This window comes from Pristiophorus japonicus, chromosome 4 (assembly GCF_044704955.1).
Source record: "Pristiophorus japonicus isolate sPriJap1 chromosome 4, sPriJap1.hap1, whole genome shotgun sequence".
Lineage (NCBI taxonomy): Eukaryota > Metazoa > Chordata > Chondrichthyes > Pristiophoridae > Pristiophorus > Pristiophorus japonicus.
The window spans coordinates 117,361,441-117,433,529 of record NC_091980.1 but is presented as its reverse complement, the minus strand read 5'-3'; the positions used below and the strand labels follow the sequence as shown (position 1 = coordinate 117,433,529).

At 45.7% G+C, this 72,089-nt stretch overlaps 1 protein-coding gene across 1 annotated transcript; it reads left to right on the top strand.

The window, feature by feature from the left end:
• Positions 1-17,852: 17,852 nt before the first annotated feature.
• Positions 17,853-67,676, top strand: LOC139262484 (cytochrome P450 26B1-like). Its single transcript, XM_070877665.1, has 9 exons — positions 17,853-18,029; positions 27,931-28,155; positions 31,003-31,005; positions 31,573-31,848; positions 45,481-45,636; positions 46,229-46,510; positions 49,359-49,704; positions 66,838-67,173; positions 67,582-67,676. Exons 1-9 carry the CDS (start codon positions 17,853-17,855, stop codon positions 67,674-67,676), a joined length of 1,896 nt encoding a protein of 631 aa, XP_070733766.1.
• The last annotated feature ends 4,413 nt before the right edge of the window (positions 67,677-72,089 follow it).

The window sequence follows — 72,089 nt, the reverse complement described above, 5'->3', positions numbered from 1 at the left end:
TCACAGTGCATCAGAGAAAGTAATTACACTGACTTACAAAAAGGTTAGAATCAAGCACTTCCAGGTTAAAGGGCAGCATCACATTTCTGAATGAATGTCCAAAGCAGTAACAACCTCAGATGTCAGAAGCTGGAAGATTTCCCACATTCTCGGATGCATTCTTGGAACTCCTTTTTGACAGATGTCAGGGTCATAACAGACAAAATTGTTGGATAATGCCACTGAGGGCAGAAAGCCCCATAGAGGATGGTGCAGGCTGTATAGAGGGAGGTGCCAGAGGTAGTCAGTTCTACACCCACCAACCTAAGTGCAGCTGCATAGTTCCAGAGGAAACTGAGTGACCTCACAAGGTTAGCTAAGGAAAGTCTAGATACCCTTGCCAACATGCATGCTCTACCACTCATACAGCCTTCCTTCATCTCCTTAACATTCATACATCTACAAACACAAGTCAGGAATGTGATAGAATACTCTCCACTTGCCTGGATGAGTGCAGCTCCAACAACACTCAAGAAACTCAACACCATCCAGGACAAAGCAGACCACTTGATTGGCACCCCATCCACTACCTTAAACATTCACTCCCTTCACCACCAGTGCACCATGGCTGCTGTGTTTACCACATACATGATGCACTGCAGCAACGCGCCAAGGCTTCTTCGGCAGCACTTCCCAAACCCCAATCTTTACCATCTAGAAGGACAAGGGCAGCAGGCACATGGGAACACCACCACCTCCACATTTCCTTCGAGTTACATGTCACCCTGACTTGGAAGTATATCGCTGTTCCTTCATTGTCGCTGGGTCAAAATCCTGGAACTCCCTCTCTAACAGCACTGTAGGAGTACCTTCACCACAAGGACAGCAGCGGTTCAAGAAGGTAGCTCACTGCCATCTTCTCAAGGGCAATTAGGGATGGGCAATAAATGCTGGCTTTTCCAGCGACGCCCACATCCCAGGAACAAATTTTTTAAAACTCTTCCTCTTTCAGCATCTGTAGGTGAGGGAACTCACTTCTACTAAAGACAAACTTTCCAAATACTCAAGCGCCTTCTTTATTCAAAATTATGCTGTCAACTCACATTGCCTTCCATATGGGCTGCAATTAGCCTTCACGGACATGTGATTTAAAGGGATCTCAAACGGATCTGCATCTCATTATCATAGCATGCATGCACTCTTATGAGGGAATGTGCCTATGCCTTTCACATGCCCTTAACAGTGTCTTCATTTCCTTCCAAAGGAATAGATTGCTTTTCCACTTGTGAGGGAGACCATTACAAGATAGTCACTAATAAATCCAATAGGGAATTCAGGAGAAACTTCTTTACCCAGAGAGTGGTTAGAATGTGGAACTAGCTATCACAAGGAGTAGTTGAGGTGACTGGCATAGATTCATTTAAGGGGAAGTTAGATAAACACATGAGGGAGAAAGGAATAGAAGGCTATGCTTAGGGATAGATTAAGAGGGGTGGGGAGGCTAATGTGGAGCATGGAGCAGTTGGGCTGAATGGCCTGTTTCTGTGCTGTATATTCTGTGTAATTCTATGTAAAACCAGTACCAAAGAAATACAATCGTGGAGGACCAGAGATGCTGAAAACCCTGATTGCACATCAAGAGGAGGGGCAGTATATCTTGGGCTAGCAAACAGGAAGGCTGGGAGAGGTTCGAGGTGAAGTGGCAACAGAAAGTTTGTAAAAGCTGGGAAATGTTCATCATAGGTAGTCTCAGAATTATGAGCTTTCTCAAAGTATTGCAAAACCCTTACACTCAGCAACTATTTCTTCAAGGGGAAAATGTCACAATGCGTAGCAAAGCAAGCTCTTCTGTGGTTCACAACATTGGGAGTGCCTTGCAGGAAGAGACCAGCCACAGCGATGAGCCACTTCCACTGGGAATTAACTGACAAAACCACAGCTCAACTGCTCTCACTTCCCCATTGTAATGTATTTGCTTCATGGGTTCTTGCTTAAGAATTCATAGCAACATATTGTTATTAAGAACTAGTTGGTTCTTAAAAAAGGTTTAATAATCACACTACACATTCCCAGTTCATCCACTAGGTTCACAACTGCACACCTCATCTTGGATGACCTAGACCTCAACTGACTAGTGTTTTATTGAGTCTTGTGAACATCACATGACAATGCAACAAACCTGCACAGGTGCATCAAATACACCATACAAGCACTAGCATGGAGACATCCATATGCATTGAAGTAGCTACTGAGTCTGAACTCTGTCACTCTGTCACTCTAAGTACTAGTGAGAATGAGAATCTAAGAGTGCAAGAGTGGGAAAGTGCGATTCTATAATTTTTTTATTTATTCATTCATGGCATGTGGACGTCACTGGCAGGGCCAGTATTTATTGCCTATCCCTAATTGCCCTTGAAGTGGTGTTGAGCCGCTTTATACAACTGAGTGACTTGCTAGGTCATTTCAGAGGGCAGTTAAGAGTCAACCACATTGCTGTGGGTCGAGAGTCACATGGGATAAATGGTTCATTCTCTGATTGGCAATCAATAACTAGAGGGGTGCCGCAGCGATCAATGCTGGGACCCCAACTATTTACAATCTATATTAACGACTTGGAAGAAGGGACTGAGTGTAACGTAGCTAAGTTTGATGATGATACAAATATGGGAGGAAAAGCAATGTGTGAGAAGAACACAAAAAATCTGCAAAAGGACATAGACAGGCTAAGTGAGCGGGTAAAAATTTGAAGTAAAATGTTGGAAAGTGTGAGGTCATGCACCTTGGCAGAAAAAAATCAAAGAGCAAGTTATGTAAGAGGTTTTGATCGTTGTCCAGTTCCTAGACGGATGGTTCGAATCGCCCCCGCCCTACGAAAGTTCGAGACCCAGGAATTATTATTCAGAGTGTAAATGAAATGAGTCACGGACAGGAATGCTTCAGTGAAAAATCATACTTAGATTTATTTGGTCTAACATACACTTGCTAAAACATGCACTACTAAACAAAATCACTGTCTCTGTGGAGAATAAAATCCAGGTTACAAACAACATACATACAGTACAGAAATGAGACCTAGTAACATGCATTAATTCCCTGACGGATTCTAACTCTACCCCTACCAACGAATTACCCAGTCGAAGCTTCCTCCCCAGAATAGCCCTGAAAAGCTTCACATCAATCGAGACTCCAGGATGGTATGTTGCCTCCTGGTGCAAGTGTCAAGGATGTCTTGGAGCGGCTGCAGGACATTTTGGAGGGGGAGGGTGAACAGCCAGTTGTTGTGGTGCATATAGGCTCCAACGATATAGGTAATAAACGGGATGAAGTCCTACAAGCTGAATTTAGGGAGCTAGGAGTTAAATTAAAAAGTAGGACATCAAAAGATAGTAATCTCAGGATTGCTATCAGTGCCACTTGCTAGTCAGAGTAGGAATTGCAGGATAGCTAAGATGAATACGTGGCTTGAAGAGTGGTGCAGGAGGAAGGGATTCAAATTCCGGGGACATTGGGACCGATTCTGGGGGAGGTGGGACGAGTGCAAACCGGACGGTCTGCACCTGGGCAGGACCGGAACCAATGTCCTAGGGGGAGTGTTTGCTAGTGCTGTTCGGGAGGGGTTAAACTAATATGGCAGGAGGATGGGAACCTATGCAGGGAGAGAGAGGGAAGTAGAATGGGGGCAGAAGCAAAAGATAGAAAGACGAAAAGTGAAAGTGGAGAGCAGAGAAACCCAAAGCAAAAATCAAAATGGGCCACATTACAGCAAAATTCTAAAGTGGCAAAGTGTGTTAAAAAGGCAAGCCTGAAGGCTCTGTGCCTCAGTGCAAGGAGTATTTGTAATAAGGTGGACGAATTAACTGCGCAGGCAGAAATTAACGAATATGATATAATTGCCATTACGGAGACATGGCTCCAGAGTGACCAAGGCTGGGAACTCAACATCCAGGGGTATTCAACATTCAGGAATGATAGACAGAAAGGAAAAGGAGGTAGGGTAGCATTGCTGGTTAAAGAGGAAATTAACGCAATAGTAAAGAAAGACATTAGCTTGGATGATGTGGAATCGGTATGGGTGGAGCTGCGGAATACCAAAGGGCAGAAAACGCCAGTGGCAGTTGTGTACAGACCACCAAACAGTAGTAGTGAGGTTGGGGACAGCATCAAACAAGAAATTAGGGATGCGTGCAATAAAGGTACAGCAGTTATCATGGGCGACTTTAATCTACATATAGATTGGGCTAACTAAACTGGTAGCAATACAGTGGAGGAGGATTTCCTGGAGTGTATTAGGGATGGTTTTCTCGACCAATATGTCGAGGAACCAACTCGAGGGCTGGCATTCCTAGACTGGGTGATGTGTACTGAGAAAGAACTAATTAGCAATCTTGTTTTGCGAGGCCCCTTGGGGAAGAGTGACCATAATATGGTAGAATTCTTCATTAAGATGGAGAGTGACACAGTTAATTTAGAGACTAGGGTCCTGAACTTAAGGAAAGGTAACTTCGATGGTATGAGACATGAATTGGCCATAGTAGACTGGCGAATGACACTTAAAGGGTTGATGGTGATAGACAATGGCAAACATTTAAAGATCACATGGATGAACTTCAACAATTGTACATTCCTGTCTGGAGTAAAAATAAAACAGGGAAGGTGGCTCAACCGTGGCTAACAAAGAAAATTACGGATAGTGTTAAATCCAAGGAAGAGGCATAAAAATTGGCCAGAAAAAGAAGCAAACCTGAGGACTGGGAGAAATTTAGAATTCAGCAGAGAATTTAATTAGGAGGGGTAAAATAGAGTATGAGAAGAAGCTTGCTGGGAACATAGAAACTGACTGCAAAAGCTTCTATAGATACGTGAAGAGAAAAAGGAAAAAGATTAGTGAAGACAAGTGTAGGTTCCTTGCAGTCAGATTCAGGTGAATTTATAATGGGGAACAAAGAAATGGCAGACCAGTTGAACAAATACTTTGGATCTGTCTTAACGAAGGAAGACACAGATAACCTTCCGGAAATACTAGGGGACCAGTGGTCTAATGAGAAGGAGGAACTGAAGGAAAGCATTATTAATCGGGAAATTTTGTTAGGGAAATTGATGGGATTGAAGGCCGATGAATTTCCAGGGCCTGATAGTCTGCATCCCAGAGTACTTAAGGAAGTGCCCCTTGAAATAGTGGATGCATTGGTGATCATTTTCCAACAGTCTATCGATTCTGGATCAGTTCCTATGGTCTGGAGGGTAGCTGATGTAACAACAGTTTTTAAAAAAGGAGGGAGAGAGAAAACGGGGAATTATAGACCAGTTAGCCTGACATCAGTAGTGGGGAAAATGTTGGAATAGAAACATAGAAACATAGAAAATAGGTGCAGGAGTGGGCCATTCGGCACTTTGAGCCTGCACCAGCATTCAACAAGATCATGGCTGATCATTCACCTCAGTACCCATTTCCTGCTTTCTCTCCATACCCCTTGATCCCTTTAGCCATAAGAACCATATCTAACTCCCTCTTGAATATATCCAACAAACTGGCATCAACAACGCTCTGCGGTAGAGAATTCCACAGGTTAACAACTCTCTGGGTGAAGAAGTTTCTCCTCATCTCAGTCCTAAATGGCTTACCCCTTATCCTTAGACTATGTCCCCTGGTTCTGGACCTCCCCAACATCAGGAACATTATTCCTGCATCTAACCTGTCCAGTCCGTCAGAATTTTATATGTTTCTATGAGATCCCCTCTCAACCTTCTAAACTACAGTGAATACAGGCCCAGTCGATCCGGTCACTCCTCATATGTCAGTACTGCTATCCCGGGAATCAGTCTGGTGAACCTTCGCTGCACTCCCTCAATAGCAAGAACGTCCTTCATCAGATTAGGAGACTAAAACTGAACACAATATTCCAGGTGAGGCCTCACTAAGGCCCTGTACAACTGCAGTGAGACCTCCCTGCTCCTATACTCAAATCCCCTAGGTATGAAGGCCAACATACCATTTGCCTCCTTCACCGCCTGCTGTACCTGCATGCCAACTTGCAATGACCGATGCACTATGACACCCAGGTCTCGTTGCACCTCCCCTTTTCCTAATCTGCCGCCATTCAGATAATATTCTGCCTTCATGTTTTTGCCACCAAAGTGGATAACCTCACATTTATCCACATTATACTGCATCTTCCATGCATTTGCCCACTCACCTAACCTGTCCAAGTCACCCTGCAGCCTCTTAGCATCCTCCTCACAGCTCACACCGGCACCCAGCTTAGTGTTGTCTGCAAACTTGGAGATATTACACTCAATTCTTTCATCCAAATCATGAATGTATATTGTAAAGAGTTGGGGTCCTAGCACTGTGCCCCGCGGCACCCCACTAGTCACTGCCTGCCATTCTGAAAAGGACCCATTTATCCCAACTCTCTGTTTTCTGTGCCAGTCAGTTCTCTATCCACGTCAGTACATTACCCCCAATACCATGTGCCTTAATTTTGCACACTAATCTCTTGTGTGGGACCTTGTCAAAAGCCTTTTGAAAGTCCAAATAAACCACATCCACTGGTTCTCCCTTGTCCACTCTATTAGTTACATCCTCAAAAAATTCTAGAAGATTTGTCAAGCATGATTTCCCTTTCATAAATCCATGCTGACTTGGACCAATCCTGTCACTGCTTTCCAAATGCTCTGCTATTTCATCTTTAATAATTGATTCCAACATTTTTCCCACTACTGATGTCAGGCTAACCAGTCTATAATTACCTATTTTCTTTCTCCCTCCTTTCTTAAAAAGTGGTGTTACATTAGCTACCCTCCAGTCCATAGGAACTGATCCAGAGTCGATAGACTGTTGGAAAATGATCACCAATGCAACCACTATTTCTAGGGTCACTTCCTTAAGTACTCGTGGATGCAGACTATCAGGCCCAGGGGATTTATCGGCCTTCAATCCCATCAATTTCCCTAACACAATTTCCCGTCTAATAAGGATTTCCTTCAGTTCCTCCTTCTCATTGGACACTCGGTCCCCTAGTATTTCCGAAGGTTATTTGTGTCTTCCTTCGTGAAGATAGAACCAAAGTATTTGTTCAACTGGTCCGCCATTTCTTTGTTCCCCATTATAAATTCACCTGAATCGGACTGCAAGGGACCTACGTTTGTCTTCACTAATCTTTTTCTCTTCACATATCTATAGAAGCTTTTGCAGTCAGTTTTTATGTTCCCGGCAAGCTTCCTCTCATATTCTATTTTCCCCTCCTAATTAAACCCTTTGTCCTCCTCTGCTGAATCATAAAATTCTCCCAGTCCTCAGGTTTGCTGCATTTTCTCTCGAATTTATATGCCTCTTCCTTGGATTTAACACTATCCTAAATTTCCCTTGTTAGCCACGGTTGAGCTACTTTCCCCGTTTTATTTTTACTCCAGACAGGGATGTGCAATTGTTGAAGTTCATCCATGTGATCTTTAAATGCCTGCCATTGCCTATCCACCGTCAACCCATTAAGTATAATTCGCCAGTCTATTCTAGCCAATTCACGTTTCATACCATAGAAGTTACCTTTCCTTAAATTCAGGACCCTAGTCTCTGAATTAACTGTGTCACTCTCCATCTTAGTAAAGAATTCTATCACATTATGGTCACTCTTTCCCAAGGGGCCTCGCACAACAAGATTGCTAATTAGTCCTTTCTCATTGCACATCACCAGACTAGGATGGCCAGCCCTCTAGTTGGTTCCTCGACATATTGGTCTAGAAAACCATCCCTAATACACTCCAGGAAATCCTCCTCCACTGCATTACTACCAGGTTGGTTAGCCCAATATGTAGATTAAAGTCGCCCATGATAACTGCTGTAGCTTTATTGCAAGCATCCCTAATTTCTTGTTAGATGCTGTCCCCAACCTCACTACTAATGTTGGGTGGTCTGTACACAACTTCCACTAGCGTTTTCTGCCCTTTGGTATTCCGTAGCTCCACCCATACCGATTCCACATCATCCAAGCTAATGTCCTTCCTTACTATTGCATTAATTTCCTCCTTAACCAGCAACGCCACCCCACCTCCTTTTTCTTTCTGTCTATCATTCCTGAATGTTGAATACCCCTGGATGTTGAGTTCCCAGCCTTGGTCACCCTGGAGCCATGTCTCCGTGATGCCGATTACATGATATCCGTTAACTGCTATCTGCGCAGTTAATTCGTCCACCTTATTATGAATACTTCTCGCATTGAGGCACAGAGCCTTCAGATTTGGCTTTTTAACACACTTTGCCCCTTTAGAATTTTGCTGTAGTGTGGCCCTTTTTGCTTGTTGCCTTGCGTTTCTCTGCTCTCCACTTTTACTTTTCTTCTTTCTATCTTTTGCTTCTGCCCCCATTCTACTTTCCTCTGTCTCCTTGCATAGGTTCCCATCCCCCTGCCATATTAGTTTAACCCTTCCCCAACAGCACTAGCAAACACTCCCCCAAGGACATTGGTTCCGGTCCTGCCCAGGTGCAGACTGTCTGGTTTGTACTGGTCCCACCTCCCCCAGAACTGGTTCCAATGTCCCAGGAATTTGAATCCCTCCCTTCTGCACCACTCCTCAAGCCACGTATTCATCTTAGCTATCCTGCAATTCCTACTCTGACTAGCATGTGGCACTGGTAGCAATCCTGAGATTACTTCCTTTGAGTCCTACTTTTTAATTTAGCTCCTGGCTCCCTAAATTCGTCTTGTAAGACCACATCCCATTTTTTACCTATATCGTTGATACCTATATGCACCACGACAACTAGCTGTTCACCTTCTCTCTTCAAAATGTCCTGCAGCCGCTCAATTATTAAAGATGATATAGCAGCGCATTTGGAAAGCAGTGACTGGATCGGTCCGAGTCAACCTGGATTTATGAAAGGGAAATCATGCTTGACAAATCTTCTAGAATTTTTTGAAGATGTAACTGGATGAATGGACAAGAGAGAACCAGTAGATATGGTTTATTTGGACTTTCAAAAGGCTTTTGACAAGGTCCAACACAAAAGATTGGTGTGCAAAATTAAAGCACATGGTATTGGGGGTAATGTACTGACATGGATAGAGAACTGGTTGGCAGACAGGAAGCAGAGAGTCGGGATAAACGGATCCTTTTCAGAATGGCAGGCAGTGACTAGTGGGGTGCCGCAGGGCTCAGTGCTGGGACCCCAACTATTTACAATATACATCAATGATTTAAATGAAGGAATTGAGTGTAATCTCTCCAAGGTTGCAGATGACACTAAGCTAGGTGGCGGTATGAGATGTGAGGAGGATGCTAAGAGGCTGCAGGGTGACTTGGACAGGTTAGGTGAGTGGGCAAATGCATGGCAGATGCAGTATAATGTGGATAAATGGAGGTTATACACTTTGGTGGCAAAAATATGAAGGCAGAATATTATCTGAATGGCGGCAGATTAGGAAAAGGGGAGGTGCAATGAGACCTGAGTGTCATGGTACTTCAGTCATTGAAAGTTGGCATGCAGGTACAGCAGGTGGTGAAGAAGGCAAATGGCATGTTGGCCTTTATAGCTAGGGGATTTGAGTACAGGAGCAGGGAGGTCTTACTGCAGTTGTACAAGGCCTTGGTGAGGCCTTACCTGGAATATTGTGTTCAGTTTTGGTCTCCAATCTGAAGAAGGACGTTCTTGCTATTGAGGGAGTGCAGAAAAGGTTCACCAGACTGATTCCTGGGATGGCAGGACTGACATATGAAGAGAGACTAGATCGACTGGGCCTGTTTAGTTTAGAAGGATGAGAGGGGATCTCATAGAAACATATAAAATTCTGACGGGACTGGACAGGTTTGATGCAGGAAGAATATTCCTGATGTTGGGGAAGTCCAGAACCAGGGGACACAGTCTAAGGATAAGGGATAAGCCATTTAGGACTGAGATGAGGAGAAACTTCTTCACTCAGAAAGTTGTTAACCTGTGGAATTCTCTACCGCAGAGAGTTGTGAATGCCAGTTCGTTGGATATATTCAAGAGGGAGTTAGATATGGCCATTACGGCTAAAGGGATCAAGGGGTATGGAGAGAAAGCAGGAAAGGGCACTGAGGTGAATGATCAGCCATGATCTTATTGAATGGTGGTGCAGGCTTGAAGGGCCGAATGACCTGTTCCTGCACCTATTTTCTATGTTTCTGTTTCTGAGAAAACCCTGAACCCTTACACCTCACCCAGCTCACCTGGGATATCTGGTTACTGGCTTGGGACACTCTCGATCATGCTCACCACCACATGCAGACGGTTTCCTTGCTCAGCTCAGCTGTGGGAAGTCATTGCCTGCTGGTTTTCAGTCTAGGTGGCTTCTTCTGCGGTACTGCAGCCTCTTCCTCTGGTACATCGATCTTGATGGAGCGAGAGCGAGAGGGAGAGAGAGCTCTCTCTCTCTACAAGCTGCAAGCTCCAAGCTTCACTCCAAGCTCCAAGCTAAAAATAAAGTGGAAAGACCCTGTCTTTATGGGAGTCTTGCAACCCCTATCTTTCCCGCCAATCTTTAAAATCCCTTTGTTTCTCAGCACGGGTACTTAGCCAGTGATGGGCCATCCAACCCATGTGTATTGGGCTGATAGCCCTGAACCTGGGCATCTCTCTCAGTCTTTGTGTTGGGAAAGACCCGGCTCCTCCTTGGCTGGCCAGGTTAGTGGGTTCATTGTTCTGTTTCTCCTTCTGAGATGGAGGTGAGAAGTGCTTTTGCATATTAGAGTGGCTTTGTCAGTGGCCCCCCTTCCTGGCCGACAGCTCTTTTGTCAATGGATGACTGACAGTTCTTTTGTCACAGCTAACTGCCATGCGGTCTCTGCAGTTTTAACAAAAACCAGCACAGGGAAAATACCCTCAGAAAAATAAAATCCACAAAATATTCAACTGAGTCTAGTCTTTAAACAGAAACTTTGTGATCTCTTCAGTTATTATTTAAATGGAGAAAGATTGCAAAATGCTGCAGTACAACGGGACCTGAAGGTACTTGCGCATGAAACACAAAATGATAGTATGCAGGTACAGCAAATGATCAGGAAGGCCAATGGAATCTTGGCCTTTATTGCAAAGCGGATGGAATATAAAAGCAGGGGAGTCTTGCTACAGCTATACAGGGTATTGGTGAGGCCACAGCTGGAATACTGCGTGCAGTTTTGGTTTCCATATTTACGAAAGGATATACTTGCTTTGGAGGCAGTTCAGAATAGGTTCATTCGGTTGATTCCAGAGATGAGGTGGTTGACTTATGAGGAAAGGTTGATTAAGGGCCTCTACTCATTGTAATTCAGAAAAATTGAGAGGTGATCTTATCGAAACATATAAGATTATGAGGGGGCTTGACAAGGTGGATGCAGAGAGGATGTTTCCACTGATGGGGGAGACTAGAACTAGAGGACATGATCTTAGAATAAGGGGCCGCCCATTTAAAACTGAGATGAGGAGAAATTTCTTCTCTGAGGGTTGAAAATCTGTGGAATTCGTTGCCTCAGAGAGCTGTGGAAGTTGGGACATTGAATAAATTTAAGTCAGAAATAGACAGTTTCTTAAACGATAAGGGAGTAAGGGGTTATGGGGAGCGGGCGGGGAATTGGAGCTGAGTCCATGATCAGATCAGCCATGATCTTATTGAATAATGGAGCAGGCTCAAGGGCCAGGTGGCCTACTCCTGCTCCTATTTCTTATGATTTTATATAGGTCAGATCAGGTAAAGGCTGTAGATTTCCTTATCTATGGACATTAGTGAACCAGGTGGGTTTTTACAGTAGTTTCAAGGTCACCATTACTGAAACTAGATTTAAATTCCAGATTTTTCTATTTAACTAACTGCAGTTAAATTCCCTAGCTGTCGTGGTGGGATTTGAACACATTTCCTCAGATCATTAGTCCAGGCTTCTGGATTACTAGTTCAGTAATATAACCACTATGCTACCATACCCGATGTGGTGGAGAAAGGACCATCCTCTGCTCAGGAGCCTCGGGACCAAGATCTCAGGGACCCAGTCTTCAAACGAGCTGTGATTACGGAGAATCCATCTTATGTGGTGACAGATGAAATGGTTTTTATGAATATGGTTGAGATGATGGACAAGTGGGAAGAATCCACTAACCACATCTACAAAACAATATGGGAAGTTTCCCACAATCTACAGAACACCTTGGAGACTTTGAGACTTTTGCTGCATCAAGATGTAAGGATATTGATAGTTTCTGGAGTGACAGCTAACAGTGCTGCCATAGATGCTTTGAACTGGACACTTTCACAAGGTTTTCAAGGCTAACCTTGGGAGTATTCGGTCTGTACTGGCACTGACCAGTAGCACCTTTGAGCTTGTGCACAGCACCAGTAGGCTGCAAGGAGTGGGCACAGATGTCACTATCTGTCCAGAAAGTAGTATAGAACCTGTTGCATTAAGGCCTGCTTCAATGCCTACACATAAGGAAGCTTCAGAGATGGAGCCAGCAGTCCTTTCCACTGCAACAGTGCATCTGCCTTCCCCACTTTTGGATGCAAGATCTTTCCAAAGAGCATCGCTGTGCTGGGGAATCGTCGGGGCTATTAAATGGACCTGAATCCATAACTATGAGGCTCTGTGGCCTGACATCAGGGATGTGAGGTCTGATGTTGGGCCTGTGTGATCTAGCATCAGCTGTGTATCTGACATTGAGATTGCATGATCTGACATCGGGGCTGCAGAGTCTGGTGTCAGAGGTTTCAGTATGTGTGCTCTCATTTGGGAGCTTGGCGATGGGCTATCATGGCAGAGTGTAATGATAATGTGGGCTGAGTTGAGTTTTGCTGGAGGACAGCTGTTAGCAGGATCGGGTGATGGCTACATGTGCATACTGAAGGACAATACAGTACATAGGTCCTGGTAGTAAATATTTCTGAACAGTGCTGTATTTTCCTTACATTTTGGTAAGTAGCTGCATTTCAAAACGTTAACATTTCTCAACTGTGTTCACCTGCTTGTCAGCTGGTTGGGGAGTGTGAATCTGACTATGAGTGCAAGATGAAACTGCACACATTTTTGCTGATAGTTTTAGTTACAGAAATACAATAGAAAAATGGAATAATATCCTTGGAGAATCCGTTTTACTGTTGTCCTCTTCTCCTACCTCCACCCACCATCCTACAGCTGGTCAAGCGGCCCACTTCTTCAGCCTCCGACAGGGCCCACCCCTGCCTCATTAGCTGTTAACAAGTTTGGCACGGATTGACCCATCAATCCATTCCCCTCTCCCAACAGGGGATGCTTCCATTACTCCAATTGCTAGACCGCTAGATATGGAATCAATTAACTGAAGCAAGCAGCATGGAGAGTTTGCCCCTGCACCTTTTCTTAGTATAATACAGGGAAGAGTTAATACTGTCATAGCTAAGGCTCTATAATGAAACAATTTTATCACTGTGCCACACAGGGAGATTACATGAATTGGAGGCTTTACTTACTTTCAGAAGCTGATTAATGGCAAATAGTTCAGTGATACAATGGAAGTCTGCTCCCAATTAATAAAATGACTGCTGATTACCACTCAATGGCATTCTTAATCCTTTCAGTAGTAAATGTCATATTGGTCTGACCGAACCATCAATTTGGCCATCATCCTTTGGAAAAAACTTTCACAGGTTAATCCTGCTGCTGTTGATATACCTGATTGGAAACCACTTCTGCCAAGCACTGCTTTGTTGTGTCATTCCAATCAATGGGGAACCTATTTATAAATGGTTGCTCTGTGAACACTATTGTACATACAGTAATTAAATTTTTTGGATGTGTTTATAGTGTCACTTACATGGTCAGCTGCCTTTGTATTGGACAGTGGTAAGTCTGTTTATTATCCTTCAAAAAGATTAGAGGCTGCATTTTCATTACAGTTGAACATTTTTGCCTGAAAATGTGTAATTCACACAACTCATGGGGTCCTCGGCTTTTTTTTACCTTAGAACTCAATAATCACAGCTTCCTTTCAAATTTGGGGGTTTGATGGTACTTTTCAATAAATCCACATTTGGCAGTATTTTTGATTTCCACAAAAAAAATATTTTTCCCTCTTCTCTAACATTCCTACTGTTGAATATTTAACAATTTCATATGGATACAAGAGTTATACGAAGTTATCCACTTAAAATTCACACAAACTCAAAAAGTAAAGCTAACAGATTTCTGACTTGCACAGAAACCAAGGGTGCTACACAGTCATAAGGACCATATTCCAGGGTGTAGACACTTGCAGTGTTACTTCCATTTCAGTGGATGTACTTGAGAAAGGACATTTCTCTTAGAAGCCATTCAGTCTCGACAGCTGTTGTGCATGAACTATCATGATTTGTGTGAGTATCAGATATGTAACCCAAAGTAATATGAGAAGAAAGCAGGAACTGTCCTTTGTGTGCAGTTGATAGTGGCTTTAGTCAAGAGACAACCCTGAACTGGTCCTGTTATTTTATCTGTACCTTAGAAGTAGTAGTGCCTAATTATGATATAAAATATACCAGAAATCGTAATACACATCAGATTCTCTTCTCAAAGGTAGAGATTGCTACCTTGTCAAACTGATTTATACAGCTTTCAGGCTGAATAATGCATAGAAGCTCTGAGATATAAGATACTGCGAATATAGAACTTAAACACAATAATTAGTCCACAGTGTTTAAAAAATCTTTTTTAGAATGTGTTCCTTGCACAGCTTGATAATATTGTGTTCCTAACACAGATGAGGCTGCACACAGGGAGGTTAAAGTAACAGTGACCTCAGTCTTTATTAAGACACTCCAGAGTGAGGAACAGGCCTTAGGGGCCGGCTTATATACAGTGCTCCCAAGGGATGCTGGGATCCCTTGGGACTTCAAGTGATGCGCTCCCTGGTGGCGGAAAATGGGAGTGCATACTTTACAGATACACAACAGATAACTGTTAGGATTTATGGATGCAATAGCTTTTCAAAGCTCTTCTTGATGCAATATTGCATGTGGATGGTATGGATTCCCAATAATAATCATGGAGCTCAGATCTACAGTCAGAACTACAGACACAAGCAACGAACTGATTTTTGCCATGGGAATTCTTTGATATTACAGTTATTTCTTTGAAGTCAACAAACAAGCTGAGAGTATAACGGAAGATACATTTCTTGAGGTGAAGCTCCAGGTACAGAGTCTTGCTCCATGGGAGCAGAGATCATAATATTGGGCCTATAGTATTAAGCAACCTATCTGAAAACCATTGAATGAAGTTCTGTACTGGGAGCAAGGCCTCACAAATTTTTTTGTCAGATCTCACAACTTGTGAGGTGGGTGTTAACGTCTAGGTATTACCGTCTTCCTGCACTGCTTCATGCTTCAGCAATCAGAGAGATTACATTTGGCAATTTCATGTTTTTTTTTAATTTGTATATATTAACATTTCAAATAATCTTTAAATAGTGTGCTCTCAGTATCTTGCCTCATGGTTTCAATGAATTGTTCAACCTGTAATCAAATTTGAGTCTTAATTTTAGTCTGATTGGGTGCTTGGAATGCATTCATAATATGAACCACTCTTTGCCTTAAAAACCAAATTCGAATTTGATTGACTGGAATAAAGGCTACAGAGGCTTCAGCCCAGACATGTGTAATTGCTCAACACAGAATCCAAGGAAGCTTTCTGCTTTTGTTATTATTGGCTTCACTTTGTGTTCGGAATATCCCTACCAAAAGGAGATCCCCGAAATGTGCGCACTAGAATCTGTTAACTGATCTGTCAATGAAAATTAATCTGCTTTTTTGAAAAAAATTGGAAACTATTTCTAAACCTTTTGATTGTGAAACTGAATGGTCACCATTCTGAGTTTTATCTCAGAGGCACAGTCTCACCAGCAGCAGCAGCACAGCCTTTAAGTAGAGATTAATGAAGGACTTAAGTGAAATGTTACTACAGCAATACAGCATTGAAACAGCCAATCTCTGTACTGTATCCGAATACATTCAACAGTGATGTAATTCTATTCTCAACTGTGCAGTATAAATCAGTGTGCTCTCAGTTAACAACAAGGCACCGTAAATTTCTCCAATGACCATAACTAACTGCTCAGCGGTGAAACACTATTTTATCTGCACACTATATCCTCCATACATGGAAACAGGTAATGATGTGGCAGATATAAAAACACATAACACCATAAATAAACATTGGATTCATCAGCATCTAAAAAGAAGAATGGTCAATGTTCCAAATAGAGGCCTTTTGTCAAGGCTAATGAGCTCTCATGAAGAGTTTACCTGAAACGTTAACCTATTGATTCGCTTTTCAGATGTTGAGGGACACACTGAGTTACTATCATCTATTTTTATTTCAAATTTCTAGCATTTACAGTATTTTCTTTTAATCGCCGCTATCATGACGGATGTAGATTTAGGGATTACACACTGGGAAGAGTGCATCCCACTGTCGGAAAAACATAACGTCAGTAGCAAAGTCACGAGTGAGTTGTGAATGTTTTACTCATGAGTGGATTAATTTGGGTGCTCTCCAGTTCCCACCAATTATCCTGTTTATTCACTAAGCATCAAAATAATTCAGTTTAAGAAACTTTTAAAAAATATTGTGTCAATGTGAAGTTACTTGAATAAGTTAGGCACTATAATATTCTTCACTGTGTCTAATTCTTCCAAGACCCAAATTGCTATTGGCTTAAAAACCACTTTGGCACAGATCAAGCACATTATTACTAACTTCCTTTCAGCCAGCAGTACAACGCTAAACTCCTAATCCTAAAAGAATATTCCAGAGCCTTCAGCAGAATGGCGCCAGGCAGACGACTCCCAATCCATAAAGTTATGAGTTTGAATTCCAATGTTGCCGAATCTAGAAAATCACCTCTGCTTCATTCTCTGTGGTACTGTGTGTTGGTTATCGCTTCCGATAAATGGACCAATTAAGTAATTATTTGTGTGAAGTGTATTAAGAAGTTTCTGAGTGATATGATATGGTGCCATATAAATGCAAATATTTTTATAAGAACTGACATCATGACACATACTACGTACAGGCGTAGATGCTGAGTCACAGACAAACGATACAGTATTCAATGGGGTCATGGACTCTTGTAAATACTGAACTATATCTCGTTAAATGCTGTTGCAATCTGGGGAAAAATAAAGTAGAAACTCACGGTAAGTGATATTTTGAGAAGAGAGACGCTCTGAGATATGTTCTCCAGCTGTAGAAAACCCCACTGTCAGCTTTTGAAGCTGGAATGATTTAAAAAAGCTTTTCTGAATAATTTCCAGTCGCTGAATGAAAATAAGATGAGAAAGGAAAGTTTGGACAGCTCCGATTGTAGATCCAACTGTACGTCAATCATTTATATTTATTTCCTTTTCTTCCCCGGTCTTTAATCATATCTCTCCATGCAGCAAACATTTTTTTGTACTTCTGAGCTTCATGTTTGAAGGAATCTGTCCAAAGTGTCAGGAGTGCGTTATAGCTCCCACGTATTTTTAACCCTTTTGGAAGAGTGGTGTGCCATCTCTAGATAATCACCTAGAAGATTATCTACCTTCAGACCTCTCCTTGACACAAATCTCTACAAGGTGATCACATCATCGGGATAGGCTCCTTTTCCCCTGGACTGTTCCCAGAGTGGTTGAGGGGGTGGAGAACGTGTGTGAGGGAGGTGGGTGAGAGGGGGGGGGCAGCGGGGGAGAAATGATGCTTGGCCACACTCCAGTGAAATACCAAACCTCTGAGTATACTTTGATGCCTCTATATATTCAGACTATTTGTTAGATCCAATTCAGACTTTTACAATTGGTCCTGTGATGCAGCATTGCTAGACCTTTAAATCTACAAATTGCTATATTTTGTCCAGTTTTATTAGCTCGCTGATTTTTATGTTGAAACGTCTAAGGATGGTCCTGATCAGTCTTTTTGCTGTCCTGGTCCCCATCGTGCTTCTCGTGACTGCTTGCATCTATCTCTGGCAGCTTCGATGGAACCTAAACCAAGACGGGGACTGGGAGCACCCTCTCCCTCCGGGTTCCATGGGGCTTCCATTTTTCGGTGAAACGTTCCACTGGCTCCTACAGGTATGTCTGATTGCTAATTATACTAAGTAACTTTTGAAGGATAGGATGGGAAGATGAACTATTTGTTGGTTGGGGTAAGTGTTTAATTTTTAAATTTTATTTTACATCTTTTTTTTAGTTCTGTCTGTGTCCCAATTTGTGCCAGTGTTATTCTTCGGGGAAAGTCCTGGGTGTCTTGTGCTCCAACTTCATCCTTCCCTTTGAGGAAAGGCTTAAAATGGATCAGCTCGTTACAATCTAGTAATTTATAGTTTTTACAGATCTCAGTGTCAGTTATTATACAGGTATCGAAAGAAAAAGCTTGCATTTATATAGTGCCTTTCATGACCTCAGAATGCTTTACAATCAATAGTCACTGTTGTAAATGTAGGAAACACAACAGCCAATTTGTGTACAGAGAGGTCCCATCAAACAACAATCACCAGATAATCTGTTTTAATGATGTTGGTTGAGGGATAAATAGTGGCCAGGACACTAATGAGAATTCTCCCTGCTCTTCTTCGAAATAGTGCCATGGGATTGTTTATGTCCACTTGAAAGGGAAAACGGGGTTGTGGTATTAATTCTCATTCAGAAAACAGCATCTCTGAGTGCATTGGAGCATCAGCCTAGATCTTGTGCTCAAGTCTCTGGAATGGGATGTGAACCCACAACCTTCTGACTCAGAGGTGAGGATGCTACCAGTGAGCCATGGATAACACAGTACACACTGCGTAAAAGGGAACAAATCACTCCAATCCGGTACTGCACGGTTCACTTGCATCTCATTTCAGCACCTGTGCAGATAAAGTACCCACCAGGGGAAGCGACCGTCGGAGGTCATTGGGCCACAGACACACACGTGCAGCCCTTGTATATAAAGAAAGCCTCCATGTTTAATCCTCACTTTGAGAGCTAATAAAGTAGAGTCAGGTCGCACCTGATTGAGTTCACGGTACTAAGCCTATTGAGTTATTACATAGGCAACAGGCAACAATCCACATTCATCAGGTGCAGCACAGTTTGTGTGTGTTTCATTAACTCTTATACATATACAGGTACAGCATCCCGAACCCGGAACCCTCTGGACCGAGGCCATTCCGGATTTTGCGTTTTGCCGGATTTTGGAACGTCTTTCTGACGTCACGAATCCAGAAACACCCGAGCCCAGATTCGGGTATTTCCGGATTTTGGAACGTCGGGAGCGGGGGGGGGGGCGGTGGCGGTGCTTGCCGAAGAGCTGTTCGCGTCGCCGGGCGATGAGGTGCTGAGGCGGGGCCCTCCGCCTTGGAGGTGTTCGGGCAGGCACCGCCGCCATGGAGGTGTTCGGGCAGGCCCCGCCGCCGTGGAGCTGTTCGGGCAGGCACCGCCGCCGTGGAGGTGTTCGGGCAGGCCCCGCCGCCGTGGAGGTGTTCGGGCAGGCCCCACTGCCGTGGAGCTGTTCGGGCAGGCCCCGCCGCTGTGGAGGTGTTCGGGCAGGCCCCGCCGTGGAGGTGTTCGGGCAGGCCCCGCCGCGGTGAAGGTGTTCGGGCAGGCCTCGCCGCCGTGGAGCTGTTCGGGCAGGCCCCGCCGCCGTGGAGGTGTTCGGGCAGGCCCCGCCGCCGTGGAGGTGTTCGGGCAGGCTCCGCCGTGGAGGTGTTCGGGCAGGCCCCACTGCCGTGGAGGTGTTCAGGCAGGCCCCACTGCCGTGGAGGTGTTCGGGCAGGCCCCACTGCCGTGGAGCTGTTCGGGCAGGCCTCACTGCCGTGGAGGTGTTCGGGCAGGCCCCGCCGCCGTGGAGGTGTTCGGGCAGGCCCCGCCGCCGTGGAGGTGTTCGGGCAGGCCTCACTGCCGTGGAGGTGTTCGGGCAGGCCCCGCCGCCGTGGAGGTGTTCGGGTGGGCCCCGCCGCCGTGGAGGTGTTCGGGCGGGCCCCGCCGCCGTGGAGGTGTTCGGGCAGGCCCCGCCGCCGTGGAGGTGTTCGGGCGGGCCCCGCCGCGGTGAAGGTGTTCGGGCGGGCCCCGCCGCCGTGGAGCTGTTCGGGCAGGCCCCACTGCCGTGGAGGTGTTCGGGCAGGCCCCACCGCCGTGGAGGTGTTCGGGCAGGCCCCGCCGCCGTGGAGGTGTTCGGGCAGGCCCCACCGCCGTGGAGGTGTTCGGGCGGGCCCCGCCGCCGTGGAGGTGTTCGGGCGGGCCCCGCCGCGGTGAAGGTGTTCGGGCGGGCCCCGCCGCCGTGGAGCTGTTCGGGCAGGCCCCACTGCCGTGGAGGTGTTCGGGCAGGCCCCACCGCCGTGGAGGTGTTCGGGCAGGCCCCGCCGCCGTGGAGGTGTTCGGGCAGGCCCCACCGCCGTGGAGGTGTTCGGGCAGGCCCCACTGCCGTGGAGGTGTTCGGGCAGGCCCCTCTGCCGTGGAGGTGTTCGGGCAGGCCCCGCCGCTGTGGAGCCGTTCGGGCAGGCCCCGCCGCCATGGAGGTGTTCGGGCAGGCCCCACTGCCGTGGAGGTGTTCGGGTGGGCCCCACCGCCGTGGAGGTGTTCGGGCAGGCCCCGCCGTGGAGGTGTTCGGGCAGGCCTCACTGCCGTGGAGGTGTTCGGGCGGGCCCCGCTGCCGTGGAGGTGTTCGGGCGGGACCCGCTGCTGTGGAGGTGTTCGGGCGGGCCCCGCTGCCGTGGAGGTGTTTGGGCAGGCCCCACCGCCGTGGAGGTGTTCGGGTGGGCCCCACCGCCGTGGAGGTGTTCGGGCAGGCCCCGCCATGGAGGTGTTCGGGCAGGCCCCACCGTGGAGGTGTTCGGGCGGGCCCCGCTGCCGTGGAGGTGTTCGGGCAGGCCCCGCCGAAGAGGAACTGGTCGGGCGCACTGTCATGGAGGAGATGTTCGGGCATGCCGGCAAGGAGGCCCCGAGGTCGGGCAGCGGCGGCGAGGTGATGCCCGAGGTCGGGCGGCAGCGAGGTGAGCCCCGAGGTCGGGCGGCAGCGAGGTGAGCCCCGAGGTCGGGCGGCAGCGAGGGGTGGTGCAGCGATGTCCGAGGTCGGGCGGCAGTGTGGCGAGGCCCAAGGTCGGCAGGGTCCGGATTCCGGAACATTTTACGGATTCCGGATGACCTTGCCAGCAATCGTTCCGGTATCCGGATTCCGGAACATTCCAGATTCCGGAATTACGGATTTTGGACGATGCACCTGTACACACAATGGTAAAGAGCTTGCATTGTGATGTGCTAGTGATACATGTCAGACTCTACTGTAAAGAATTACTAACACGGTGCATCTATCAGGATATTGCTAGGAAGCTGGATATATCAAGAAGTCCACAGAAATAAAATCAATGTGCTAGAAATATGCATCAGGGCAGTTGTCAAATTAAAAGAGGGGGGAAACAAAAGATAAGGTCAAGAGTGGAGATACAGTAGCTATCTTCACAGAGAGTGGCAAATGGGTTTAAATAAATAAAGAAAGACTTGCATTTATATAGAACCTTTCATGACCACTAAACGTCTCAAAGCACTTTACAGCCAATGAAATACTTTTGATGTGTAGTCACTGTTGTAATGGTGGAAACACAGCAGCCAATTTACACTCAGCAAGCTCCCACAAACAGCAATGTGATAATGATTACATAATCTGTTTTTTTTTTGTTATGTTGATTGAGGGATAAATATTGGCCAGGACACTAGGGTTAATTTGTCTGCTCTTTTTCGAGATAGTGCTATGGGATATTTTACGTCCACCTGAGAGAGAGAGAGAGAGAGAGAGAGAGCAGACAGGACCGCGGTTTAACATCTCATCTGAAACAGGGCACCTCCAACAGTGCAGCACTCCCTCAGTACTGCACTGGAGTGGCAGCTTGGATTTTTGTGCTCAAGAATCTAGAGTAGGACTTGAATCCAGAAACTTCTGACTCAGAGGCGAGAGTGCTACCCCATCATCATCATAGGCAGTCCCTCGAAACGAGGATGACTTGCTTCCACGCCCAAAAAGGGATGAGTTCACAGGTGTTTCAATGAAGGACCTAATGTACCACGTCCCGAACTACATATTGAAGGGTGGAAGATGCCTGTGCGTGGATTTTTTTAACATGGGGTGCCCGATGCACACCAGCCACCACACGGGCTCCAGTAGTCTTGGTCCAGTGGCAAGGATTGACCAAGACTACTGGAGACCTGCTCTGCTGCACGGACATAGTGCGCACACATATCGCAGTGTGGGCTGGCCCGTGCTGCCCCTGGGCCCTCGCCTCTTCTGGGAATGCTGTAAATCTCAGCGGGTCAGGCAGCATGTAGTGGAAGGAGTCCCCACTGAGCCACTGGCTGACACATATAAGCTGTAGTAAATGCCAAAACCAGAACAAGAACCAAAAAGAAAAGTCATAATGAGAGGAGGAACGGAACATCTTCAAAGAATGCACAGTTGGTTTGGCTATAGGTTATTACACAACATTTTAGCTTGAATAAATTCTTTATGAAAAAACATTTAAACTACATAGTTTACAAAGTATTCAAGTGACATTTTTCTGACCATTGATTTAATGGATGATGCAACTAATTTAAAATAAATGGATGCATGTCCCTGTTAAAATAGCAAAACATTGTATGAGCATGTTACATATTCATACACCAATATCACAGACAGACATATCTAGGCTTCAATTTTCCAGAACTGTATTGCCCTAGTGAGCAAGAAGAAAGCAACATTTGCTTGTATAAAACATAGGTCAGATTTTGCTATTGTTGCACTGAGCAGAAGGAATCACCTGGGCACAGCGAATAGAGGGAGATCAGGTGGGAAAGAAACACGCACGTACAGTGGAGCTGGCCCGATTTTCAATCCAGTGCTGGTGTTTTGTGGATGAGAACATTTGGGGATTGGTGAAGACTTTGACACAGTTCATCACATATCGTTGGAGGTGCCCATTATCCACAGCTATACTAAGAAGCTTGGACACATCAGGAAGACATGTTCTATGGGTCTGCATTACCCCTCTCGCCCACTCCTTCTATTGCTGTTCCTTCTCTCTGTCCTTTTCTCTCATTCTTGCTGGCTCGGTCATTCTCTCCATTTTTCTCTCTGCTGCTCTCTTGCTGTGTCTCTGTTTACTATACCTTTCTCCCTTTGCTTATCTCCCTAGCTTAGTTATCTGTATCTGCTACCCTTTTACTCCAGTGATCTCCCACAGCGACCATCAGAGCTACAGAAGCCAGGACCTGAGCCGCAAAAAGGAGAGTGGAATGGCACGGAGCTGTCAGAGCTGACACTGGAGGCTGGGGTTGGACAACGTCAGCATACATATACCGTTTGAGTTTCTTCACATCAGACATGAGTTGGGCCAGGCTGAGGAGTACAGGGGAAAACGTAACCAGGATGGAGGCAGTTGATTTAGCATGGTGGTGAGTGGAGGGGAGGGGATGAGAGGATTCACAATTGAATGGTGGATGAGTTGGTATTTTTTTGTGAGTGAATTATAGGGGGGAGTTTTTACAGGAAAGAGCAAGTGGGTTTGAGAGTGGCTGCTGAAATTCACAGCAGGTCGGGGAGCTGGGCCCAACCCATCCAACTTTCACATTTCACTGGAGCACATTCGGCTGCGTGCCAGAAACCCCCTCGGGAGAGGCGGGTTGTCAACTTAAATATGTTAAGAGGTAATTAACGGTCTTTTTAACAGGGGTTTTCAACTTTCACAGTGGGTGCACGGGTTTCCTGGGCTTCTTGGACCTTGGCAGTGAAAGCAAGGCGAGAGCACAGCGGCAACTGAGGGGCTGAACAAATGACAGGCAAAAAATCCCATAAGTACTGGGACCTGTTTCCTTACCTAAGTGAAAAGTTTTTCTCACTACAGGTGATTTCTACAACTCTGGAGGTCACTCTCACTGTTTTGATGGTTTGTGCATCTGATCTCCATTTTCCCCCTGTCCTGCATCAGATCAGCATGGGTACCGCTTATGCTTTTTCACCTTAGACCTCAAATGAGGACCAAGATGAGCACAGGAGCAGCAACCCCCTTCTTCTCACAGACCTGCCGCTCCACAAGAGAGAGGGACTGAGCCTAGAGTTGCAGCTCACAGGAGGTGATACCCGCAACACGGGGTATATAGGCAGAGGATCAGCTTCCAGGACATGCCTGAACACCAGTGCCTCAGGAGGCTCAGGGTATCTCGTCAGGTCATGGCAGACATTTGCAACCTGCTGGAACGAGACCTGCTGCCAAGTGGACCTGGTAGCCATGCTTTACCAGTGGCTGTCAACGTGACCATCGCCTTCAACTTCTTCACCTCAGGCTCCTTCCAGGGATCTTCAGAAGACATTTGCAGGATTTTGCAGTCCCCCGACCATAAATGCATCATGCAAGTGACTGATGCCATGTTTGCCAGGGCAGGCAATTATGTACACCAATGAAGCCAGTCAGAATGAGCGGATGCTCAGGTTTGCTGCTCTTGCTGGCTTCCCACAGGTGCAGGGCATCATTGACTGCACACATGTGACAATCAAGGCACCCCCAGATCACCCAGGAATGTTTGTGAACCAGAATTGTGCAGCTCATCTGCAACCACAAAAAGATCATTTATGCAGCTGTGTGGAAGATTCTCAGAGAGCTGCTGTAAAGTCCTGTCCCCTCAGTACAGATTCACACGAGGCATGTAGTGAAGTCAAGGTCACTCTGGACCTGCACCTTTATTTCACAGCTCTGGAATGCTGCACTTGCCTGAGATCTGTCCTTATATACCTGTCTCTTGCAAGTGCACCCCAGGTGGTAAGGTATGCTGGTGGTTACAGGTCATATCTTATTACAGTCATGTATAGCATGTTAGGATACAGTTATATATAATAATGTAAGATACATGGCAGCTGCCATGACTGTTTCACCCTACGCCAGTCCACCCTCCCTGAGCTCTTCGCAACTCTGAACAGACTCACTGGCTGGCTGCTTGGACACAAGGCTTAAAACGTGGCTGATGACACTGGTGATGAGCTCAGGCAATGAACCCCAAGAGGGCTACCATCAAAGCCAATTGATGACAAGATGTGTCATTGAGCAAGCAATCGGGATGCTGAAGTTGCACTTCAGGTGTCTCAACAGATTTGGAGATGCCCTTCAGTACGTACCAACCAAGGTCTCCAGGATGATCGTGATGTGCTGTGCTCTGCGCAACATAGTGCAGCAGCGAGGATTGGAGCTGCAGGAGGAGCAAGGCACACAGCGCAGTGCTTCTGCAGAGGAGGAGCAACAGGAAGAGAAGGAGGAGGAACATCATGTGGCCATAGTACCAGCAGCAGCACGCATTGCTGCCTGGGATGGACTCACAACGGCAAGATTTACTTAGGTTGCATCACTGCACCCATCTGGCAGCCACATGCCGAAAACTTGCCTCCCCCTCCCCAGTACAAAGCAGTCCTGCAATCAACAAAACTTCACACAGACACCCATTGCTTGGATTTAAAAGTCTTGTCTTACCAGTCATATGAAGTGAGATGGTCATTTGCCAGGCAGCAGGCAAAAATGGACAAGATGGGAAAGCACTGCAAAGAAATAATTTTTATATGGCTCAGAATTTAAACATAAACTTAACAATGCAGCATTGTGTAACACACCCTGTGTATATTTTGTGCAACTACAAATCTTGCATCTTCCTTTTTCTACTACCCTATGCATGCAGCCCCTGTGGCTTCAGCAAAGGTAGAGTCAAGCTGCTCAGATCCCTGCTCTGACTGCTGAGATGTGTTTGGCTGACACCCTCTGGATTCTGGAACCCATGAGAGCCCATGAGGGCCAAAGACTGTTCCATCTGCACAAGGCAGCATGTGGGGCAATGACTGATGCGGTGGGTGGTGGCAATGGGTGAGAAGTGGAAGTGCTTTGAGCAGAGTTCCCACTTCCATGGCCCCATTCTCCACCTTCCCTCTCATGGCCCACCCACACTTCCCTGCTAGCAACAAGCCGGAAAGCACTTTCCTGCATATCAGTGGGGCGCTGAACAGCCAAGGCGAGGTTTTAATCAATCTTATTTAAGGTGGCATTTAGGATGTGCAAGCCATGGTGAGGGGCAGCATGCACTCATTTGAATGCCATGTTTCATGCTCCATGCAGACGGCCACGCTTTCCATGGGCGAACACATCATAACAAAGGCCTGCGACATCATGCTAGTCATGCTTGAGACGTTCTCCTCCATTCTCTCTGCAAGTGTGCACATTGCGGCTGGAATGCCTCCCAGAACCTCACACATTTTTGCTGCTCTTCCAGAATCATCCTCTTCATCGACGGCCCCCGAGGTTCAACATCTGCATCAAACTGTGCAGAACGTGGAGAGTCCTGCGCCCTCTAATGGGAACTCTCCACCACTGTCCCTGTCTCCACTATTTGCTCTTGCTCATGTGATATGTGAGACACCAGGTGACAGCACAACTATCTGTCTTATTGGTCCTGCCAACGTGTGTGTATGTGAGCTGGTGCGTGGTGTACATGAGTCCTATGACGGTGCACCCTTAGAGTGCGTACCCTCCTCTGAGGACTTGTCATCACCTTCTGGCACCCCCTCCTGTGGGACACTCGATGGACCTGTGGGAGATTAAAGACATGAATTAGAATAGTAACGGTAAGAATGTTTTAAGTGAGCATTATGCACATGATCATATTTCACTGGCTGTTGACCTCAAGTTAACATGAATGACTGCGGCTGAGTGATATTTAATTCTATTACCAGGTAGCTGGGAGCTCCCCATCTCCCCATCTCCAATTGCCAGGCACGCCAACACTCAGCCTATCTCAAGTGCATCCTCCTCTGCAGCTGTCCGTGAAGTAATGACTAGAGGACCATCTCTGGTTCTCTGCCTCTCCCTGGTGTTCTGTGCTCTCTTCTCTTGCAAGGAGGGAAACAACAGACCTTCAAGTGAGAGTATTGTAATGTGTGAATGGATGGATGGGCAACATTTGTTGAGGGTGACTATGAGGGGCATTGCATTAAGATGAGGTTGTCTGTCAATGTTGGATAGTCAGATGGGGATGTGAGTAAGTGTACAGACAGAGAGGGATGGGTGCACCAACAAGATAAGTTGATGTAAGGATTGATGTACTGGAGTAGGCTTGGGAAGGCAGAGTGAGCGGGTTGGGATGACACGCACATCAGGATGTAGTTGAGTGTACCATTCTATTCACCTTTCCTGCCCTCATTGGTTCATTAACTCGCTTCCAGCACTGTATCCAGGAGCATGGCACCACAGTCCTGCTGCTGACCGCCTCAGCGAATTCCAGCCATGCCTTCATGATCTCTGAGGCTGGCTTCATCCTCTCGTCAGTTTTTCCCAGCGGGTTCTGAAACACCGCAACATTAGCCCTGTGAAGACATCATTGAAACAAGGCGCAGCCTTGGCACTTTGCGAGTCCATTCTTGCTTTCACTGTTTCTCCAACCTCCATAATCCTTCAACTGGCATCTTTGCAGTGCTCCTTTAAATACTTCAGCTGAAATAGGCTCGTGTGTGTGACCATCATGCCCGCTCACGCTAATTGGTTGAGAAACCAGGAAGTCGGATGCAAATGCAGGGACTGGCTTCAAAAGCCACTGGCAGATGCGCTGCAGTTACTTCCGGGTTTCCCACGTGCTACCAAGCCCCTCCACTCCCAGCGGGTCTCGAGGTAAACATTCCCGCCATAGTGTGGGGGTTGATGGACCGTCACCCTGCCATTTCTAGCACAAATTTTTTATTGCTCCAATGTGACTTGGCCACATTTTTTTTCAGGAGAACAGTTTTGTAATAGGTTTTGTGTAATAGATTTGTGTAATAGGTTTTGTGTAATAGGTTTGTGTAATAGGTTTTGTGTAATAGGTTTGTGAAATAGGTTTTGTGTAATAGGTTTTCTGAATAAAGAAAGTAGAAAACTGGTCAGCTAGGAAGAAGTTAAAAAAAAGTAATCTTCACTACAGACACTTTTTATTACGTTTTTTTTCCCCCTATTTTTTACAGGGCTCTGATTTCCATGCCTCCAGAAGGAAGCAACATGGACATGTGTTCAAGACACACTTACTTGGGCGACCAGTGGTGCGCGTCACTGGTGCGGAACATCTGCGCCGGCTGCTGCTGGAAGAGCACAATTTGGTCGGCGCTAACTGGCCTCGCAGTGCCCAAGCCATCCTGGGATCCAGCAGCCTGGCAAACTCCATTGGGGACATCCACCGTCACAGAAGAAAGGTACGATTCCACGGGAGAACTTCAAACCCATACCTGTTTCTCTCCAAAACGGAGATAATTTTCAAGTGAAATATACAAGCAAAGCTTTTAATTTGTGGACATTGCAGCTTAAACCCCAAATTAACTGAAGCATTCATTTCATACTCATAAGTCAAATTATTCGTAATCTAGCCTTTGACTGCCTCTACCTGAGTGTTTGTATCTCTTCAAAGCTAAATGAAGGTCACCCCAGAGATATGTTATTCAAGGGACTCATTCCACAACTGTGAGCCCCAGTATTGCCTGACCAGGGATGCCATTGACTCGGGGTAGGGGCTTAAGCTGTAGGAATCAGCAGTTCCCTTCTTTGAGGCGAAGAAGGCTCTGGCTTCAAACTGTTCCTAAATGAAGGGTTACTCATTCATTGGCATTTATATGCCAAAAAAGGGAAAAAAGTGTTCTGATAAATTCTGCAAACAAAATTTTAAAGTAAAATGATGATATACACATTATCAGCCTCCCCATTGCACATTCAATTATAGTAATATTTGCCACATAACCCCTTCAGTCAGCAATATCTGAGGGAAAACATTTCCAAAGTTTTACCAGCCACCATTAAATTCCTAAAATATTCTGCAGGGACATCCCAGTCACTCCATATGTAAATGCACTACATGACGTGACTGTGAGTAATGAAAGAAGATCCCAGGTTCTTTCCATGGTCTATCCTGGGGCAGCAGAGGCAGTGTTACAATTGGTGTCAGTTGGGAGAATGGAATAGAGTCCTCACAGGAAGCGGGGTGGGAGACAGTGTAGTCAAGGTAACTGCGGGAGTCAGCGGGCTTATAGTGGATATTGGTTGATAGCATATCCCCAGAATTAGAGACAGAGAAGACGAGGAAGGGAAGGGAAGAGTCAGAGATGGACCATGTGAAGGCGAGGGAAGGGTGGAAATTTGCTTCTATTTTGCACTTCACAGCCTTCCGCACTCAACATTGAGTTCAACAATTTCAAATCATAAACTCTGTCCCCATTTTTTGCAGAATGCAGGTGCTGATTCTGCTATTCCCATTTACACCTCCCCTACACCCATATTTTGTTAATTTTCTTGTCCCATTAAGATCTCCTTTTGCCTTGCAGCATCATCCCGTTTGCCCTTTAATCTCTCCTGCCTTCCACCCCTTCCACCCTATCGCAGACCTTCCCTTTTGTTCTTTCCTCCCTTCGCCCTTTCCCTATACCTGCTTAATACCTGTTACTTCTTTAACTTTTTCCAGTTCTGATGAATGGTCATCAACCTGAAACGTTAACTTTGTTTCTCTCTCCACTCATGCTGCCTGACCTTCTAAGTATTTGCAGCATTTTCTGTTTTAATTTCTTATATCATAATCATACTTTTGTACCTCTGGGCTTGATAATTTCTCCAGTAATTTAATGGTGTCTCTCTCATGTACACCTGAGAGGCAGAGCAGAATGGAGAAAGGATAACACTTAAGCTATGTTGATCCAAGGTGCCTGTATATGAGAAAAGTAACTGATATAAAATATTTAGAATACTTTGCAATTCCTCACTGTAAGATTTGGATCACAGGTTACACGCACGTTAACCAAAAGGGTCTTAGGAGTCATGTCATTTTATTAAGGAGCGATAGTTCAAATATGGTCAAATACAACACATAATCAGGATAGACATAGTAGACATACAGCCGTGACAAACAATTGGTATTGGTCCTGATTGATCAGACGGCTGGCGTGTGTAATAGCTTTTCTCTGCACTGTCTGTTCTGAAGGCTCTTTAGATATCTCTTTTATTCTCTTTTTAGGGTGGGCCTAGGGTAGAAGATGGACAGGGCTATCTAACCTGTAAAGGCTCTTCCCAAACCAAGGTGTCCAATGGTATATCGAGTTCTTTGTCTCAACTCTCAGATGAAAATCCTCCCCTGTCCCATGAGATCATATTTCTGCTTATCTTTTGTTTGGACCTCTGGTTACCTTCTCTTGGACAGTTTGTTTATCAAGATACCTTGCTCAACCTCTTATCAAGGCTTGTTTCTGAGTTATGCTCAATGTAACTCAGCTCTCTGTACAACTCCTTATCTGACATGACTGGAATTCTTCAATGTCATCAACTTAGGCAAACTTACAATGCACAATTTCTTCCAATCCACGATTTCTTACATCACTTAAATTTTTCTCTTTAATTTTCTGCCTGTCCATTTTGATTTTCTTAGACACATTGTTTTTAATTTTGCTGTTTTTGTACTTTTTTTCAAAAACAAGCTATTTTTTAAACCTTCCTGTCAACCTTATCTCTGAGGGACGATGATGCATTTAAAAAAATGAAAGGTTGAAAGCAGAAATGGAATCTTGCAGCGAGCATTACTTCCCACCTGAGGATTTTGCCTGTCCTCATCCTCTCTATAACAGCAAGGCTAAACATTGTCCTACCATAATCACCTAGAGGCGTAATAAATTATGGTGCTTTGTGTGTGCTGTTAAATAGATTTACTGCCTTGTCTGAATAAAAATGAAGGTCACACCTTGTCCAAGTCACCTTGTCCAAGGTGAGATGCACCTGGTTATCAATAGGATTCATGTACTTGGATCCTTATAAAATATATTTAGCAGTGCTTGAGAATGGTGCATTTACCATGAAAACTGTGCGTTCATTCTTCTTTTCCTATCAAACAGCATTTGTGGTATATGTATTCATTTGGGGGAAAAAGTTCAGACAATGGATAAATAATTGCTACTGTGAAAATGTCTAGTTCTATGGTATTTATTGCTGTCTAATCTATAAGGCAAACCTTCGCATCTCCTTGAAATTTATATATTGGTGCAACTTTATTGGGTTTATCATCATCATAGGTAGTCCCTTGAAATTGGGGAAGACTTGCTTCCACTCTAAAAGTGAGTTATCAGGTAGCTGTACAGTCCGATGCAGGAATTACAGTCTCTGTAACAGGTGGGGCAGACAGTGGTTGAAGGAAAGGGTGGGTGGGGAGCCTGGTTTGCCGTACACTCCTTCTACTGTCTGCACTTGGTTTCTGCATGCTCCTGGTGACGAGACTCGAGTCACTCAGCGCCCTCCTGGATGCTCTTCCTCCACTTTAGGCGGTCTTGGACCAGGGATTCCCAGGTGCCGGTGGGGATGTTACACTTTATCAAGGAGGCTTTGAAGGTGTCCTTGAAGCATTTCCTCTGCCCACCTGGGGCTCGCTTGCCGTGTAGGAGTTCGGAGTAGAGCACTTGCTTAGGGAGTCTCGTGTCGGGCATGCGGATGATGTGGCCCGCCCAATAGGGCTTATATGTTTATGGTGACAGTAGAATAGAGAGCAACTTATATATCAGATTTTATAGTAAATGTGAGACTCTAGTTTACTGAGTATTTTTCAATTCAAGCCACATCCCTTCAACATCATTTTTGTTTTTTGACAGGTCTACTCAAGAGTTTTCAGCCACTCTGCTTTAGAGAGTTACCTGCCACAAATCAAGCAGGTGGTGGCAGAGACAGTGAGGGACTGGTGTACCAGGGAATGCCCTGTCGCAGTGTACACAGAGAGCAAGGAGCTCACATTCCGCATAGCTGTGGCAGTACTGCTAGGTTCCTCACTGGACAAGGAGGAGTTGACTGACCTGTTCATCGTTTTTGAGCAACTTACCAAAAACATTTTCTCGCTGCCCCTGGACATTCCAGGCAGTGGCTACAGAAAGGTATGTGTCCAACACGTTCTCCCATGATACGGGCAGGGTTGCCGAAGCGCTTCTGAGATGCTGGTGCAACTTCATAGGGTTGTTACTGGAATGACAACTGTAAAAATCATTCTGTGCCAGGATAATGCAAGGGGCTTGATTTTCGGCTTTGCTCATTTCGGGGCGGTATTGGCGGCATTTGCGCCCGGGAACAGTATGCGCCTCAGTCAGCAAAATTCAGCAGCTGGGCCCTGAGTGTGAGGCGGAGCACTAAGGGAGGCTTTGCACACCTCTCTTAGGGTGCTAAGCCGACTGAGCGTGCGAAAATTCTGAGCCAAACGGCTAGCCTCGGAGCACTCTAAGAGAGGCCTGGGGAGAAAAACAAAACTGCAAAAAACCCAGCAAAAACATCCCCAATAAATAACTCACACCATTACAACATATATCGCAAAATAAATTAAATAAAAAACAATCACACTTACCTGAGGTCAACATTACTTACCTCACTGCAGCCGCTACAGCTCAGACCTTCGCTTACACAGGCGCTCTATGGAGCGCTACGGATCGGGCAGGAGCCAAAAATCGAGCCGATGTTGCAACCAAGGATGTTGCACATTGGCTTGTCCCTTCTGGGTGGTAATGCTCCACTCCCTGCCGAAACCGGCCCCGAAAATCCCGGTGGGGCTCTGGAAGCTGGTCGCCCACCCGGAAGAGGTTACCGCCGCCATTGCCGCCCGTCCGGGGCAAAAACAGGGACAACAGCAAGCCAAAAATCCAAGGTGTTTGAGCGCAGCTTCAGGAGCATGTTGCTCTCCAATTATCCAATGAGCCTTCCCTTTCTTTTTCCTTACAGGGAAATGCTAGACCTACTTGGCACCTCCCCTGAAAGTGTGACTAAGAGCTGGAAGTCACTGTGTGCATTCTACCCCTTTTGTTTGATAACACTCTGTTATCACTGAAGCGCCTTGGGACATTTCACTAGATTAAAGGTGCTATATAAATGCAAGTTGTGGTGCTGTCCTAGCACTTGCTGCTGCTCCACATATATTTTAAAAAGTATTCATGCAAAATAAATTCTCCTCCCTGTGGTTGAGTTCAGTATGTACAACATGTATTATAAGGACATTATCGGAGGATTACAAAACGAATACTGACGAGGAAGGACACTTCGTCCATCTTAGACTGGTCAGTGCAGTTTGGGTTCCAGCCAGGCAGAACCCTATTTACACACCTTGGGTAGAAATTCAGCACCGCCCGAAATGGGTCACACCGACTGCTGTTGTGTTTTAACCACCACTGTGGATGAGCGAAATTCAGCTCTTTGTCATTTTTTTCCGAGCAGACCAGAAGTCGGTCATAATGGGGCCGGTAGTACGGTGGTGAGCACTCCAGAGGGGCGGAAGTGGAGATGGGACGGAGTATTCACTGCTGTCAATCTTCAGCCTGATGACGTCATGCGCGTGTGCGTCACCACGTCTCTCCCGTTCATTTAAAGAGGAGAGCCGCTGCGAGCTCTGCGATTATTTTAGTTAGGTCCACTGGGCCACCAGGGAGGGTTTTGGCCAGGCCAGCCACCTGGCACCCAAGAACTAAAGGAGACTACAAAGGTATGAAGGCAGAGTTGGCTAAAGTGGACTGAGAAAATAGATTAAAGTATGGGAAGGTTGATGAGCAGTGGCAGACATTTAAGGAGATATTTTATAACTCTCAACAAAAATATATTCCGATGAGAAGGAAAGACTGTAAGAGAAGGGATAACCATCCGTGGCTAACTAAGGAAATAAGGGATGGCATCAAATTGAAAACAAGAGCATACAATGTGGGATAAAGTCTAGTGGGAGGCCAGAGGATTGGGAAACTTTTAAAAGCCAGCAAAGAATGACTAAAAAAATAATAAAGAGAGGGAAGATAGATTCTGAAAGTAAACTAGCACGGAATATAAAAACAGATAGTAAGAGTTTCTACAGGTACATAAAAAGGAAAAGAGTGGCTAAAGTAAATGTTGGTCCCTCAGACTGTGGAATTAATAATGGGGAACAGGAAAGCGGCAGACTTTGAACAAATATTTTGTATCGGTCTTCAAGGTAGAAGACACTAAAAACATCCTAATAGTGGATAATCAAGGGGCTATAGGGAGGGAGGAACTTAATAGAAACATTATCACTAAAGAAATAGTACTCCGTAAAATAATGGGACTAAAGGCGGACAAGTCCCCTGGACCTGACGGCTTGCATCCTAGGGTCCAAAAGAAATAGTGGATGCATTGGTTGTAATCTACCAAAATTCCCTGGATTCTGGGGAGGTTCCAGCGCATTGGAAAACTGAAAATGTAACGCCCCTATTTAAAAAAGGAGGCAGACAGAAAGCAGGAAACTATAGACCAGTTAGCCTAACATCTGTCATTGGGAAAATGCTGGAGTCCATTATTAAGGAAGCAGTAGCAGGACATTTGGAAAAGCAAAATTCAATCAAGCAGAGTCAGCATGGTTTTCTGAAAGGGAAATCATGTTTGACAAATTTGTTGGAGTTCTTTGAGGATATAATGAGCAGATTGGATAAGGAGGAACCAGTGGTTGTGGTGTATTTGGATTTCCAGAAGGCATTCGATAGGGTGCCACGTAAAAGGATACTGCACAAGATAAAAGTTCACGGGGTTGGGAGTAATATATTAGCATGGATAGAGGATTGGCTAACTAACAGAAAACAGGGAGTTGGGATAAATGGTCATATACCGGTTGGCAAACAGTAACTAGTGGGGTGCCGCAGGGATCGGTACTGGGGCCTCAACTATTTACAATCTATATTAATAACATAACATAAGAACATAAGAAATAGGAACAGGAGAACAGGAGTAGGCCATACGGCCCCTTGAGCCTGCTCTGCCATTCAATAAGATCATGGCTGATCTGATCATGGACTCAGCTCCACTTCCCTGCCCGCTCCCCATAATCCCTTATCCCCTTATCATTTAAGAAACTGTCTATTTCTGTCTTAAATGTATTCAATGTCCCAACTTCCACAGCTCTCTGAGGCAGCGAATTCCACAAAATTACAATACTCTCAGAGAAGAAATTTCTCCTCATCTCTGTTTTAAATGGGTGGCTCCTTATTCTAAGGTCGTGCCCTCTAGTTCTAGTCTCCATCATCAGTGGAAACATCCTCTCTGCATCCACCTTGTCAAGCCCCCTCGTAATCTTACACGTTTCGATAAGATCAGCTCTCATTCTTCTGAATTCCAATGATTAGAGGCCCAACCTACTCAACCTTTCCTCATAAGTTAACCCCCTCCTCCCCGGAATCAACCTAGTGAATCTTCTCTGAACTGCCTCCAAAGCAAGTATATCCTTCCGTAAATATGAAAACTGTCATGTATGTAACCTCTATGTAACACCACTGCAATACTGTATATACTTAAGCAATGCACACCTTGACCACAGGGGGTGAACTTGTGGGGGACACTCCTTACCTGGTCATCCAGGTATATAAAGGGAGGTCCCACGCAGGGTCATCACTTCTTGGTGCTGTGAATAAAGGTTCAGGTCATGGGGTGACCTTGTCCATAGAATGTGCCTCGTGTGGGTTTTGTGTCATTGAGTAAGGACTTTACATTGGCGACGAGAAACAGGAATCAACAACCCACGAGAATGGCCACCGGTAGCACAGAGGAATGGTACTGTGTTGGTGAGGACTGGGACGATTTAATTGAGAGGCTCTAGCAAAGCTTTGTCACAAAAGAATGGCTGGGAGATACAACGGGCAACAAGCAAAGGGCACATCTGCTGACCAGCTGCAGACCTAAGACTTATGCACTCATGAAGGATCTACTAGCACCCGAAAAGCTGCCGAACAAAACCTTTGAAGAGCTCAGCAAACTAATCGGTGAGCACCTCAAACCGGCGAGCAGCATACACATGGCCCGACACAGATTCTATACCCACCGACGTCGTGAAGGACAGAGCATACCGGACTTCATTGCAGACCTCCGGCGTTTGGCCAGCCTCTGTAAGTTCACAGATGCCTGCAGGGGAGAGATGTTAAGGGACTTCTTTATTGAGGGCATCGGTCATGTGGGGATGTTCCGAAAGTTAATTGAGACCAAGGACTTGATTTGGAAGCGGCGGCGTTGATGGCTCAGACTTTCAAAGCAGGTGAGGAGAAAACCAAAATAATATACGCGCGCAATTCTGCCTCCAACGCGGCGGGGGATCAGGGAGTCAATATCCTAAACGTGACTTAGAGCCCCGCGGCAGGCAAGGGCAGTTCAACACACCTCAGGCAGCAATAGACCCCAGAGTAGGTTTTCAACAGAGACAGTGGCAGGCTGAACGGACATTTACGCCATCACAGTGGACAATGCGGTCCGGAATGGGGCCATTGACACCCACTAACAGGGTACTCAAGAGCAGTCAAAGGGAAAATCAGCGAGGAATGCCGGGTCATAGCTCCTTTGTTCACAACAATGGGAATCTCAGCTCATGCTGGAGGTGTGGGGGCAAACACTCTGCCAGGACTTGCAGGTTTCACCAATTTGTCTGCAGAAATTGCAACCTCAGTGGCCATTTAGCTCGAATGTGCAGGAAGCCTGTAACCAGGCTAATTTACGGGGCGGATGGACCAGAAGAGATGGTCTGTGAGGCAGGATGACTCTTGGGGCAAATCAATGGACGCTGAAGTTCAGCGGGTTCATGTGGCAAACATTCACAGCTCATATACCAAAACACCACCAATGATGATGAAGGTTTTATTAAACGGCACCCCTGTACGCATGGAGCTGGACACTGGGGCCAGCCAGTCACTCATGAGCGTTCAACAATTCGAAAAGCTATGGCCACTCAAAGCCAGTAGACCCAAACTAGAACGCATTGAGACACAACTACGGACGTATACCAAAGAAATCATTCCAGTACTAGGCAGTGCAATGTTGGCGGTCACACACAATGGATCAGTGAACCAGCTGCCGCTCTGGATTGTCCCAGGCAATGGTCCCGCACTGTTGGGGAGGAGCTGATTAGCTGAGATGAACTGGAAATGGGGGGATGTGCACGCAATGTCATCTGTGGAGCGAAGTTCGTGCTCACAATTCCTACAACAATTTGAGTCACTATTCCAACCTGGCATCGGGACTTTCAAAGGTACCAAAGTAGTGATACGCATCACCCCGGACTCCAGGCCAGTGCACCACAAAGCCAGAGCGGGAACAAACTGAGAGTGAATTGGACTGTTTGCTGAGAGAGGGCATCATCTCGCCCGTTGAATTCAGCGACTGGGCGAGCCCCATCGTTCCTATCCTAAAAGCGAATGGTTCTGTCAGGATCTGTGGCAACTACAATGCCACGATCAATCGGGTGTTCCTACAAGACCAATACCCGCTCCCGAGAGCGGAGGATCTTTTCGCCACGCTGGCAGGCGGCAAGCTGTTTACCAAGTTGGATCTCACTTCAGCCTACATGACCCAAGAACTGGCCGACGAATCTAAACTACTGACCACCAGCACTACGCACAAGGGACTGTTCGTTTACAACAGGTGCCCGTTTGGCATTAGATCAGCGCGATTTTTCAAAGAAACATGGAAAGCCTGCTCAAATCCATTCCTGCAACAATCGTGTTTCAGGACAACATCCTCATCATGGGTAGTGACACCGAGGAACACCTCCACAACCTGGAGGAGGTGCTACGCCGACTGGACCGGGTAGGCCTGCGACTCAAGAAGTCTAAATGTGTGCTTTTGGCTCCTGAGGTTGAGTTCCTGGGCAGGAGGGTTACTGCAGATGGGATTCAGCCCACCGAATCCAAAACAGAGGCGATTCGACGAGCGCCCAGGCCCTGCAACACATCGGAGTTGTGTTCATTCCTGGGACTCTTGAACTATTTCGGGAACTTTCTGCCGAACTTAAGCACGCTGTTGGAGCCGCTTCACGTGCTCCTGCGTAAGGGTTGTGATTGCTTTTGGGGAGACTGTCAAGAACGGGCTTTCAATCGGGCGCAGAACCTACTTTGTTCAAGTAAGTTATTGACCCTGTACAACCTCTAAGAAGTTGGTTCTGACATGTGATGCATCGTCCTATGGGGTTGGGTGCGTGTTGCAGCAGAGTAATGCTGAGGGCCAACTACAACCTGTGGCTTATGCTTCCAGGTCGTTCTCTCAAGCAGAACAGGGATATGAGATGGTTGAGAAGAAGGCACTCGCATGTGTCTATGGTGTAAAAAAAATGCATCAGTACCTTTTTGGCAGGAGGTTTGAATTAGAAACAAGCCGTTAACATCCCTGTTGTCAGACAGCAAGGCTGTCAATGCCAACGCATCAGCTCGCATACAGCGATAGACTCTCAAGCTGGCTGCTTATGATTACTCCATCCGGCACTGGCCCAGCACTGAAAATTGCGCTGACGTGCTCAGCAGGCTTCCACTGGCCACCACCGAGGGGGCAGCGGAACAAAGCGCTGAGATGGTCATGGCCGTTGATGCCTTTGACAGCGCAGGCTCCCCCATCACAGCTCACCAGATCAAAATCTGGACAAACAGAGATCCTCTCCTATCTCTGATTAAGAAATGTGTCCTGACTGGGGATTGGGCGCCCGCACACGGAGCATGCCTCCTAGGAGGTCAGACCGTTTCACAGGCGGATGGATGAGCTCTCCATCCAAGCTGACTGTCTACTAGCTGGGTAGTCATGCCCTAGAGGGGCAGGGAGGCATTCATCAGGGAACTCCACAGCGAGCATCCAGGCATCGTGCTGATGAAGGCCATTGTCCGGTCACATGTTTGGTGGCCGGGAATTGATTCAGACTTGGAACACTATGTTCGCAGGTGCACGACGTGTGCCCAGCTGGGTAATGCCCCCAGGGAGGCCCCGCTCAGCCCGTGACCCTAGCCCACCAGGCCACGGTCACGTATTCATGTAGATTACGCGGACCCGTTCATGGAAAAAATGTTTCTCATTTTGTGGTAGATGTGTACTCGAAATGGATCGAGTGCATCATTTTGAATTCGTGCACGACATCCACCACTGTGGAGAGTCTACGTGCGGTCTTTGCAACCCACGGCTTGCCGGACATCCTTGTTAGCGATAATGGCTCATGTTTCATGACCTACGAATTCCGGGAGTTCATGTCGGGTAATGGCATCAACCATGTCAGGACAGCCGACCGTTCAAGCCGGCCTCCAATGGCCAGGTAGAACGTGCGGTCCAAATCATTAAACAAGGCTTGCTCAGGATTCAAGGACCCTCCCTTCAATGCCGCCTATCGCATCTCCTGCTGGCCTCTCGATCCCGACCGCACTCGCTCACGGGGGTCCCGCCCGCTTAGCTACTTATGAAATGAACACTCAAAACTCGTTTGTCCCTCTTTCACCCAGTCCTGACCAACATAGTTGAGGGCAAGCGCCAGTCCCAAAATGAGTACCATGACCGAAATTCAAGTGGGAGATGTATAGAAATAAATGACCCCGTATTTGTCCTCAATCACGCCGTGGGGCCCAAATGGCTTGAGGGTACTGTAATAGACAAAGGGGGGAACAGGGTCATCGTGGTTAAACTTAACAATGGGCAGATATGCCGTAAGCATCTGGACCAAGTAAAAAAAAAGGTTCAGCATGGACATTGAGGAACCCGAGGAAGATCATGAGATGGTATTCACACCACCGCCAGTGAACGAGCAACAAGAACATTCAGCAGCATGCACAGTCCCGGCGGTCAGCCTGGACAGGCCGGAATCACCACAGGTGACAGACACTCATGCCAAGGCTCAGCAACCAGAGCCCCAACTGCGGCGCTCCACGAGGGAGTGTAGACCACCTGAAAGATTTAACCTATGATCCCAATAAGACTTTGGGGCGGAGGTGATGTCATGTATGTAACCTCTATGTAACACCACTGCAATACTGTACATACTTAAGCAATGCACACCTTGACCACAGGGGCTGAACATGTGGGAGACACTCCTTACCTGGTCATCCAGGTATATAAAAGGAGGTCCCATGCAGGGTCATGACTTCTTGGTGCTGTGAATAAAGGTTCAGGTCATAAAATGACCTTGTCCATAGAATGTGCCTCATGTGGGTTTTGTGCCATTGAGTAAGGACATTACAAAAACCAAAACTGCATGCAGTATTCCAGGTGTGGCCTCACTAATACCTTATATAGCTGTAATAAGACTTCCCTGCTTTTATATTCCATCCCCTTTGCAATAAAGGCCAAGATACCATTGGCCTCCCTGATCACTTGCTGAACCTGCATACTATCCTTTTGTTTTTCATGCACAAGTACCCCCAGATCCCACTGTACTGCAGCACTTTGCAATCTTTCTCCATTTAAATAACAACTTGCTCTTTGATTTTTTTTCTGCCAAAGTGCATGACTTCACACTTTCCAACATTATACTCCATCTGTCAAATTTTTGCCCACTTACTTAGCCTATCTGGGTCCTTTTGCAGATTTTTTGTGTCCTCCTCACACATGACTTGGATGAAGGGACCAAGTGTAATGTAGCCAAGTTTGCTGATGATACAAAAATGGGTGGGAAAGCAAATGGTGAGGAGGACATAAAAAATCTGCAAAGGGATATAGACAGGCTAAGTGAGTGGACAAAAAAATTGGTAGATGGAGTATAATGTGGGAAAATGTGAGGTTATCCACTTTGGCAGAAAAAATGGAAAAACAAATTATAATTTAAATGGAGAAAAATTGCAAAGTACTGCAGTACAGAGGGACCTGGGGGCAGGGGCGGGGTCCTTGTGCATGAAACACAAAAAGTTAGTATACAGGTACAGCAAGTAATCAGGAAGGTAAATGGAATGTTGACTTTTATTACAAGGGGGATAGAGTATAAAAGCAGAGAAGTCCTTCTGCAACTGTACAGTGTATTGGTGAGGCCACACCTAGAGTACTGCATGCAGTTTTGGTCTCTGTATTTAAGGAAGGATATACTTGCATAGGAGGCTGTTCAGAGAAGGTTCACCAGGTTGATTCCAGACATGAGGGGGATGACTTATGAAGATAGGTTGAGTAGGTTGGGCCTATACTCATTGGAGTTCAGAAGAATGAGAGGCGATCTTATCAAAACTTATAAGATGATGAGCAGGCTCGACAAAGTGGATACTTTGAGGATATTTCCACTCATAGGGAGAAATAAAACTAGGGGGCATAGTCTCAGAATAAGGGGCCCCCATTTAAAACTGAGATGAGGAGGAATTTCTTCTCTCAGAGGGTTGTAAATCTGTGGAATTCCCCGCCCCAGAGAGTTGTGGAGACTGAATCATTGAATATATTTAAGGCGGAGATAGACAGATTTGTGAGCGATAAGGGAATAAAGGGTTATGGGGAGCGGGCAGGGAAGAGGAACTGAGTCCATGGTTAGATCGGCCATGATCTTTTTAAATGGTGGAGCAGGCTCAAGGGGTCAAATGGCCTACTCCTGCTCCTATTTCTTATGTTAACTCAGTAGGTAACTATGGAAACCCATGCCATGTTTATCCTACTGAGAGAACAACACTGTTGTTGTTTACTTGTGTGCATAACTGTCTTGAGGCCAAATGTTTGTAAAGCAAGAGTTTAGAAGAGCATGCCAAGTGGACACAGGCCCACTCGCTCATTCTATTGGCAGGTCATGAAATGGTGGCATGGAAAGTGGCAACTGCACAGCCAGCACGCTTAAACGTAAGACTGGGGCATCAATTCTGACAAATTTTCCTAGGTCAAATGGCAAATTCCAATCTCTCTGAACTGACTGTGAAATTCCAGTTTCCTTAAATTGTGGTAGTAATGCATTGTTTAAGTGTACAAGCACCTACTTTATCACTGCAATACCAACCCTGTATTAAAAACTTTAACATATAAACCCATTTCTGTAACCTCTTTCAGCCCTCCAATCCTCCAAGATCACTGTGCTCCTCCAATTCTAATCTCTTGAGTGTTATGTCTTTAGATGCTCTGATAATGACTCCACGAGGCAATGTGTTGTACTTGAACTGTAGTGACCTTAGTCCTTTATTGATAACTCCAGAGTGAGAATCACATCTGGTGGCTTGCCTTTTATACTAGGCCTGGCACACCTGTACAGGTAACCTACAAGTCTCCCACTGCGGTGCCCTCTGGTGGCACAACTTGTAATAGTACAAGCAGTAACCATGTAGGATACATAACATCGAGCATCCCCAATTTTCATCACTCCATTAGTGGTGGCCTTGCTTTCAGCTGCCAAGGCCCTAAGCTCTGGTATTAGCTCCCTAAACCTCTTCGCCTCTCTTCCTCTCCTCCTTTAAGATACTCCTTAAAACCTACCAAGTGCCTTGCGATGCTTTACTATTTTAAAGGTGCTATATAAATGCAAATTATTGTCTTGTCAATAAAACTTAATTTCTGCTCACTTTTTTTTACATTTTCTGTCTCTTCCCCACTCTGTCATTTTCATTATTTTAAGTTTAAGAGTTTAAAAGTATTTCCAAATTATTTTTTTTGAAGTTACGCAGATTGATAAATAGATTAAGATTTGATTAAAAGTTATAGAAAAAAAGTTCTCCAAGTTGATTAAAAATATAGAAATTTTCCCGTGAGGGCTTATGGAGTGCTCTCCTTCATTTTTGATGCCCCCAAAAGTTTGTCAACATCCTTCACCTGCTCCACGACGACACGCAAACCGTGATCCTTACCAGCGGTTCCATTACAGACCCAATCCACATCCGGACTGGAGTCAAACAGGGCTGCGTCATCGCTCCAACCCTCTTCTCAATCATCCTCACTGCCACCTCACAGTCAACAAGCTCCCTGCTGGAGTGGAACTAAACTACAGAACCAGTGGGAAGCTGTTTAACCTATGTCGCCTCCAGGCCAGGTCCAAGATCACCCCAACCTCTGTTTGTCGTCTGCACACATTCTGAGGCTGAACTCCAGGATATAGTCGATGTATTCACCAAGGCATTTGAAAGCATGGGCCTTACGCTTAACATCCATTAAGATAAAGGTCCTCCACCAGCCTGTCCTCGCTGCACGGCACTGCCCCCCAGTCATCAAGATTCATGGCGCGGCCCTTGACAATGTGGACCACTTCCCATACCTCGGGAGCCTTTTTTTCAACAAAGGCAGACATTGATGCGGAGATTCAACATTGCCTTCAGTGCGCCAGTGCAGCCTTTGGCCGCATGAGGAAAAGAGTGTCCGAAGACCAGGCCCTCAAATCTACCACCAAGCTCATGGTCTACCTGGCCGCCCTCCTATATGGATCAGAGGCATGGACGATGCACAGAAGAGACCTCAAGTCGCTGGAGATATAGCACCAATGATGTCTCCGCAAGATCCTGCAAATCCCCTGGGAGGATAGGCGCACCAACATCAGTGTCCTCGCCCGGGCTAACATCCCCAGCATTGAAGCACTGACCACACGCTGGGCAGGCCACATAGTTCACTTGCCAAACACGAGGCTCCCAAAGCAATTGCTCAATGTGGAGCAACTTCATGGCAAACGAACCAAAGGTGGACAGTGGAAACGTTACAAGGACCCCCTCAAAGCCTCCCTGGTAAAGTGCAACATCACCACTGACACCTAGGAGTCCCTGGCCAAAGACCGCCCTCGATGAAGAAAGTGCATCCTGGAGGGCGTTGACCTCTTCGAATCTCAATGCCGCGAGCGTAAAGAGATCAGGCGCAGGCAGCGGAAGGAGCGTGCGGCAAATCAGTCCCACCCCCCCTTCCCCTGACGAATGTCTGTCCCACTGTGGGACTGTGACATGGTCTGTGGCTTTTGCATTGGACTGTTCAGCCACCAAAGGACTCACCTTGGGAGTGGAAGCAAGTCTTCCGCGTTTCTGAGGGACTGCCTATGATGATGATGATTTTAATTATCTTGGCCTTATTTGGGTCTTAACTTCTATCTAACATAATGTCCATTGCTCTCTCTATTCAACAGCTTTTTTTCTTTAAAACAAAGTTTCAAGCACTTCCCTCCTTGTTTTGTGCTGTTTCCAGGTCCCACTGTCCATTGGAGGTGGACGTGTCATCACAAGGCTAAGAAGTAAAACAATCACCAGGGTTCCCATTCCCAACCGATGCTCAGTTATCCCTGTGAAAGTGTATGTGTGTTGACAGAATTGGACATGGTTATGAATACAATGGTCTGCCAGTGCCCACTATCCAGGCTCACAAGGGCAAAAGGGCCAGTTGGTGAGCTATTCGAGGGCTGTCAGTCCATGTAGAACCATATATAAATGAGCGTTGAAAAGTGAGCCTCCAGTACTGGAGTATCTGTATATTGCTACAGTAACTGCTTCCTTTCACTAGGTTACAGTAGTGCACTGTATAAGCATGCTAGCATCTATATTCAGAAACTGAGTACTGCAAAATACAACAGTCCACTACTCACTGCACTTGGCCAACTTCATCATTTTGTAACTTTAAACAGACATATTATGCAAACAGATGAATAGCAAATTCCAAAAAGGATTAGCGGCATCAGAATGTAACACCTTTGCCTCAATCCCCAATCCAGTGACTCCATCATATAGGGGTAGAGATTGGACATCATTGTATCTATTTTATGGCATAAAATGGGCGTGAGGTTGAATTTTCAGGGTCTTGCATCCCAAGAACACCTGACCCGTCCTTGCATGCGCTAATGAGGGGCCTAACGTCAGCCTCAGGACCCCTCTGCCAAATTAGGCTGCCCTGAGTGGAGTAAACGTCAGATGTGGATGTGAGCATAATTCTCTCAGCCCACCCCTCCACCTCACTCCCTCCCCCACTGTCCTCCCCATTTCCGGGACTTACCTGAGGCCGACTGTCGGTGAGAAACTGACCTAAAATTGGATTCTTCTGTCAGCTGAGCTGTCTGTAGAAGAGCGACAGGCACCGGCAGCTTTCCACGAATATGTAAATGAGGCCCGAAGACCGATTTGCAGCGATCCGTGGGCTACGGTCTTTGCAGGAACAATCGCTGCATCCATTTGGCAGTTCAGAACTGGCCTAAACTAGTTTCTAATCTAGGCTGACGTGTCAGTGCTATAAGTGAGGGAGTGGTGCATGCTTTCATTTGAGACATTAAACTAAGGACCTGTCTGCCCTCCCAGGATGAGATGTTTAACCGAGGCCTTGTCTTCCCTCTCAGGTAGATGTAAAAGACTCCGTGGCACTATGTTGAAAGAGAGCAGTGGGGTTATCCCCGGTGTTCTGGATAATATTTATCCCTCATCCAGCATCACCAAAACAGATCACAGAGATGCTGCTGTGTGCAATTTGCCTGCTGTAGTACCTGTATTACAACAGTGACTACAGTCCAAAAGTACGTCATTGGCTTTCAAGCGGTTTGTGATGTCCTGAGGTTGTGAAAGGCGCTATATAAATGCAATCTTTCTTTTTTTTTCTTTATAATGCTGCTGTAAAATGATAGCCTTTCTTCAAAGTTCCCTCTATCTCTAATGGGTAAGCCATGAAATACCAGACAGTGAAACTTAGACTCAAACTTCAACATTGAGCAGTATAGCCTTTATTGATAGAAAGAAGAAAAATCACAAGGGCCTTCTCATTCTAGAAAGCAAGGTCTCTGTTGGCCGATACCGGGCACCGTCAGTGTTGGCCATGGCAGTCTATGACTGAGACCATACCAGACTACCCAGCTAAAATAGGAAGTAAAAATATGAAATTCATGAATCGTTCTCTTACTCCAGGGTATAAAAGCTCGGGACAAACTGCATCAATACTTTGAAAAGACCATAGAGGATATGCTTCAGTTCAGTCACTGCAAAGAGTACTCAAATGCTCTTGGTATCCTGATAAAGAGCAGTAAAGAAAATGGGATGGAGATGAGCATGCAGGAACTGAAGGTAAGAATTACTGAACTTGCAAGCCAGAGTTCATAATCAGGTTTTTTTTAGGGGAAGTGGGGGAGATTTTGATCTCAACATCAGCTTTAGAGGGCTAGGAAATTGACTTTTTGCACCCAGTATAAGAGTCAGGAACTTCCAGATCAGGTCTAGCACAGAGGTTACACGACGGGTAAAGCTGTATCTTCCCTCCTAACCTCAAAAAAATGCCCCTTCCCGCACCCCCCCATGTGCGATTTCAAAAGAAATAAGTTGAATTTATACCAACAACAGTTCAGCTTTGACTCAGTTGAAAATTAGCATATACTTGAATGTTATGGTCAGTCAGGCCTCCTCCCTGGTTTGTTTCCAATAAAGTGAGCGGGATTGATTCAAGTCTCACTGAGACAACTGCCTTAACTGCAGCAGTCTAGTGACATCTACTGGCATAAAATCATTAGATCATGTGAAAATGGAAACTTCTGATGCATTCCTACTAAAATAAATGGCATTTTCAAGTCACTAAGAACAAAAATGTACCCGTTGATCCATTATAATTTCAAAATGGCCAATTGCCATCTTAGTGCTGAAAAGTCTGATTATTTCATTGCAGGAGGCCATGGTGGAGTTGATGTTTGCTGCCTATGCCACCACTGCCAGCGCCGCCACTTCTCTCATCCTGCAGCTGCTGAAGAATCCAGCTGTCCTTACCAAGCTGAGGATGGATCTCCAGACCAATGGATTCTGGCCTGAAAGTGCCACAAAGGAGGACATGCTGCGTCTTAGTGAGGTCACCCATCTGCAGTACCTGGATGGTGTAGTAAAGGAGGTGCTGAGGCTGCTACCCCCTGTGTCTGGAGGATATCGGGTGGCACTCCAGACCTTCGAGCTGGGTGTAAGTTGGTTTATTTAAAAGTTAACTCCTGTGAAGTGCCTTGGGCTGTTTTACGATGTTAAAGGCGCTATATTAATGCAAGTTGCTGCTGATCTTCACAGATGATTGGTGTGGAATTCAAGTCTAACTTGATTTAGAGGGGATTTAGAAAATTTGGAATGTTGATTCTGTGCCATCTACCTCATTCCTTGGGAGAGAGGGGATGAAAGTGATATTGCCATTCTCTACCCACTTTCTAGGCAGTACGAGAAAGCATGGTCAATTCCTCCGATTACCTGAACAAAGTCAATAATTCTGTGTGGGGAGTTGTGCTACTGAACCAAAGTGCTATCACGCTATTAACTACACTTGGTGCCCGCCCCGAAGATCTTTTTTCTTTCTTTTTCATAAAGGTGCCACAATTTCTTAAAGTATGTTCATTGCGCCCAGAGCGTCCGACTGTGTTCACTAAAATAAGTCGAATGCCTTTATCAGAATTATCTCCCATTTCTCATTTTACTGGATATTGTAGCTGATCCAAGTTGTTAATTTGCTGGTGAACAGAAAGATAATTTGATGCAGAATGATACCAGGGCTTAAAGAGTGAAATTATGAGGACAGGTTGCATAAACGTAGTTTGTATTCCCTTGAGTATAAAAGATTAAGTGGTGATCTGATCAAGGTAGATACAGAAAAACTATTTCCTCTGATGGGGGAATCAAGAACAAGAGGAAATCATCTTAAAATTAGAGTTAGACTATTTAGAAGGGAAATCAGGAAGCATAATAAAAAGATGGAAGTTTCTCCCCCAAAAGGCTGTAGATGCTGAGACAATTGGTGCTCTCCAGTTTGAGATAGTTTTCCGTTAGGAAAGGGAATCAAGAGATTTGGAACAAAGGCGGGTAAATGGAGTTGAGGTACAGATCAGCCAATATCTAAGTGAATGGCAGAGCTTGCTTGAGGGGCTGAATAACTTACTCCTGTCCCTATGTTTCTATGGGATCGAATTTCATGACAACCTGCCAACGCCCAATTGCCACCCAAAATACAGCTAAGATTCCCAAGATTATCGCCGGCGAAAACTTCCCCCAAAAAAGAAAAAAACGCCCAGCAAAATAAATGGGCGTTGCACCCTGATTCTTGGTGTAAAAAGTGGAATATAGGGTCGATTGGGCGGTCCCTAAAGAAAATGGACGATAAATTAAAAAATCACTAAAAATTTACCCCGAGGCTGCGGGTTGGGCCTAGGAACAGAAAAATACTAAAAATATTTTTTCAAAAAACAGAACATAAAAAATTATTAAAACATTCTCAAGACCCTTTTAACCTAAATCACCAGAACAGAATTTTAAAATAATGAGTAAACAACCAATTACTAACCTTTTTTTTGCAGAGCTACTCACCTACCGCTCAGCTCTGCTGATTCTCGTGGGCGTTTTTTTTCATACTTACCTACGCGTTACCGCTGAGCCAAATATTGCATCAAGGCGATCTGAGGACGATGCACGCCGGCGGTCCGCTCCCCAGCGGTACCTTGAAACCGCCGGCGTAACTCAGATGGGCAATTTCTCGCTGACCTGGTTATTGCCCACAATGGCCAATACCGTCCAGAAACTGGGCGGAAAGCCAATGGAATTTCTAGTCCTATGTTCCTGGAAAGGAAAACTTGTTTTTGCCCAATGTGTATCCATCTAGTCTTGATTTGATGTGTATGTGTCAAAGTGCAAAAAGACTGTTATTTTGCATAACCAGCAGGGAACAGGACCATGTATTCAGCCTACAGCATTGAAGCTGTTTCTTACAGAGAATGAACATTCTGGTTTACTAAGCTGCAGCACAGTACTTCTCTATTTATTTATAAATATACAAAAGACCTCTCCCAGTTTGCCCCTGCTATACCACCACACGACATCTAAAGATTGGACCATTTTATTCAACTGTCAGCCCATGTGCTTAGTGGTTCCAGCTAACTCTGGTTTCAGAGGCTTCCCGCGGGCAATTGCCTCCGACCGGAGAATTTTTCTGAAAATACCTGGTGGTCCTGGAGGAGCATGAGATTCCGTTGGGGAGGCCTTCTCTTCCTGCGCTGTGAAGCATGCTCCCATCCTCAAGGTTCCCACGCTGAAGATGCAGTCACATGTGACTGCTCAAGTAGTCAGGTAAAGTATTCTCAATTAATAGCAATGAGAACTCCGTATCTACGAGTTCTCATTGCTATTAATTGAGAAAAAAAAACTCAAACACAATAACACCAAATAAAAAATAAAAAAACACACCTCACATAATTAAAATTAATTGAAATTAAAATTAATAAATATCTTAGAGAAATTTTTTTTCCGAGTTTTTAATAAGTTTTAAAAATTATGCTTTAATATAAATTTAACATAGTGAAAAGGGTTTTTAAAAATAAAATGTGTATTTTTAATTTTATTTTATGTTTTAAGTGTGTTTTAAGACTCTTATGCCTGTAAAAGTAGGCTATGCGCCTGCTTTAATCAGGCGCAAGAGTTTTGAGGACATTTGCTGGACAAGATATGGGTAAATACCGCAATCTTGCCCGTACAAATATCCTCACTCCCAAAATGCAGAGGATCTGTTAAGCTCCAGCTTGACAGATCAGAAAAGCCAGTTTTCAGTGCAAGATTTTCCAATGCCTTCCGGGGTCCGTAGAAACTCCGTACGGACCTGGGGAGGCTGGAATTTCTCTTATTTCATGTGAAATCGTGCAATATCAATTTTAAAATACATTGGTGGCTTTATTGCAAAAGGGATGCCATGAACAAAGTAGACATTGAAGTGCTTGTGAGAGAGAGCGAGAAATGGACAAATATATAATCATGCCAATACTATGCTTTTGTTTCTATGACAGGGTTTTCAGATCCCCAAAGGATGGAGTGTGATGTATAGCATCCGAGACACGCATGACACTGCCCCTATTTTCCAGGATCCCGAAATATTCAATCCAGATAGATTTGCCAAAGATCAAATGAAGGACAAGAATGTACGCTTTCAGTACCTGCCATTTGGTGGAGGTGTGAGACGGTGCCTTGGCAAAGAGCTTGCCAAACTCATCCTCAAAGTCCTTGCTATTGAGTTGGCCAGTGTCAGTCATTGGGAACTAGCCACCAAAACATTCCCCAAGATGCTGATGGTGCCGATCGTTCACCCGGCTGATGGACTAAAAGTGCAATTTTCATCTCAGCTTTGCAACAAGAGTAAAGTTGCTGAGATTAGCTTGTAACAGTTAGATAAACTCACAATCAAAGCTGAGAAACATTTACCTTGTGGTATGATTGATTGTTTATATCCAATCGTGTGATAAATAATACACTGTCATGTTAGTAATGCAACTTGCAAGCAACATTTTTAATTCCATTAGGATTCACAAATGTAATATTGTGGTATTGAGAACATACTTTAACGTTGTGCTGCTCATACAAAATTACCATCATGAATCTCACTCATTGCTGTGGAATTCATATGATAATGGCATTAAACTCTTTTTTCTGTGGAGAAAGGTAATTTTTTATTTATACCCAGTGCCAACATTGAACTCTCCCAGGTCAAAAGTAACGTAAGTTAGACGCAGAGTAGAGCTTCCACTACATTTTCTCAAGCCCGTGCGTCAACATATTCCGAAGAGTACTCCCATTGTAAAGTGTGAGCTTTAGAGTTTACACATCAGCCAGTCTCATGAATTGAAAATGCTAATTTAGTGCCAAGTTATGAACCGTTTTACAACAAATATACATTCTTTTAAGGCACAAAAACCCCACAGGAAAAGTGGTCCCACCGTGGCTAAGAAGAGAAGTTAAAGATAGTATTAGATCAAAGGAAGAGGCATAATGTTGCCAAAAAGAGCTGTAAGCCTGAGGATTGGGAGGATTTTAGAATTCAGCAAAAAAGGACCAAGAAATTGATAAAGAAAGGGAAAATAGAATATGACAGTAAACTAGCGAGATACATAAAAACAGATTGTAATAGCTTCTATAGGTACATAAAAAGGAAAAGATTAGCGAAAGTAAAGGTGAGTCCCCTACAGGCTGAGCTAGGAGAAATTATAATGGGGGAATAAGGAAATGGCAGAGAAATTAAACAAGTACTTTGTGTCTGTCTTCATAGAAGAAGACGCAAAAAACCTCCTGGAAATTCTAGAGTACCAAGGGTCTAGCGAGAATGAGATACTGAAAGAAATTAGTATTAGTAAAAAAATGGTACTGGAGAAATCAATGGGACTTAAAGCCGACAAACTCCCTGGACCTGATGACCTACATCCTAGGAAGTTGAAAGAGGTGGCTATCGAGATAATGGATGCATTGGTTGTCATTTTCCAAAATTCCATAGATTCTAGAACAGTTCCAGCGAATTGGAAGGTATCAAAAGTAACCCCACTATTTAAGAAAGGAGGGGTAGAGAAAACGGAGAAATACAAACCAGTTAGCCTGACCTCAGTAGTAGGGAAAATGCTAGAATCTATTATTAGCGACGTGATAATAGGGCACTTAAAAAATATTAATAGCATTGGGCAGAGTCAACACGGATTTACAAAAGCGAAATCATGTTTGACGAATCTGTTAGAGTTCTTGAGGTTGTAACTAGCAGAATAGATAAGAGGTAACCAATGGATGTGGTGTATTTGGATTTTCAGAAGGCATTCGAGTACGGTGCCACACAAGATGTTATTAAACAAACTTAGGACTCATGGGATTAGAGGTAATATACTAGCGTGGATTGAGGATTGGTAACGGACAGAAAACAGGGAGTAGGAATAAACGGGTAATTTTCAGATTGGGAGACTGTAACTAGTGGGGTACCGCAAGGATCAGTGCTTGGGTCTCAGCTATTCAGAATCTATATCAATGATTTGGATGAGCGGGCTAAATGTAATATCATCCAAGTTTGCTGATGATAAAAAGCTAGGTGGAAATGTAAGTTGTGGGGTGGATGCAAAGAGACTTCAAGGATATATAGACAGGTTAAGTGAGTGGGCAAGATCATGGCAAATGGAATGTAATGTGAAGAAATGTGAAGTATCCACTTTGGTAGGAAAAATAAAAAATGTTGGTGTTCAGAGGGACCTGGGTGTCCTTGTACACAAATCACTGAAAGTTAACATGCAGGTACAGCAAGCAATTAAAAAAGCAAATGGTATGTTGACCTTTTTTACAAGAGGATTTGAGTATAAGAGTAAAGATGACTTACTGCAATTATATAGGGCCCTGGTGAGATCACACCTGTGATATTGTGTACAGTTTTGGTCTCCTTACCTAAGAAAGGATATACTTGCCATAAAGGGAGTGTAACGAAGGTTCACCAGACTGATTCATGGGGTGGGGGAATAGTCCTATGAGGAGAGATTGTGTAGACTGGGCCTATATTCTCTAAGTTTGGAAGAAGTCTCAGAATAAGGGGTTGGCCATTTAGGACTGAGACGAGGAGAAATTTCTTCACTCAAAGGATGGTGAATCTTTGGAATTCTCTACCCCAGAGGGCTATTGAGGCTCAGTTGTTGAGTATATGTAAGACAGAGATCGATAGATTTTTAAATATTAAGGGAATCAAGGGATATGGGGATAGTACAGGAAAATGGAGTTGTGGTAGAAGATCAGTCATGATCTTATTGATTGGCAGAGAAGGCTTGATGGGCCGAATGGCCTACTCCTGCTGCTAATTCTTCTGTTCTTATGTTTTCTACTGTAGACCCTGAGCCTCACTCTAGGAACTGGGTTGAGACATTCCAAATTGATTCCAGGTCAGAGTCTGGCACTAGAGACAAACAATATTTATCTTATTAGCCTGGGTTGAACCCACCATGCTACCTAAACCAATTCTTTCTAAAAGTTGTTTAATGCTCTCACTATCAGCTCTGTAGTCTATCTCTCGATCAGTGGAGTGAATCAGGCTGCAGGAAGATTTAAAAGTTATTGAGACCTTGTTTCAACTCACATCCCAAGATTGAACATCGTACTGTGGTAGTTGTGTCAATCCCCTTTGAACTTATGTGTGAGTGTCAGATATGTTTCATAAAGCGTGCTGTAGAGCAGAGTTTTAATAAATGCTCAGTTATATTGAATTATGATCTGAATCCAGATTATCTGTGACAAACAGAAGTTACCTGTTGGTCTGTCCTTGAAGTGATTGCCTACTTTTATCTATCTGTGATGTTAATTTATTTGTATAACCGGAAGAAGATTAAACCTTATGTGCAAGATTCTTGTATCATTATTTTTCCAGTATAGAATATTTAACCATATTGAACTGAAATAAAACTGCACAACACTTAAAGATAAAAGAAGGTAAAATAACCCAAGAACAATATACCTCTTCCATCTAGCTCATTTGTTTCCAAAATCTGCATGGGTTATTCTCAACTCTTTCTGTGCTGGTGTCAAGCCTGTTTCCAGTCCTCTTTGGATCTGAGCATGGCGCCGGAGGACTGGAGAACTGCTAATGTGGTATCCTTGTTTAAGAAGGGAGAAAAGGATAGGCCGAGTAATTACAAACCTGTCAGTCTAAACTCAGTGGTGGGAAAATTACTGGAAAAAATCCTGAAAGACAGGATTAATTAGGGACAGTCAGCACGGAATTGTTAAGGGAAGATCGTGTTTGACTAACCTGGTTGAATTTTTTGAGGAGATAACCAAGAGAGGCGATGAGGATAGTGCGCACAATGTAGCAAAACTTTTGATAAAGTCCCACATGGTAGACTAGTCACGAAGGTTAAAGCCCATGGGATCCAGGGCAAAGTGGTTAGTTGGATCCAAAATTGGCTTAGAGGTAGGGAGCAAAGGGTAATGGTTGATGGATGTTTTTGTGACTGGAAGGATGTTTCCAGTGGGATTCCGCAGGGCTCAGTACTGGGTCCCTTGCTTTTTGTGATATATATATATATAATTTAGATTTGAATATAGGGAATATGATTAAGAAGTTTGCAGATGACACTAAAATTGGCTGTGTGGTTGATAATGAAGAGGAAAGTTGGACTGCAGAAGAATATCAATCTACTGATTAGGTAGGCAGAGCAGTGACAAAAGTAATTTAATTCAGAGAAGTGTGAGGTAATGCACTTTGGGAGGGCTAATAAGGAAAGGGTGTGCACATTAAGTGGTAGGCCACTTAATAGTATAGATGAACAAAGGGACCTCGGAGTGCCTGTCCACAGATCCCTGAAAGTAACAGGCCAGATGGATACGGTGGTTAAGAAGGCATATGGAATGCCTGCCTTTATTGGCCGAGGCGTAGAATACAAGAGCATGGAGGTTATGCTTAAATTGTATAATACTCTGATTAGGCCACAGTTGGGGTACTGCGTGCAGTCCTGGTTGCTGTATTATAGGATTGCACTAGAGAGGGTGCAGATTTACTAGGATGCTGCCTGGAATGGCGGATCTTAGCTATGAGGACAGATTGAATAGGCTGGATTTGTTCTCATTGGAACAGAGGAGGTTGAGAGGAGACCTCATTGAGGAGTACAAAATTTTGAGGGGCCTGGATAAAGTGGATAGCAAGGACCTATTTTCATTGGTGGAGGGGTCAATTACGAGGGGGCATAGTTTTAAGGTGGTTGGGGGAAGATTCAGAGGGGATTTAAGGGGGGGGCTTCTTCACACAGAGGGTTGTGGGGGTCTGGAACTCACTGCCTGGAAGGGTGGTGGATGCAGAAACCCTCACCACATTTAAATGGTGTTTGGAAGTGCACTTGAAGTGCCATTACCTGCAGGGTTACGGACCGAGAGCTGGCAAGTGGGATTAGACTGGATAACCTCTTGTAAGTACTGCAGGGAATCGAATATGGCCAGGGTGATCTCCTGGACTAGTTTTGATTGCCTGGATGGGCCAGAGAGGAATTTTCCCAGATTTTTTTTTCCCCAATTGGCCTGGGTTTTTATCGATTATTTGCCTCTCCCAGGAGATCACATGGCTCGGGTTGGAGTGGAGTGTAGAATGTTTCAGTGTAAGGCGTGTCACAGTTGTGTGGGGTGGATTGGTTGGGCTGGGTGCTCGTTGCCTTTCCGCCATTGTTCATTGTTCATGGGTTTACATGTAACCTTCAGAGATGCTGACTGAGGGCCGAGTGGCAATTTGTCAGCCGGCGCAGACACGATGGGCCGAAATGGCCTCCTACTGTATGTTTCTGTGTTTCTATGTTTCGAAGCCTGTTCATCCTGTTCATTTACTTTGTATTGGAGCAAAAACTTGAAGGTTTTCCTCATCCACTGACCATAGTAATAAGTAGAATGCAAGTGAACTGAACATCTTGTATAGGGCATTGTGAAAGTTTAGTCAAGAAGAATTCTGTAGAAAAGGTATGATCCTACAAAACTATTTCTTCTGTATAGTAAAGGGACATGTTTACGAATGAATGGAGAGAAAAGCACTGGCAGCACACCCTCTATTTCCTAATATGAGGTGAGTAAAGCTTGGCAGTATACCATCATAAACACTCCATGCACTCAGTATACCCTCCTACAGCCTTTATACATTCAATATACCCCCATAATCCTTCCATACCCCATGTAGAAAAGCAAATTATAATTTAAATGGAGAAAAATTGCAACGTGCTGCAGTACAGAGGGACCTTGGGGGCCTTGTGCATGAAACACAAAAAGTTAGTATGCAGGTACAACAAATAATGAGGAAGGCAAATGGAATGTTGACCTTTATTGCAAGGGGGATAGAGTATAAAAACAGAGAAGTCCTGCTGCAACTGTACAGGGTATGGGGAGGCCACACCTGGAGTACTGTGTACAGTTTTGTTCTCCGTATTTAAGGAACAATATACTTGCATTGGAAGCTGTTCAGAGAAGGTTCACCAGGTTGATTCCGGAGATGAGAGGGTTGACTTATGGAGATAGGTTGAGTAGGTTGTGCCTCTACTCATTGGAGTTCAGAAGAATGAGAGGTGATCTTATCGAAACATATAAGATAATGAGAGGGCTCGACAAGGTAGATGCAGAGAGGATATTTCCACTCATAGGAGAAACTAAAACAAGGGGGCATAGTCTCAGAATAAGGGGCCGCCCATTTAAAACTGAGATGAGGAGGAATTTCTTCTCTCAGATGGTTGTAAATCTGTGAAATTCTCTGCCCCAGAGAGCAGTGGAGGCTGGGTCATTGAATATATTTAAGATGGAAATAGACAGATTTTTGAGCGATAAGGGAATAAAGGGTTATGGAGAGCAGACAGGGAAGTGGAACTGAGTCCATGATCAGATCAACCATGATCTTATTAAATGGCGGACCAGGCTCGAGGGGCCAAATGGCTTACTCCTGCTCCTATTTCTTATGTTCTTTTGTTCTTATGTATCCCCTCGTATAATCTCCATACACCTAACATACACTCCTATGCACTCCATATACTTCCATTCCCTCATACACCTTGTACGCACTCCATAGACCCCAAATACCCGTGTACACCCTTCATACATCCAGTATTCCCTCATACAGCCACCATATAATCCGTTTATCCTTGTATCTGATCTGCATACTCACATACCCTTCATTCACCAGTATACCCATCATACAATTTCCTTAGACCCCTGAAACCCTTATACACTCACTTAGATGCGGAATATCCTCATGCATCCTCCATACATCCTGTACTCATTCATACTGCCTCCAAACATCCTACATAGACTTGTATGTCCTCCATGCACTAATCCTACAATCTACATATACTCAATATACCCTTGTACAGTCTTCCGGCTGTGGTACTGAAGGCTCGTGCTCCAGAACTAGTCGCACCCCTCGTTAAGCTGTTCCAGTATAGTGACAACACTGGCTTCTCCCCAACGGTGTGGAAAATTGCCATGGTCTGTCCTGCAGGGCAAATCCAACCCAGCCAATTACCCGTCCTATCAACCTACCCCCAATCATCAACAATGTGGTGGAAGGAGTCAGCAGCAATGCTATCAACAACAACTTGAATTTATATAGCGTCTTTAACATAGTGAACCATCCCAAGGCGTTTCACAGGAGCATTATGAGATTAAAAATTTGACACCGAGCCAAAAAAGTAGAAATTAGAGCAGATGATCAAAAGCTTGGTCAAAGAGGTATGTTTTAAGGAATGTCTTGAAGGAGGAAAGAGCGGTGAAGAGATGGTGAGGTAGAGGTAGGGAGTTCTAGAGCTTGGTTGAACAATTATAATCAGGGATGCTCAAGAGGGCAGAATTAGAGGAACGCAGACATCTTGGGGGTTTGTGGGGCTGGAGGAGATTACAGAGATAGGAAGGGGCGAGGCCATGGAGGGATTTGAAAATAAGGATGAGAATTTTGAAATCGAGGTGTTGCTCAACCGGAATGTAGGTCAGTGAGCACAGGGATGATGGGTGAGTGGAACTTGGTGCGACTTAGGACACGGATAGCCGAGTTTTGGATCACCTCTAGCTCACGTAGGGTAGAATATGGAAAGCCAGCCAGGATTGTGTTGGAATAGTCCAGTCTAGAGGTAACAAAGGTATTGATGAGGGCTTAGGGCTTCAGCAACGGATGAGCTGAGGCAAGGGCAGTGACGGGCGATGTTATGGAGTTGGAAATAAAGTCTTAGTTATAAGAACATAAGAACATAGAAATAGGAACATGAGTAGGCCATGTGGCCATATGGCCCCTCGAGCCTGCTCCGCCATTCAATAAGATCATGGTTGATCTGATCATGGACTCAGCTCCATTTCACTGCCCATAACCCCTTATCCTCTTATCGTTTAAGAAACTGTCCATTTCTGTCATAAATTTATTCAATGTCCCAGTCTGGTTCAGCCTCAGACAGAAATTGAGGAGAGGGATGGAGTCAGCAGCTAGGGAACGGAGTTTGTGCTGGGCACCGAAAGCAATGGCTTCGGTCTTCCCAATTTTTAGTTGGAGAAACTTTCTGCTCATCCAGAACTGGATGTCAATCAAGCAATCTGACAATTTAGAGACCGTGGAGAGGTTGAGAGAAGTGATAGTGAGATAGAGCTGGGTGTCATCAGTGTACATGTGGAAAATGATGCTGTGTTTTCAGGTGATGTCACCAAGGGGCAACATGTAGATGAGAAATAGGAGGGGGCCAAGGATAGATCCTTGGGGGACACCAGAGATAACGATGCAGGAGCAGGATGGGAAGCCTTTGCAGCTGATTCTCTGGCTACAATTAGATAGATAAGAATGGAACCAGGCAAGTACAGTCCCACCCAGCTGGACGATGGTGGAGAGGTGTTGGAGAAGGATAGAGTGGTCAACCGTGTCAAAGGCTACAGACAAGTTAAGAAGGACAAGGAGGAATAGTTTGCCTTTGTCACAGTCACAAAGAATGTAATTTGTGACTTTGATGAGAGCCGGTTCGGTACTGTGGCAGGCGCGGAAAGCGGATTGGAGGGATTCAAACATGGAATTGCGGGAAAGATGGGCACGTATTTGGGCACTTACTGCCGAATAAACTGCTCACGGAGGTTTGGGTTCCATCAGGACCACTCGGCTCCAGACCTCATTCTAGCCTTAGCTCAATGCACACAAGAGCTGAATTCCAGTGGCGAGGTGAGAGTGAGACTGCCCTTAACATTAAGGCAGCATTCGGTCACATTTGGCACCAAGGAGCCCCAGTAAAACTGAAGGAGATGGCTTACAGTAGTGAGAAGAGTGTTTGTAGAAAGTGTGCACATGAACATATTTGGCAGGTTTCTATGTTTGTATTACCCATGAATGTTTGACGAACTGAATTTAGTTCTGATAAATCCCTGTTTTTAATTTATTTTGCTCTAAGACCTTAAAGGCGGAAGGGTGGGGGTGGGCTCCATGGTAACAGATGTCAATGTAAGGATCATTAGAGAACCATCAAGGAAATACTATGGATTGGTGGAACAGATGGACCAAAGGTTTTCTCCTGCCTGTAAACATTACGAAGGATTAGCAACAGTGTTGCAAGTGTTAATTTTCAATTGAGTCTCAGCCCATGAGAAAGTTCAACGAACCTTCTTCTAGCTCTATTCTGCAGCATGTAAGTAGTTAGCAATATTGGGACTGCAAGTACAGGTCCCATTAATTTTTCTGTCCTAAAATGTCCTCAGAAATGTTCAGATGTCCACAAAACATTCATACATTTACTTTGAATTGAACTCAATGCTCTTATAATCTCTAATATATTCAAAACTCCTTATAAACTGCTCACAAATCACTTTTAGACTGCTAGCAACGTCACACAACATTTTCTTCAAGAATCAGCGATTTTTAAAAATGGCGCACATACTGCTGGAATAAGATCAGGTAAGTGATGTGTTTTCTGAGTGGTATTTTTTTGCAGGTAGTAAAAATGGGTGGTTTGCTGAATTTACTGCCAGCGGTAATTTTGAGCAGTATTTGGGCGGTACATATGGGCGGGCAGTTTCGTTCATCGCCGGCGGTAATTGAGTGCTGAAATTACCGCTGGCGATTTTTGGGCAGCAAGTGGGCGGTAAATGGCGGTAGTTTCCACACTTGGGCGGTAAACTGTTTCCGGGTGGTAAATGGGTGGTAAATGGGCGGTAAATGGGCAGTAAATGGGCGGTAAATGGGCAGCAAGGTGTGGAAATTCCAGCCTAATGTTCTTTGGAGATTAAGGAGAACATTAACATTTTTATATATGGAAAAGGCAAGTCATTGCACATGGGGACTCCAAGCCAAGTGAAAGTCATGAGGGGAGGACAGGAGAAACCTGGAGCAAGGCACACAGATTTAACTTTGGTCCCCTTTATGGCAAAGATTCTATCATCAATTGCACATAATTTAATTCCTTTTAATTTCTTATTCTGAAAGTGTTGTGTATCTGTAAAGCATGCACTCCCATGTTCCGCCACCAAGGAGTGCATCCCCTGAAGTCCCAAGGGATCCCAGCATCCCTTGGGAGCACTGTATATAAGCCGGCCCCTTAGGCCTGTTCCTCACTCTGGAGTGTCTTAATAAAGACTGAGGTCACTGTTACTTTAACCTCCCTATGTGCAGTCTCATCTGTGTTAGGAACACAATAACTGGCGACGAGTATACGAATCCAACGCAAAGGTGCAACAACCTGTGGGCATCCTGGAGAAGTTCTCGTAGGGTGAGGACTGGGAAGCCTATGTCGAACGGCTAGACCAGTACTTTGTTGCCAACGAGCTGGACGGAGAAGGAAACATTGCAAAAAGGAGAGCGGTCCTCCTCACGGTCTGCAGGGCACCGACCTACAGCCTCATGAAGAATCTTCTGGCTCCGGTAAAACCTACAGATAAGTCGTATGAGGAGCTGTTTACACTGGTTCGGGAGCATCTTAACCCGAGGGAGAGCATGCTGATGGCGAGGTATCGGTTCTTCACATGCCAGCAATCTGAAGGTCAGGAAGTGGCAAGCTACGTCGCCGAGCTAAGGCGACTTGCAGGACAATGTGAGTTTAATGACTACCTGGAGCAAATGCTCAGAGACTTTTTTGTACTGGGCATTGGGCACGAGACCATCCTACGAAAACTTTTGACTGCAGAAACACCATTGCGATAGCACAGTCCATTGCGATAGCTCAGGCGTATATGTCCACCAGTGATAACACCAAACAAATCTCTCAGCACACAAGTGTTAGCAATGTTCATAAATTAACTGGAACTATGTTAGCGAGCAGAAATGTACCAGGCAAGTGCCAGCAGGCCTCAAGTGACCCTGATGACTCAGAGTCCACAACAAAGGATGAATGCAAGGCAATTCACACCTTGTTGGCATTGTGGAGGCTTCCATTCAGCCTATTCATGCCTCTTCTAAGGGTATGTTTGCAATAACTGTGGAACAATGGGACACCTCCAACGAGCTTGCAGACAAGCTGCAAGCTCTGCAAAACCTGCTAACCACCACATGGCAGAGAAAGATCGGTCCATGGTGGATCAAAGCAATTTCGAGCCTCAGAGAGGAGGCAAATGCTGAAGTACACGGGGTGCACACATTTTCGACGAAATGTCCACCTAAATGTAAAAATGTAAAATGCTAAATGTAAAATTGAATGGTTTACCCGTAGCCGTGGAACTGGACACTGGCGCTAGCCAATCCATCATGAGTAAAAAGATGTTTGAGAGACTGTGGTGCAACAAGGCACTCAGACCAGCCCTGAGCCTTATCCACACAAAACTGAGAACGTACACCAGAGAGCTTATCGCTATCCTGGGCAGTGTCATGGTCAAGGTCACCGACGAGGGCATGGTGCACGAACTGCCACTCTGGATTGGCCCGGGCAATAGCCCCACATTGCTTGGAAGGAGCTGGCTGGGCAAAATCCTCTGGAACTAGGATGACATCCGAGCGCTATCACATGTCGATGAGGCCTCATGTACCCAGGTTCTGAAGAAATTTCCTCCCTTTTTGAGCCAGGCATTGGAAACTTTTCCGGGGCGAAGGTGCAGATCCACTTGGTCTCAAAGGCACGACCCATTCACCATAAGGCGCGAGCGGTACCTCACATGATGAGGGAGAGAGTGGAAATCGAGCTGGACAGGCTACAACGCGAGGGCATCATCTCCCCAGTGGAATTCAACGAGTGGGCCAGGCCGATTGTTCCAGTACTCAAAAGTGATGGCACGGTCAGGATTTGCGGCGATTATAAAGTAACTATTAATCGTTCCTCGCTACAGGACCAATACCCGCTACCTAAGGCAGACGACCTATTTGCGACGCTGGCAGGAGGCAAGACGTTCACCAAGCTCGACCTGACTTCGGCCTACATGATGCAGGAGCTAGAGGAGTCTTCGAAGGGCCTCACCTGCATCAAAACGCACAAGGGACTGTTCATTACAACAGATGCCCGTTTGGAATTCGGTCGGCTGCAGCGATCTTCCAGAGAAATATGGAGAGCTTACTCAAGTCGGTACCACGCATGGTGGTTTTTCAGGACGACATATTGGTCACGGGTCAGGACACCGTTGAGCACCTACAAAACCTGGAGGAGGTTCTCCAGTGACTTGATCGCGTAGGGCTGCGGCTGAAGAGGTCGAAATGCGTCTTCATGGCAACAAAAGTGGAGTTTTTGGGGAGAAAGATCGTGGCAGACAGCACTCGGCCCACAGATGCCAAGACAGAGGCTATCAGAAACGTGCCCGGGCCACAGAACGTCACGGAATTGTGGTCATTCCTGAGACTCCTCAACTATTTTGGTAACTTCTTTCCGGGGTTAAGCACCCTCTTAGAGCCCCTACATGTGTTATTGCGTAAAGGTGAGAACTGGGTATGGGGAAAAAAACAAGTAATTGCTTTTGAGAAAGCCAGAAACATTTTATGCTCCAACCAGCTGCTTGTATTGTATAACCCGTGTAAAAGACTTGTGCTAGCATGTGATGCGTCGTCGTACGGAGTCGGGTGTGTATTACAACAAGCTAACGTTGCGGGGAAGTTGCAACCTGTCGCCTATGCCTCCAGGAGCTTGTCTAAGGCCGAGAGGGCCTACAGCATGATTGAGAAAGAGGCATTAACGTGTGTGTTTGGGGTGAAGAAAATGGTTCAGTCCCTGGAAACCGATCATAAGCCCCTCATATCCCTGTTAGCTTAAAACAAGGGGATAAATACTAATGACTCAACCTGCATACAAAGGTGGGCACTCGCGCTATCAGCGTATAACTATACCATCCGCCACAGGCCAGACACCGAGAACTGTGCGGATGCTCTCAGTCGGCTACCATTGCCCACCACGGGGGTGGAAATGGCGCAGCCTGCAAACTTGTTGATGGTGGCGCAGCCCGCAGACTTGTTGATGGTCATGGAAGCATTTGAAAATGATAAATCACCTGTCACGGCCCGCCAGATTAGGACTTGGACCAGCCAAGATCCTCTGCTGTCCCTAGTAAAAAACTGTGTACTGCATGGGAGCTGGGCCGTTGAAATGCAAGAGCTAATCAAGCCTTTCCAGCGGTGAAAGGACGAGCTGTCCATTCAGAAAGACTGCCTGTCGTGGGGTAACCGCGTAGTGCTACCCAAAAATGGCAGGGAGATGTTCATCTTGGATCTCCACAGCACACACCCGGGTATAGTAATGATGAAAGCGACAGCCAGATCCCATGTGTGGTGGCCCGGTATCGACTCTGACTTAGAGTCCTGTGTACGGCAATGCAGCGTATGTGCTCAGTTGAGCAACGCGCCCAGAGAGGCACCACTAAGTTTGTGGTCCTGGCCCTCCAGACCATGGTCAAGGATCCATGTCGACTATGTGGGCCCGTTTCTCGGTAAAATGTTCCTGGTGGTGGTGGATACTTTTTCAAAATGGATTGAATGTGAAATAATGTCAGGAATCACCGCCAGCGCCACCATTGAAAGCCTGAGGGCCATGTTTACCACCCACGGCCTGCCTGACATACTAGTCAGTGACAACGGGCCATGTTTCACCAGTGCCAAATTTAAAGAATTCATGACCCGCAATGGGATCAAACATGTCATCTCGGCCCCGTTTAAACCAGCCTCCAATGGGCAGGCAGAGCGGGCAGTACAAACCATCAAACAGAGCCTTAAACGAGTCACAAAAGGCTCACTCCAAACCCGCCTGTCCCGAGTACTGCTCAGTTACCGCACGAGACCTCACTCGCTCACAGGGGTGCCCCCGGCTGAGCTACTCATGAAAAGGACACTTCAAACCAGACTCTCGCTGGTTCACCCCAACCTGCATGATCAGATAGAGAGCAGGCAGCAACAACAAAATGTAAACGATGGTCGCGCCACTGTGTCACAGGAAATTGATCTGAATGACTCTGTGTATGTGCTAAACTATGGACATGGTCCCAAGTGGATCGCGGGCACGGTGATAGCTAAAGAAGGGAATAGGGTGTTTGTATCAAACTAGACAATGGACAAATTTACAGAAAGCACCTGGACCAAACGAGGCTGCAGTTCACAGACTGCCCTGAACAACCCACAGCTCACCACCTTTTTCGAGCCCACAACACACACCCAAAGAATCAATGACACCACCCCGGACCAGGAAATCGAACCCATCATGCCCAACAGCCCAGCAAGGCCAGGCTCACCCAGCAGCCCTGCAGGGCAACAACACGCCAGCCCAGCGAGCGCACAGCCAACATACCAGAACAGACATTTGTACCGAGGCGGTCCACCAGGAAAAGAAAGGCTCCCGACCGGGAGTGATGTTGTGTATCTGTAAAGCATGCACTCCCATGTTCCGCCACCAGGGAGCGCATCCCCTGAAGTCCCAAGGGATCCCAGCATCCCTTGGGAGCACTGTATATAAGCCGGCCCCTAAGGCTTGTTCCTCACTCTGGAGTGTCTTAATAAAGACTGAGGTCACTGTTACTTTAACCTCCCTGTGTGCAGCCTCATCTGTGTTAGGAGCACAATAGAAACAGCTAAAGAGAAAACAATTTTTGGAAGCTGAGTCATAAGAAGTATATTTGTACAAAGAGTAATATGCTGACATAATACAATTCCCAGCAATGCCAGATATATGCCTAATTCATGTTAGGTTCTTGAATTTCTATTATTAGTAACAAAAGGGAAAATGGTGGCAATTTAGGATGTATAAGAATTGAATATGTTGCAGAAGTACAGACCTTGATATATATGAGGAGGGAACAGAGTGGGACAACGCCCTGCAGTTTCGTTACACATATATATTTATTTCTGAGAAATTACCACCGCAAGAATGACTTCCTTTTTTTAATGCTGGTACAGCAGCAAACTGTTTCCATGGATAGCTTTTGGTTTCAGCCAGGCTGTCTGATGGGAGAGTGGTAAGGTGCACGTCCAAGATTGCATGAGAGGGTCCTTTCACTTGGACTTAATATAACTCGCTATTCGCAGTATAACTCAGATATACCGGTTCCACATCGTAATCTAGAAATACAGGAATTTGACTATTAATATTAACAGAACTACAGCCTTAGATTACCTAAACATATTTTCACAGAGTGAATTGAGCATGCTCCTACCAAAGCACCTGATAATACATTACATCACTTGTGCTTGAGACGGATTCCTCCAATCTGTCTGGAAGCGTGTACAGTGCAGCTGAAAAGCCTGCCAGTTAATCGCACATTCTTTGCTGCTGCTCCAGAATTATCCTCTTTGTCGATGGACCCCAACATTCAGCATCTGTGTCCAGCTGAGCAGAGCTTGGAGCATCCAGCGGCCTCCAATGTGGACTCTCCACTGCTGTAATTGTCTCCACCATCAGCTCTTGCTCACTTGTGATGCATGAGTCACAGGTGAAAATCCAACTATCTTCCTTACTGGTCCCACCAAAGTATGGGCTGCCTCATTTCTGTAAGTTGTTCTTGCATCCTCTATAATCAGGAACGCACCTTCCTCTGCCCATTATCGAGCTAAATGGTAATGTAACACAAGTTATCTCAACAGGGAAGCCTTATTCTGTATAAGATGTGTGACCTTGTGAATTCTCCACTCTAAGGAAGGCTAAGCGAATATGCGAATATGTACAAGACAGAACATAGGCTTCAATCAGAACAATTGACTTATTTACATAAAACAGTACACTGTTTTTCTTATATATGCAGGCTATAGATATACTCTCTGTGTAGTCACTGTATAGTTGCATAAGATGGAGACTTGTTTACCTGAGGTACTATCAATAAGGTTTATACTGTGTATATTATGCTGACACTACTAGAGGGTGCAACTGGTGGAGACCGGGGTTTCCTGCCCTGGTGGTAGGGGCCATATAAAAGGGTAGCCACCATGCGGTTGCCTCACTCTGGAGTTACGAATAAAGGACCAAGGTCACTACAGTTTGAGTACAACACATTGCCTCCTGGAGTCATTCATAAGTACATTACAGACATAACAGTTCTCACAGTGAGAACATATATTTTCCTACAGTCATTAGTTAATGAAAACAATAGATGCAACTTGTTCTCTCTCTGAACACGGGGCCTAAGACACTGACAATTAATATTTGAAAGAAAATATTGACATAAAATTACCATTACTGTCCAGTGCAGTACAGATGAGATATGAAACCGAGATCCTGCCTGCCCCTCTCAGGTGGATGTAAAAATCCCATGACACTGTTTGAAGAAGAGCAGTGTAGTTCTCCCCAATGTCCTGGCCAATATTTATACCTCAATCAACATCACCAAAAACAGATTATATGCTCACTTATCTCACTGCTGTTTTAGGTACCTTGCTGCGTACAAATGAGTTACTACGTTTCCCTACATTACAACAGTGTCTACACGTAAAAGTAATTAGTTGGCTACAAAGTGCTTTTCAAATTCCGAGGACATGAAAGGCACAATATAAATGCAAGTTTGTTGGTGATTGAATGGCATTAATATCAAACATTAATGGCCCAATTTTCCATAACCAGGAGAGGTGTAAATTGAACAAAATCATGGAAATGAATGAGCCCAAAGCTGACAGTTGTTAATTTTGCCCCTAACTACTGCGGGTCCAAAATAAAAGTCAATGGGTTGTAAATGTGACGAGGGAATGGGCACATGTTCTCGGTGGCCATGTTGTAAATTGAGCACAAGAGGAATGGACACACTTGGGGTACAGGGATAACTTTCTATTCGTGGTCCTTAGGCGGGCTGTTGGACAGCAACAGGAGGAAAGGAAACAGTACAAATATGCTAGCTCTAGTCGCACTATGAAGGTGAGTGGAAGGCAAGGCACAGATGAAGCAGTAAGACTACTGAGGGCCGCAGGTGAAACGGCAGTGAGCTATACATGACCACTTCCATACCAAGCATGCAGCTGATTCACAGTTTAGCCCCTCTCCAAATAATTCTTTCCAAGAAGCCAACTAAATTATCGGGAGGAATGTGTACCTAATTTAACGACACCTTCACAAACCTACAACAGTGACTGCATTCCAAATGTACTTCATTAGCTGTAAAGCGCTCTGGGATGTCCGGTGGTCGCGAAAGGCACTATATAAATGCAAGTCTTTCTTTCTTGTGGGTCCTGCACTGCATTGTGGAGGACTTGTTGCGAATCACATTCTGGCTTTTCTCCTTAAAAAAAACAGGATGACCCTGTCAGCCGAGGCTCGCTGTGTAGCTCTCTTGTCTCTGACAGAAGGTCGTGGGTTCAAGTCCCACTCCAGGGATTTGAGCACATAATCCAGGTTGACACCCCAGTACAGTACTGAGAGAGTGTTGCACTGTCAGAGGTGCCGTCTTCCAATAAACAATAATTTAAGGCCCCATCTGCCCTCTCAAGTGGACGTAAAAGATCCCATGGAAGGGGAGTTTGCCCCGGTATTCTGTGCGATATTTATCCCTCAACCAACATCAGTAAAGCAGAGTATTTGGTTATTACCACATTGCTGTTTACAAGACCCTGAAAGTGTGCAAGTTGCAGCCTTCATGTGTCAATTCCCGACCTCCACCTCATGGCAGCCCTTGTGCCATTTATGCTTGCAGACGACAGGCCAAGTGAGAGCCAAGGCGAGGGTACTAGCGCTGGTGCAAGTGGGAGGGCAAGGCAGGACAACAGCCTTGAGGGCTGTGGCAGCCGAGGCCAGGGAGAGGCTGATGTGGATAATGAGAGGCAAAACCTGGAGGACTGCCAAGAGGACAATGACAGCCATGGTCATCCCGACACCCTGGAGGGCATTGGGGGCGCGAGCCTGGATGACACCCTGGAGCCCATTCTATCTGTTGGTACCCTGTCAGATGAGGTGGAGGAAGAGGGCAAAACTGCTAGCAACACCGTGTCACTGCTTCCTACCGTCACATGCGCCAGCTCAGACACTGGGAGTACGCGATCAGACCTATTAGACAAAGCAGAGGGGTCTGTACTGGGTGTTGCACTGGGGCCTAGTGGGCTGCAGCATGGTGACGGGCAAAGGGAACCTTGGGTGCCATCTCTCTGGGGGCGCGAGTGCGCACAGGAGTTCTGCTGAAGAAGACTCAGACGGGCCCATCGATGTTGTGGTTTATGAAAGAAGGGTGGAGGCCATGCATTCCCAGATGTTGGGGCAGTGGCAAGGGTGTCGGAGAGGCTGTCGGAAGTGGTCAGGAGTGTGGAGGAGTCCACCTCCTGCATTGTCGACAGTTCTGCGAACTCCATGGAGCCCATCATTGTAAGTGTGCAGGCGATGGTGGACTCCCAGAGAGACCGTGCGAATCCAGCTGTGATGCTGTGACTCGTTGGGGATGTTGTAGCTGCCGTTACAGCACAGGCACAAGAGAACGAACGTTTGGAGAGGATGGCCGCGGCTCTGGAAGCTCAGAATGCTCTTATGCACTCTGGGCAATAGGCCACGGAGCGTCTTACTGCTGTCATGTCTGGTGGCTTTGAGACAATGGCTGCTCTCATGCTACCAACCCGGGAGCCCCCCTCAAAAGAAGCAGAGCACTGGAGACAGTGCTCTTCTTCCTTTGAGGGGCGTACGGCCCAATTCCGCATCGGGGCGGGACTTCTGGGCCAGGCGCAAGAAATCCCGGCCCCGAAAGCTTACCGCCCCCAATCGGGGCGAGGGGTACTTTCTCCGAAACCCATGCTTATCCTGCGGTTAACACGAAACACACATGCTTAATGTTGTTTGCAGGGTCAGGGTGCTGCTGGTCCAAGTGCCATTGATCACTGGCATGACACTGCCCTTGTGGTTCCATGTAACTTGTGCCAGAAGATTGGCTTTGGCAATGCAACTAAAGCTTACCCCGGCTCGGCTCATCTTTACTTCAACAGGTTTGTCTGCAGGAAGAAATTGAACCGCGGTAAATCGCAGATTGTCAGTTTTCTCTCCTTTACTTCCCTTCCTTCTCAGTCATGTTGGCGAGGCTCACTGGGCCCCATTTCCATGGGCACTGGCAGTCCTCCAATACCTTATCCAATTGTCATCTGCGAGTCTAGACAGTGAGTGTCAGCAGACTGTTTGACCATGGGAGGGAGGGTGGGGGAGGTACAGGGTCACAGCTAAGCCCAATTGTTATCTTTTGATAGTAATCTATAGTAGTGCTGCTGGCTAATTCTTCTTCCCTTCCCTCACCCAAGGGCACTGTGGTAAGTTAGGGCGCCCAACTGTTGCGCATCCTGTTTAATGCAGACAGAGGATGGAAGATGGGACCTGAGCATGTAGATCGTCCACCGAGATACCAATGTAATATAAATGCAAGTTCTTTATTCCGTAAAGGAAAGTCCAGAGATTTTTGAAAAGACTCAAGGACGAGATAGTTATGAGGAGACATTTTTTTAAATTCGTTCCTGGGATTTGGGTGATGCTGGCAAGGCTTGCCTTTATTGACCATCCCTAATTGCCCTTGAGAAGGTGGTGGTGAGCCGCCTTCTTGAACCGCTGCAATCCGTATGGTGAAGGTCCTCCCGCAGTGCTGTTAGGGAGGCAGTTCCAGGATTTTGATCCAGCGACAATGAAGGAACAGCGATATATTTCCAAGTCAGGATGGTGTGCGACTTGAAGGGGATCTTGGAGGTGATCTTGTTCCCATGCGCTTGCTGCCCTTGTCTTTCTAGGTGGTAGAGGTTGCGGGTTTGGGAGGTACTGCCAAAGAAGCCTTGGCGTGTTGCTGCAGCGCATCTTGTAGATGGTACACACTGCAGCCACAGCGCGCCAGTGGTGGAGGGAGTGAATGTTGAAGGTGGTGGATGGGGTGCCAATCAAGCATGCTGCTTTGTCCTGGATGGTGTAGAGCTTCTTGAGTGCTGTTGGAGCTGCACTCATCCAGGCAAGTGGAGAGTATTCCATCACACTCCTAACTTGTGCCTTGTCTGAAGGTAAGACATTCACCACAGAATACAGAGCCCCTGACCTGCTCTTGTAGCCACAGTATTTATGTGGCTGGTCCAGTTAACTTTCTGCTCAATGGTGACCCCATGTTGATTTTGGGAGATTCGGCAATGGTAATGCCATTGAATGTCAAGGGGCGGTGGTTAGAAGCTCTCCTGTTGCAGTTAGTCATTGCCTGGCACTTTTGTCAGGCGAATGTTACTTGCCACTTATCAGCCCAAACCTGAAAGTCGTCCGGGTCTTGTTGCATGTGGGCACTGACTGCTTACCATTATCTGAGGTGTTGCGAATGGAACTGAACACTGTGCAGTCACCAGCGAACATCCCCATTTCTGACATGATGGGGGGAAGGTCATTGAAGAAACAGCTGAAGATGGTTGGGCCTAGGACACTGCTCTGAGGCACTCCTGCTGCGATGTTCTGGGGTTGAGATAATTGTCCTCCAACAACCCCAGCCATCTTTCTTTGTGCTAGGTATGACTCCAGTCAGTGGAGAGTTTTTCCCGTAATTCCCATTGACTTCAGTTTTACGAGGGCTCCTTGATGCCACACTCAGTCAAATGCTGCCTTGATGTCAAGGGAAGTCACTCTTCTGGAAGTCAGCTCTTTTGTCCATGTTTGGACCAAGGCTGTAATGAGGTCTGGAACTGTGTGATCCTGGCGGAACCAAACTGAGCATCATTGATCAGGTTATTGGTGAGTAAATGCTGCTTGATAGCACTGTCGACAACACCTCCATCACTTTACTGATGATTGAGAGTAGACTGATGGAGTGGTGATTGATCGGATTGGATTTGTCATGTTTTCTTTGTGAACAGGACATACCTGGGCAGTTTTTCACACTGTTGGGTAGATGCCAGTGTTGTAGCTGTACTGCAACAGCTTGGCTAGAGGCGCAGTTAGTTCTGGAGCACAAGTCTTCAGCACGACAGCTGGGATGTTGTCCGAGTCCATAGCATTTAGTCTATTCAGTGCACTCAGCCGTTTCTTGATATCACATGGAGTAAATCGAATTGGCTCATGACTGGCTTCTATTATGCTGGGAACCTCAGGAGGAGGCCGATATAGATCATCCACTTGGCACTTCTGGCTGAAGATTGTTGCAAATACTTCAGATATGACTTTTGCTCTCACATGCTGGGCTCCGTCATTGTTGAGGACGGAAAAGTTCATAGAGCCTCCTCCTCCCATCAGTTGTTTAATCGTCCGCCACTATTCATGTCTGGATGTGGCAGGACTGCAGAGCTTTGATCTGATCCGTTGGTTATGTGATCGGTTAGCTCTGTCTATAGCATGCTGCTTCCGTTGTTTAACATGCATGTAGTCCTGTGTTGCAACTTCCCCAAGTTGGCCCCTGGTACATAAGAACATAAGAACATAAGAACATAAGAATTAGGAACAGGAGTAGGCCATCTAGCCCCTCAAGCCTGCTCCGCCATTCAACAAGATCATGGCTGATCTGGCCGTGGACTCAGCTCCACTTACCCGCCCGCTCCCCATAACCCTTAATTCCCTTATTGATACTGGTGCTGCTCCTGGCATGCTCTTCTACACTTCTCATTGAGCCAGGGTTGGTCACCTGGCTTAATGTTAATGGTAAAGTGAGGGATTAGCTGTGTCAGAGGTTATAGATTGTGATGGAATAAAATTCTGCTGCTACTGATGGCCCACAGTGCCTCATGAATGCCCAGTTTTGAGCTGTTATATCTGTTCTGAATCTATCCCATTTAGCACGTGGTAGTGCCACACAACATGATGGAGGGTATCCTCAGTGTGAAGACAAGACTTTGTCTCCACAAGGACTGTGCAGTGATCACTTCTACCAATACTGTCATGGACAGATGCATCTGGGACATGTAGATTGGTAAGGATGAGGTCAAGTTGGTTTTTCCCTCGTGTTGGTTCTCTCACCACCTGCTATAGGCCCAGTCTGGCAGCTATGTCCTTATGGACTCGGCCGGCTCGATCAGTGATGATGCTACCGGGCCACTCTTGGTGGTGTACTTTGAAATCCCCCACCCAGAGTACATTCTACGCCTTTGCTACCTTCAGTGCTTTTTCCAAGTAGTGTTCATCATGGAGGAGTACTGCTTCATCAGCTGTGGGAGGGCGGTAGGTGGTTATCAGCAGGAGTTTCCTTGCCCATGTTTGACCTGATGCCATAAGACTTCATGGGATCCGGAGTCAATGTAGAAGACTCCCAGGCCCACTCCGTCCCAACTGTGTACCACTGTGCTGCCACCTTTGGTGGGTCTGTCCCACTTAAGGGTGAAGTTTAACACCCAAGTGGGAAGCTGTGGGGGCAAGCAGGTCACCTGCCTGGTGGGTGTCTTAGTCCCTTTCAATAGCCGGACCACATTAGCCTCCTGACTGCTTATATGGCTGGGGTTACTTTCCCCACCTCCCTATTGGTTGGGGTTGGTTTCCTTACCTCCCTATTGGCTGGGGTTGTTATCCTTATCTGCCTATTGGCTGGGGTTGTTATCCTTACCTCCCTATTGGCTGGGGTTGGTTTCCTTACCTGCCTATTGGCTAGGGTTGCTATCTATGCCTGTCCATTGGCTGGGGTTAATATCCTTGCCTATCTATGGATTGTTCGACAGTGCTGGCCACCTTTTTCTGGTTTGAATGTTCGCGATAGGGAGGGGATGATTTGTACTGTGTAAACCTCAGGAACCAACACTTATTTTGATTCTAACACTTGTTGGTATAATCATAACACATTTTTGAAAATTGTGTGGGGCACAACAGCCTTTTTATAAACCGTCTTGATTATATGCACATTATTATCACCATTAATTCTGGCCTCCCCTCTCCTTATCTCTGTAACGTCCTTCAGCACTACAAGGTTGACTTCCCCCAAGCTCTTTGTTCCTCTGACTCCAGCCTCATAGAAACATAGAAACATAGAAAATAGGTGCAGGA

What these genes read in the sequence shown, in the direction of transcription:
- LOC139262484 (XM_070877665.1), top strand. Translation starts at nt 17,853, where the DNA reads ATGGTCCTGATCAGTCTTTTTGCTGTCCTGGTCCCCATCGTGCTTCTC. An exon ending in TGAGCATGCAGGAACTGAAG is followed by an intron (nt 45,637 to 46,228) that starts GTAAGAATTACT and finishes ATTTCATTGCAG; the next exon opens with GAGGCCATGGTGGAGTTGAT. An exon ending in CGCCAGCTCAGACACTGGGA is followed by an intron (nt 67,174 to 67,581) that starts GTACGCGATCAG and finishes GGGATGTTGTAG; the next exon opens with CTGCCGTTACAGCACAGGCA.